The following is a 72,089-nucleotide window of genomic DNA, read 5'->3' as shown; positions in this document are numbered from 1 at the left end:
CCAAAAACCATTATTAGAATATAAACAATCATACTTTCCTACATATTCAATACTGATGGGTAATAAAAATTGTTAGTCAATTATACAATATGCAATTGCTGTAGCAAAGCTACTACTACATTGTGGTCTAAAAGATCTTACGCACCAGAAATTCTGTGGGCTAAGTCTAGCAGCAGAAATCACTGCAACAAGTTCAAAATCATATCCAGGTCCCTCCACATCTTTTCCATTAATACAGTAAACTGAACAAGAACCTTTTGGATAAGCTTCACCAACATACTTCAGCATTTCTGCTTCCAGAGCACATCTGTAAACAAAGAATAGCAATTAATTATAAGTAGTAATTAAAGAACTACATGATGAAGTGAGCCCTAATGCCATTCGTTTTCTATGAGTTCCAAAACGGGAGCAAGAGCAGGCCATACAAGCAGAAACTATGGATTTTTTCTCTTCATGAAGCATGCTAGTTTCAGCAATGATGATGAAAACCATAATGGGTAGAAAATTTTCCTTATAATGTAAACTTCTTGAACTTATTAATGGCAATAAAATAAATAAATACATGTTTATGTTCCTCGCACAGTCTTAAGTATCAATCCAGGAAGGGAGTCAGTCAAAACCCATCTAAAACTAAAAGTCTAAAACCCTGAAACCTTAGACTCCAAGACATTTATCCCATCTCTGACAAGTAGGCAAAGGACCAACAGTAACAAAAAGGTAATATCCTATAGGCTTGGAATTGGACATAGTTTCCTCAAACAAATCATTTTGAGCAGGTCGGATTGGTTTAGATTGGATCAAGCAGAAACTGGTCTAATCCAATTCTAAAATTTTGGGTCCTTTTCATTTTGCAATTTTGGGTTAGGCCATTCTGAGGCTTTGGTTTCTTGGGTTGGGTCATTATGGCTTTGGATCATTTCGGGTTACTTGTTTAAGTTATTTTGGGCACGAATCAGTTTGGGTTTGGGTTTAGCGAGTAGTGGTGTTGACTTTCTATAGTCAGATCAAGTTGTGTCAGGTTTGGGTCCGGGTCAGAATTGACAAGTCTAGATGTCAATAGGAACTTAGGATTTTGCTAATTTCAGCTAGCTGGTGAAAGCAAACACGGATTAAATTAGATCTATGAAGAAGTTAATCAACTAATTAGATTTCAGATAGAGATACTTGAATTAGTTCATAAGAAATCAATTATAGATATTATAATGCCACCACAGTGGTAAAATCATACCGGTATTCCTCAACATATGGAGTGGGAAGTTCCTCATCACTGGCAGGTCTAACCTCTGTACAAACCTGAACCAATTTAGCACAACATGATATAAACATCTAAACTAAATCATACACATTAATTGCTAAGTTTCACATCCACAGGGTCATTCCCATCCTGTAATCCACTTGACATTAAAAACTTCAAGTTCAGGAAATGATATCACAGCAAAGGTTCTCTGCTATTAAATGGCATTGATAGTTTTCAATCACAATATGCATAAGGCAGAAAGGTACCTGTTTGACATGGTCAACTATGGCAACTTGGGCAGTCTTGGGGTCTAGATACTCATTACCCTGAAGCTCCCCATATGATGTAACCAGCACCTAAAATTCGATTGGAAAAAAGCATTGAAACAATCAGCTCTGTTTTAAAACCAAACTACATGGAATCGGCATCTGAACTAACAGACTGGATATCGAAACCATTCTCATATTCGATAAGAATAACAAGCCAACATGAGAAATTGAGTTAATTGGATGACTTATGGACCATAACCATGTGAAAAAGAGCCCAAAATCCTACCTGGGAAACCTTAAAAATGAAGAGTCTTAAACATAATGATGTATACTCACTGCGGTAGTGGTCAATCAAGGTAGTAAAATGCCATATAAACCTCCAGCATTCGGAAAGTTAGCCTTACCGCAATAAACCAATTACGAAGAGTTGTATTTCTCACACGTAATCAACTTAAACTACACACTAAAGGAAGGCAATTCCCGATAACAAATGTCACTCACGAAAACGATATGCATGAAGTAAACGAAAGCTGTTTCTAGCAGTCCTACTTATAACATTTAAATACACTTAGCCACTAGCAATGCTGAAACTATCCAACTGAATTGACTTAGTTTTACTAGAAACCTAACTCTAAGCTACAAATTATTAACACTGAAACAGAATATAGTAGGGATTTCCAGGACTGACATCTCCGAATCTACCAGACATTTCGAGGCAAATCATGTGAGATTTGTTATAAACAGGAAATGCTTCCGATGCCGCCTCATCGTAGACGTCATCATTATTCAAAACGGATTTTAAATCTGCAAGAAAAAAAAGTAAAAATCAAGAAGAAAGCACTAAAACAGAAATCGATCGACACGAATCGAATGTGGATCCAGAAAACGAGATAGAAAGTAGAACTAATTCATCAAACTGAACAACAACAAAAAGAGAGAGAGAGAGAGAAAAGAAGGCAAAGGAAACAGGAAACGCAACACTTCAAAACGACATTGGAGAGAGAGAGAGAGAAACCTTTGGCGACGTACTGGATTTCGCCTGCGGGAGCATTGAGGAGGAACCATTTGGCGATCTCTTTCTTTTGGTTGTCGCTCAGTTCAGTTTCTTCTTCTGCCATAACTTTCTTCCTTGATCTGCAAAAAAAGCAAACTTCGGAGGGAAAAAAAAAAGGCAAATAAAGTGCTCAAGTGGAAAATGAGAGAGAGAAAGATGATCTGTAAAGGACTTGCTTGTTTGTGAAAAAATGAGTGAGTGAAGATTCAAGAAGCAAGCACGCATTCAAAAAAATAAAAAACCCTTCCCGACAGTGGGGTTATAAGTCTTTTGGTCATTTTCTACGGCGTCGTCGTCGTGACATTGTCATGGAATTGAAATATCGGAGATTAATATTATTATAGGTAAAGTATCAAAAATAGTAATTTTTATTTCTCTTAGATTATATTTTAATTATTTATATTTAAAATATTATATTTTAATCACTTATATTATCGTATTGTAATATTTTAATCATTTAATATTAATTGCCATTAATGATCTAATATAAGTTAATATGACACGTTAAATCATTATTTGAAATAAAAATTTTAAGTTAATTATACAATTAGTCTTTAATTTTTTTTCATTTTTGAGAAATTTAATTTTTTTCTTTTACTTTAAAAAAATGGAGAATGGAAAAAATAAAAGGAGAAGCTGAAGAAAATGAAAATTAAAGAAAAAAAAAGAAAAAAACATAAAAGAACAAAAAATTACTCAAAGCAAAAAAAACAAAGCAAAATTGAATTTTAGCATTTAAGGTTGGAGCTTTACTTATTTTCAATTCTTTTATATAATAAGAAATTTATATCATAGATTGAAAATTATAATATTATGAAGTAAATATTAGATAAAAAATATATTTTTAAAAATTAAAAATAATAAGTAAAATGAAATGAATTTAGGTTAATTATTTATAAATATTAAATAAAATTTAATGCTTATATTTAAAAACCAAACTTTTAGTTATTATTCGTAACCCCATCCATGTTCCATCCTCTTTCACTCATCCCCATTCAGTGTTTATAATATTGACAAGTCTTGGAGTAGAATTTTTAAGCTTAAAAATTGCAAATATCTCTAAACTTTAAATCTTTAGTACCCCTCAAGCTTAGGCACCATATCACACCCCAAATCTCTTCTTATTTGTGTTACGAATTGTGGATTTAAACATATGTAAAAAGCATTTAATAGAGATTAACTAATTAAATGAGATTCATTTGACTTATTTAAACTGACTCGATTCATGAAACCATGGATAGATACAGTTGGATTTAAAGGAGTTCAATTATAAATAGAATCCTCCACTTCATTTCTTGTATATTATTTTCTTGTGGCTTTTTCGTTCAATTCAAACCACTGTCTTTTCGAGTGGCGGATTTGAAGCAAAGAAACCGTTTAATGTGCACTATTTTCTAAACTAAAATTATAATCCCGTGACACTTGCATGCACAGCCACCCATGACATGACCAGCTCATCGTCATCCCTCGCAATAGCACCCAATTCCGCCCCTTGTTCCTTTTCAATGAAAGCAGTATTAACATTGATCTTCACTTTCAATCTAATAGATGCCTACAAATTAACAACTGTTGCCTGGTGCGGAAGCATCACTTTTCTACTCAAATTACGTACCATGATGTCCCTTCCGCGAGCCTTTATGTGGGAGTGTAAACTTCCCATGTATTAGCTTATTGCTTCTAAGCTCCAACATTCCATATACGTCGTAATAAGACTACCAAAACTTGTAAAAGCCTCACTGTCTAACAATCTCATAGAATTCTCTCACCAGTAAATACACTTTGTAACTTCAAAATTTTAGCAAATTGTCATCAATACCTGCTAGTTTAAGGATACCATTAGAAACCTTTCAGTCTCTCAACGCATGTATGGCATTCTATCGGTATGCTCAATACCTCAGATTACAGGACGACCACGTCGGTGAAAAATGATCATGCCCCAGTCTCCATGCGAAGAGCTTAATTTTTTATAAGGTGTTTGGTCCCAAGAATAGCATCTCTAGTCGTTTTAACAGCAGGGATTTGAGAGAATAGTCTCCACTTTTTAGATTATTGCACCGAGTACCATCTACAGGGGGTGAGTCTACGTTACTTTTAATTATAGAACATACTTTCACAACATATACGTGTAGAGGCTTCAAACAAATCAAAAGGAAGCATCTATTCAAGCAAGTCAAACTAAATTGATCAAATTAAGAACAAATTTGCAGACTCAAACCCCAGAATATAAAATATAAACAATCCCATCAAAAACAAATTTATTTCAATAAAACTAAAATACAACAAAAACAAACATGAAAACTAAAACCCATTGTTCCATCCATCACAAGAGACAGTCACAAGTAAAAACATAAAACAGGTCCAGATTATATTCACAAGTCATAGCCAACGTAAACAAGATTCAAAGCAGATCAACTCTCAGATACCAATGGCTCCATTTCAGTCGTCTGTTCACCAAACACCTTAGCGATCTTCTCAGTAGGAACCAAAGGCAAATAGGAGGCAACCTTGTACCCTTTCTCTGCACTGCTAACCACTGTCTCGTTATACTTGTCGCTGCAATAAGCAGCTGTTGGGACAACGACCGAGGCAACTTGAGGGAAGAGAGGGAGCTTGTTGAGTTTACGCCAAGCTGAAACCGCACATTGTTCAGCTTTGGGTTCATACTTCGCATAAAGCTGTTTTGCTGTGGGTTCATACTTGGTATACACTGATTTTGCTAATCCTGAGGCGGTGTTCACCACTCCAGCACGGTGGACTTCGGAAGCCACGCCACGAGCAACCTCGGGAGCCTTTTGGGCTGCAGAGATGGCTTCGGTTGAGACCTGTTTGATGACTGGAGGGACTCGACGATCAAGCTTGGTCACTGATTCACCCACCTGCAATAAAAACAAAGGATCAATCTTTGGGTACTACCTTTCTTTCTTGGCAATCAAAGATTTGAGCAAAAATAGTTTCAGTAATTTTAGTTAAACTAAAACATCCAAAATTTTTGAATCATTTTGGATTAAACTCATTTTGAATTTGGATTGCTTCAACTCTAGTTTGTGTTATTCTGGATATAGATTTCAAGGCATTTGAATTTGGATTCTCATTAATCCGATTTTCAGGTTCGAATCAAAACTAACAAGCCCACAATTTTGCAACTAAACCATTACCAGTTTTGAATCACATTTTTGAAAGGCATTTTCCAAATGCCAATTACCCCAACACCAACCCAGAATTTCAATTTCAAAGTCATGTACACAGAATTTACTTATAGTCATTGCCTATGAAATGAAAGAAACCAAATTGAATAAAAACGAAGAGATCATATTACCTTGGAATCAACGAATTTAAGGAATTCAACAGGGACATCATGGTATTTATCATAAACCGGTCCAACCACGCACTTAACCGTTCCCTCAACGGTCTCGACGCTAGGTTTCAACGGCCCCGATCTTTCCTTAGCGTAAAGGTAAAGGTTGGTGAAGCACAAAGCGGCGTGAACGGCGGCTACTTGCACGAATTCCAAGTATTTCAGCCTCTGTTCTTCTTCCTCTTTAGCCTTTCAAATTCAAATAAAAAACAATACAAAAACAAATCAATTTAAAAAAAAAAAGGAAAACCCAAAATACATAAAAACCCAACAAAAGAACAAATAAAGAGAGAGAGAGAGAGAGAGAGAGAGAAGAAAGCTTTAATGAAAATACCATGTCTTGCTGGAAGTTAGAATCTCCTTGAGCCATGAAAATAAATAAGCAGTAGCTGTGATTGTAAAAGATGAGAACTTTTTTGCTTTGGGGCAGAGATCAGAAGACTGGGTTCTTTTTCGGCGTTGAATTGTGAATGAAAAGGGTGGAAAAGGGGGTGGTTTTATAGGGCAGAATAAGATGGGCGGTGGAGATTAAGCGGTGAAGGAACGTGTGGGTTAACTAAAATAAGGGCGTTTAGAGTGGTCAACGCCGAGGTTTGGAAATTAAGGGTCCTTCGGGGCTAAGCTAACCCAACCATACATTACCATGCTAAGGAAAATGCGATGTCATCCAACTAACCTACACACTATCGATCTGGATCCTCTTTTTTCCTTTTTTTTTTTTTTTTTGGTGACATATTTGGGTCCTTTTCAAGAAAAAAGAAAGTGAAGGCCGAGTTCACCAATCAATTTTTCCTTTTTTGATTTGTAGAATCCCATGTTCATTTCTTGATTTTATTTTAGAATTTTACATATTATTTATAAAATTTTAAATTGTTTAAAAAAATTAAATTATATAAACCCTTTTACATTTTATAAATTTAGAATTTAATCAATGTGTTTTATTTTTAAGAATTTATTCTTTATATTTTCTAAATTTTAAAATTTAACTCTTATGATTAATTAAAATATATTTTGCTAGTTATATAATTACTAAAAAAATTTTATTTATTTTAAAATGTAGTACCAATAAAATTTTAAAAAAATAACAGTATTAAAATTGCTCTTAAATTTTAAAGTTTAAAAAGTAGAATGAAATAACTGTAGAATTATTAAATTTTAAAGTTTAAACTTAATATTTTTAAATAAAAAAAAACCAATAACTCTCATTTTACTAATTTTTTAAATAATAAATTTAAATTATTTTCACAATTTTAAATATAAAAATATTTTTATAATATAAATAATTATATTAATTATAAATTAATAAAAATAACATCAACTGGATTTAAATAACAAAGTTTTTAACTTGTGGACAAAAAGATCATTCAATGTGAATGACTCAAATTGGTTTTCATTTTCACAATATTTTCTTTCCAAGTTTAGTAGAAATGGATTTGGGTTTTTAGTTTCTTATTCTTACGGGATTAAAATTTTAGTTTGATAAATCATGTATTTTAGATAAAATTTTTACTTTAAATTCGTCAAGTTAATTTTAACTCTTGAATAATGAGAATTTAAAAGGGAAATACTTTTAGATACCGAAACGAAGCGAAAACAATTTGAAAAGATAAATAAATTTAAATCGAACAAAAAGACTACAAGAAAAATAAAGAAATTTAAAAGGGAAATTCTCTTACTTTGAATGGAATACAAAGGATGAAGTGATTACAAACTATGGTCGCTCTAATTTTACTAGTGTTTTACTGGACCACTAAAACTTTAAGTCGATAATTTTTTTTATAGGTTCCACTAATCGAGTCAGTTTAAATGAGTTAAACAAGCTTCATTTAATCAGTTAATCTCTATAGAATATTCTATATAAATTCATCACGAACTTTGATCTGTGATTCGTGACACTAAAACTTATATTTTTAAAGTATAATCTTAAACTTATTTAAAGTATAAAGGAAGAAATGCTCAAAATTTGAACTACAAATCATGCTTATATTGTGTTGAATGAATTTTAATTTAATATATTTATATTTATATTGCATTTTTCAAAAATATTTCTTTTAAAAATAAATTAAATCAATACCCAAAAAAGATAATTAAGTAAAAATAATCCAACAGCAACCCAAAATCTTCAGAAGGGCTGATCTGTTAAAACTGATACAACAGCGTGTAAGACTGTTGAATTCCGAGCTGAAAGGACATACAAAACTTTTATCTCATTGGACCACTTTCAACACAAACATATATTGACCCAAGTTTTCGTGTGAGGTTGATTATTTATTTTTGTTAAATTATTAATTATAAATTTGAAGATTAATCCAACTTTTAGTTTTAGAAATTTAGATTTTTAAATTTATAATTAAATTTTTTTATTAAATTTATTGATGTGACATTTTGAAATTAAAAAAACTTGTTTGATAATCAAGTAACAATAAGAATAACGTTGAAAATGTTTATATGGATTTAAAAAAAAATTCATTCGAACTCGTCACGATAAAATAATTTTTCTTGTTGAAATATTATTTCTAAGAAAAATTGATGTCAACATTTTGATTGAAATAATTAATAATATTAAATATTTTGACTAACTAATGACATTATAAAAGTATAAAGATCAATTTATGTCAAAAAAATAAAGTATATAGAATTAAATCTAAAGTTTTAGTGTAGTATAAGGCTAAAACTGAAGTTTGATCATTGTATTATAATGTAAAAAAAAAAGCAACAAGGCAAACCTAAAAGAAATAGGAAGTTACATATCTATATCTAAGACCTTTGGGGCATTCAAATTATATATAATCACGTAATATTTGTAATGGCCTAAATTCAAAGTTATCGGAATAGTGGTTTCGTAACCACAAATCCGATTTAAAGAGAAATTTATTTCAATATTTTTGCATGAAAATTGATATGATAGGAAAATCGTATGAAAATATTGATAGAAAAATTTTACCGATTTAGTGGTTAGTTAGAAAAAGAAATTATTGAAGAAATTGGGTAAAATAAGGTATCGGGACCTCTATCTCGTAAAACCGAAGCAAAAATAATTTTATAAATATTTATGAAATGTTAGTAATGTGGTATTAAAATTTCGTTAGAAAATTTTAATGTTTGGGTAGTCAATTAAATGAAAAGGACTAAATTGTAATAGGTGTAAAAGTTACTAAAATGATTAAATAGCTTAAGAGTCTAATGAGAGAGGATTTAAAAGGAAATTAGACCCAAAATTTATTTGGGCTGGACGGCAAGGGCATGAAATCAGTAGGAAAATTGATAAATTAAGGGCAAAATTGAAATATTGCAAAATTAACTAAAAAAAGCTAGGACTAAATAGGAAATATCTAGATTTCTCTTCATTTCTCTTCAATTCCAGCAGCTAAAAACGTCATAGGAGGGTTTTCTAAGCTGGTATTCCATAATTTTTGCACCAAGTGAGTTAATCCTTGCCTTTTTCTTGTATTTTTTGTGTTTCTAAGACGTTTACAACTAGGTCCAACTATTAAATTCATTAGTTTTTGAATTCATGGATGAAATTGAAAGTCACCATGGTTGAGTTGTAATACCCCGAAAACTTTTACAGTAAGATATTATCCTTGATATAGTAAAATAATGAAATAAAGTGACAAAAAGGGAAATTTTGAGTTATGTCAAAATTGAGAAGTATATTATGATATATTAATTCAAGAAATGACTAAATTGTAAAAGTGAGAAAAGTTTTGTTGCACAAGAGTAAATACTCAAAATTTGAGGGGTTAAAGTGTAAATATGAAAAAGTTGAAGGACCAATAGTGTAAATATTTTAAGAGTGGAATGATCTAGAAACTAAGGAAAATGGATGAATTAGGACCAATTTGAATAGGTGAAGAACTATGAGGGACTAAATTGTAATTTTACCAAATTAAATGATGACTCAAGGATGGAATTTTAAAAGATAATAAAGGGCAAAATGGTCAATTGGAAGAGAGAGAAATCTAGAAAGCAATGATGATGTTGGAGATATTTTAGATTAAATAAATAAATAATAGTTTATTAATATTTTAATTTAATTTTTAAATGATATTTTATTATTTTATTATTATTTTATTTAGTATATATAAGGAAAGAAAGATGAAGAATCATCATCTTTTTCCCATGCACCCAACGTATGAAGAGAAAAGGAAGAAAGAACTTTCTTTTCTTTACAATTTGGTCCTTCTACCAAAAATTCACCATTTTCACCCAAAAATCAAAAGAATTTCCTTAGCTACCAAGAGAGGAAAATGTTAAGGAGGCTATGGGAAGTTAAAATATCAAGTTGGATTCAAGAAATGGAGGCTGATGGAGAGAGAAAATCAAGATGAAGGTTGGAATCAATAGAACAAGGTAAGAACATCATGATTTCAATATATTTTTAAGTTTGATATTATTGAAAAAGCTTGGGTTTGATGTTAATGTAGAGTTTCCTTACATATGGTCCTATGTTCTTGATATGTTAATGAAGAGAAAATAAGAGAAAGTGAAGAGAAATAGTGTAGAGAAAGAAAATAAGGGTGTTATTAACATGGTAATTAATATCTTGCACTAAAACAGTTCTAGACAGCAGCAGTAATCTAACTTTGAAAAATCACCATAAATTGTAGAAATTGAATTAGAAGATTAAAAAAATATGAAATTAAAGCTTATTGAGTCTAGGTTCTCATAGAAGAAACAGTGTAAGCAATGGATTTGTAAATTTTGAGATATAATGAATTTTGTGAGACAAGGTCAGAATGAATTCGGGTTCCCCTGTTTAGACTTTGAAAAATCATAAAAAAAATGAATAAAAATAATTAGGAGCTTAAATTTATATTTATAGAATCCTGAATGAGTCTAGTTTTATTAGAAACAAACTAGAACATCATTTGAATTCTGTACAAGGAGATAATTAATATTTAGGGAAGAAGGGTCAAAACTGTCAGACAGCAGAATAGGGGTAACTTTAATGAATAAACTGTACTAATTGGATAAACCAAAAATTCTGAAAATTTTATGGTAAGAATATATGTGAGTCTAGTTTCAGATAAAATTTACAGATCTTAATTTGGACTTTTGTAACTCAAGAAATAAATAATTTAGTGACTATGACTCAAATGGACAGCTTTGAATATACATATAAGTAAATAGTGAAATTATTGATAATGTTACTTATAAGCATATTATATAAATTTAAGAAAGTGGAATGGAGAGGAGGAGGAGGAAAATATATATGAATATTCAGCAAGCATGACTAATTTGCATGTTTTAGGCTTAAGGACTAAATTGAATAAAAGTAAAACTTTATGGGTAATTTTGTAAAAATGTCAAAAAATGACCAAATTGCATGAAATGGATTAATTTTATTATTTAAATTACAAAATTGAATGAAATTATTAATTTAGTTCAAGATAGGGGGAAAAATGTTTTAGGGATTAAATTGAAAAGTGTTGAAATTATGGAAAAATTCTAATATTTTATAGAATTCATGGATTGTTATCAATATGTATGAGAATAATAGCTGGAAATAAGGATTAAATTGCAAGAATTTTATTTTCTTGCCCCTAAGGATGAAATCGTCATTAATTAAAAGTTTAGGGGCAAAATGGTAACTTTTCCTAGAGCATTAATTAAATGCATTAGAATATGAAATGAATGAAAATGATGATCAAATTTATTTATAAAGATCCAGACGACTCAAATATGAGACTTGATCGTGGAAAAGAAAAGATATCGGATTAATGAAATTATAAACACAAATAAGCAATGAGGTAAGTTCGTGTAACTTGAATTATATTCTTAAATGCTTGAAATGCATGTTTTTGATATGAATATGATTTGAATGTTCATTATATTAAATTTATGAAACATTGACATATTTGATGGGAAGAAATCCCGGTTGAATGAAAGGAAAATTCGATGGATCTCTGAAAAGGAATTGACGGTAAAAAGGATCTAGCCCGGACGGGTGATCCTATCCTGATATAGCCCTCCCGAAGAATATGTGGAAAATGGATTTAGCCCGGACGGGTAATCTGAATTAGGGTCTGAATTTAGCCTAGACTGGTAATTCAGATCCAAGCTCATTAGAGTAATTGTCGTTGCAGGGGATTTAGACTGGACTGGTAATCCCGACAATACTCTATGAGTTTATATTACAGGGGATTTAGCCCGGACTGGTAATCCCACTGTAAGGATGAGGTTCGCGGGAGTGTGCTCTCTAATATGAAATGTGTAAGACCATGGTTGAAAGATACCATGGCAACCTGATATGAAATGTGTAAGACCATGGTTGAAAGATACCATGGCAACGTGATATGAAACGAATAAGACCATGGTTGAAAGATACCATGACAACGTGACATGAGAAGAATAAGACAATGGTTGAAAGATATCATGGCAACATGACAGAAAATGAGTAAGACCATAGTTGAAAGACACTATGGCATCATGTCAAAGATAAATAAGACCGTGGATGGGAGACGCTATGATATCTATTGAACAATTGATATTCAGGTAATACGTATTAGATGACGAATGGTTACATGAAATGGTTGTGTGAAATGTTTACAAGAACTGGTCATATGGAAATATATGTACAAAATTGTTGTATGAAATAATTATGAAGATAGATAAACAAAATAAGAATAAGTACATGGAATATAATTTATGTTAAGTTTGATATAAACTTTACTAGAATAAATATACTTAAAATATATGGAAATGATGAAACATGAAATATTGATATAATGAAACGATTGATATATACTTATAAAGAAACGGTAATAGAATTAATATGTTTCATGACATGTACATATATGATTATCTTTGATACGTTGATACAAGGAAATTATGTAAGTAAAGCCATGTGACATGTCTAGAAAATAAGTATATCAATGTTGAATTTATATGAAATATATGCAAGTATACTAACAATGATGTGGCTTGACACTTAGACAAAGGACAAGCTATTGATTGAATGGTAATATGTTTAATTAAAAGAAGCATTGAAATGGTAAGCACTTAGATGAAAATAAAATTTAAGATTTTGCGAATTTTTTTTATAATCTCGATTTAATTCCATTTGGTTTTTAGTGTATGTTTGGGGCTTCAAGGGCCCAATAGAGAGACGTTATGATTATTTTCAAAATCTGAATAATAAATGACTCAGAATTATCTGAAAATGTTCAGTAAACTCCGGTAATGCCTCGTACCCTATTCTGGCAATGGATACGGGTAGGGGGTGTTACATGAGTGCTGTAATTTTATGATGAAATAGAATGAAATTAAAGCTTTAATTTGTTTATGAGATGATTTTATTAGGTAATTTCAATAGAAATTGATTTTTAGGACCTAATTGTGAAAATGCTTGGAATTAAAGTCTATTGCTAAAATTCTGATTCCTAAAGGTTGTAAACTAGTTTAAGGTGATAGAATAAAATGTTAATTGAGAAAAATCAGCTCAATTGAGAAACTAATTGAGTAGGGATGAAATTGTTATTTATTAAAAGCTTAGGGAAAAAAATGGTAATAAACAGCTTGCACTAAAACAATATTGGACAGTAGCAATATACTAACTTTGAAAAATCACCATAAATTGTAGAAATCTAATTATAAGATGAAAAAAATATGGAATTAAAGCTTATTGAGTCTAGTTTCTCATAGAAGAAATAGTGTAAGAAATGGATTTGTAAATTTTTAGATATAATGAATTTTGTGAGACAATATCAGAATGAATTCGAGTTCCCCTGTTCTGACTTTGAAAATCATAAAAAATTGAATAAAAATAATTATGGGCTTAAATTTATATGTCTAGAATCCTGAATGAGTCAATTTTCAAGAGAAATAAACGTGAACATCATCTAAATTCTATATGAAGAGATAATTAATTTTTAGTGAAGAAGTGTCAGAACTATCAAACAGCAGAACAGGGGTGACTTTAAAGAATAAACTGTACTTATTGGCTAAACCAAAAATTCTGAAACTTTTATGGTAAGAATATATATGAGTCTAGTTTCATAGAAAATTAACTGATTTTAATTTGGAGTTCCTTAGCTCGAGTTATAAATAATTTAGTGACTATGACTCAAATAGACAGCTTTGAATAAACTATAAATAATAATAGTTGAATTATAGAGAATGTTGCATATGAACATGAAATGTATTAAATTGATAATTAAATTTATTTATTTAGATCCAGAAGATTCAAATATGAAGCTAGATCGAGGAAAGGAAAAAGTTTGGGATTAGTAGATTTTTTTTGTTTACAAACAAGTATCAAGGTAAGTTCGTGTAACTTGAATTATATTCTTAAATTGCTTGAGATTGTCTGTTATTGATGTGAATATGATTTGAATGTTCATTGTATGAAAAATAATGAAACATTGATATATTTGATAAAATGGGAAGAAATCTGGGTTGAATGAAAGGAAAATTCGATGGATCTCTGAAAAGGAATTGACGGTAAAAAGGATCAAGCCCGGACGGGTGATCCTATCCTGATATAGCCCTCCCGAAGAATATGTGTAAAATGGATTTAGCCCGGACGGGTAATCCGAATTAGGGTCTGAATTTAGCCTGAACTAGTAATTCAGATCCAAGCTCATTAGAGTAATTGTCGTTGCAGGGGATTTAGCCTGGACTGGTAATCCCGACAATACTCTATGAGTTTATATTACAAGGGATTTAGCCTGGACTAGTAATCCCGCTGTAAGGATGAGGTTCGCGGGAGTGTGCTCTCTGAAATGGAAATGTGCGCACATGAATATGAATTGACGGACCTAGAATTGTACACTAAGAGTGTACCTCTGAAAATCCATCGAAATTCCGATAAATTCAATGGGATAAATATGGAAAAATAACAAGGAAATGGAAATCATGGTATTGATGAGCTCATCAATCATAGTATATATTATTGGTACATGGAAATTATTGTACTAACTTGAATGTTGAGTTTGTGTATGTTAGGGTAATAATGCATTGAATGGATATAGGAATGTTTATTGTATTGTATTGAAAATATTAGGTAAGTATAATTCTTGTTACATGAGTTTACTCTGTTTTATTTTCCCCTGTTTTGTAGTGTTAAGAGCTCGGAGGTCGGATTTGGTCGGAGACACATCACACTATCAACCTCAGGATTTCGGTATATAAAGAAACTTTATTTTGGAAATCAATGGCATGTATAAGCTAATAAAGTAAATGTTAACGTGAAATGAATGTAAAGTTAGCCATTAGTATGGTTAACAGACCTGGTTTTGGGTATGTGATGACGTTATTTTATAAATATGCATGAATTTATCTTGAAAATATGTTGAATTGGATTGGTTGATGTGGATTGTTTTTGGTTTAAAATTTCAGGGAAGGTTAGATATCTATAAAGGGGTTATATTGAGTTAAAAAAAATTTTAATTCGTAAACTCGGGTAATACTTCATACCCTATTCCGGCAATGAATACAGGTAGGGGTATTACAATATTTTACTCAAAAAATTAATGATATTAATTATTTGGACTAATTAGTAGCATTATAAATTACATGGACCAAATTACATTACAAGTTAAAGTGTAGCACTTAAATCTCAAATTTAGGCATAATAGAGGGATCAAAATTGAAATTTAATCATTTTTCTAAAACTACAAAAAAGGGGATAACATCAACGCAAATTTAAAAGGAATAGGAAACCATGTCTCAGTCTCTAAGACTCTTAGAGTATTCAAATTATATATAAACACGTAATGTTTTACCAAAAAAGTTAATGATATTGATTATGTGGACTAATTAATAACATAATAAAAATATAGAGACAAAATTATGTTAAAATTTAAAGTATAAATATCAATACTCAAATTTAGACATATTAGAGGGACCAAAATTAAAATTTAACCATTTTAGTAAAATGAAAAAAAAAAGGAAAATGGTTTGAGTGTGTCACGCGTGCAAGTAAAAGGAAGCTCTTTCATATATAGTTATATAGATTTTAATCCAAAAATTGATGATATTAATTATTTGGACTAATTAATAATATTATAAAAATATAGTAATCGAATTACATCAAAATTAAAATGTAGTAGTTAAATCTCAAATTTAGGTATAACAGAATACTAAAATTAAAATTTAACATTTTTCTATAACTGCAAAAAAAAGGGGTTAGGATTGATGATAATCTAAAAGAAATAAGAAATTACGTGTTAATTTTCAAGACTCTTAAGGTATTCAAATTAATATAATATTGTAATGTTTTAACTAAAAAGTTAATGTTATTAACCATTCAGACTAATTAATAACATTATAAATATATAGAGACTAATTTATGTTAAGAATTAAAGTATAAAGATTAAATATAAAATTTAAACAAATTAGAGGACCAAAACTGAAATTTAATCATTTTAGTAAAAAGCAAAAGAAAAGAAATGAAGGAAGCATGAGTTGCCACGTGTAAGTAGGCCGATGGTAAATAGTTATTAAGATTCCGATGTTCAGCCTATATAGTATTTGTCACTTAATTATATTTTTAGAAAAACAAGTTAATACTAGAAATCTGATGATACATGTGTATGTGAAGATCACAAATTTAAAACATAAATATATGTTTAAAAATAATATACGATAAATAATAAATTTCATGGTATGAAACTAATTAATAATAGTACATAAAATATGTATATTATTAAAATGAAAAAAAATATAGATTAAATTATTTATCATGGTGATGTCATTAATCTTAAGTCGATGTTAGGTTAACTTGTAATTTCAACTTAATCAAATACATTATAAATATAGAAATCCTATCATACGAGTATATGTGTGGAAATCACAAATGTATACAATTGATGGAGGTAATAAAGTGTACATAATAAAATTAAAATATAAAATTATCAATATAAAGCTTTAGTTATTTGGTAAATTAAAGGTTTTACTAATATAATTAGCGTATGTTCAAATCCCACTATATTCATATTTTATTGATTCTTTTTAAAGTGTAAAGATTAAAATACCCTCAAATAATGTTACTTATTCTCATTACAAAATGGTATTGTCGTAATTTCCTAACTGAGTTGATGCTCAGTTAGTTCATGACACCAATTCAATCAGAAGTTTAAATGATAGTAGTATAGATATATAATTGATAGAGATAATAAAGTGTGCATAATAAAATTAAAATGTATATAAATATTAAAATAAAGCTTTAGTTGATTAGTAAATTAAATATTTTATTAATGTAATTGGTGCAAGTTCGAATCCCACTATATGCATAGTTTTATTGATTTTTTAAAATGAAAATATTAAAATTCTCTCGAATAATATTACTAATTTTAATTAGGAATGGACATTCTAATAAATTTTTAATCGAGTTGGTGCCCAATTGGGTCGTGACACCAACTCGATCAAAAGTTTAGATAATAATATAGATATTGTACATTACATGTGAGAAATAAACGAAAAATAAAAATACAACAATCCACTAATAATTGAATTGATGAATGGTTGATTTTTTTTTAAATGTGATTATGAACATGATTTGAGTGAAAGTAACGTATTGTGACATGTATCGATAAGACCATTAATGTTTTTGGAGAAATCTTTTTCAAAACATAACATATTTGAAACTAGGTAAGGAAAAGTGTTGCAAATTATATTTAAAATGTTTATTGAATCATAAGCTATCAAATAGTGATTACTCACTTTATCCCTTAATTACGTAGTCGATCCTCATTTATAAAATTGGAACACATTTTACGACTACATGTTTATCCCTTCAAGAAGCACTCACCGAGGATGAATACCCTGATTTCAACTTGGATTATGGATAGAAGTTATAAGTGAAGATTATCAAATTTTTCTGGGTCTTTTTCCCATCTGGATGATGTTTGAAGAAATACATATTTAGGTCCATTAAAAAAAAGAAAGGTATACTTTATAAAATAATTATTTTAGCTCTTCATTAAATTTTCCGTTTATTTTATCCCTCCAACTTGCATTTTTTGTTAAATCACCCCAAAATGGATGAAAAAATTATTTGTTAACTTTATTAACGTGGTATACACGTGGATTGTTACATGGATGACATGACATCATTTGATTATTTTTTAAATTTGAAAGATATATAACTTTTTGATAATTTTGATGATTTTTAATTTTTAAAAATAATTATATATTTTTTTGAATTTATACAATTTATAAAAATTAATTAAATGTTGATGTGTCATACACGTGGCAACTCACGTGTAAGCCACATCAACAAAGTTAAAAAAACAATATTTTTTTATCTATTTTGATGTGATTTAACAAAAAAAATAAAATTAAAGATTAAAATAGACGAAAAATTAAATGAAAAACTAAAATAATATTTTATAAAAGTTTGAGGACCAAAAAAGTAATTATTCTGAAAAATGCAAGCAATGGGAAGGGTATATACCCCACCAATTATTAAAATAATTCAATCAAAATTAATGTTATCTCTGGCACAGTCAACTACCATATATAAATATATCACCCTATCATTTTATTGAGCCTTTTGGGAAGCTCAAATAATTTAAAAATGTTTTTTTTTCTTGTACTTCATATTTTTTACACCATATGCAATAAAGAAAGTAATAGTTGGTGTGTTCTTTGTTTTAAACTTCACATTTTCTCCCTTGTAACCTTCATATACTTTAAATTGTTATCACACTATCAATTATAGACTCTAAGCTTTTGGGGTAAGGCCTATTATTTTAGTCAATTATTCATACATAATGGATTTAGTTTATCAACTTTTAATAATTCTTAATCAAATGAACTTATTTTAATTTATCTAAATTAAAATAATATTAAGTCGGTTAAGTTAATTCATTTGATTATAAATTATCAATAATCGATAATCAATCAAATTAATTATTCTACCTAAGCCTTTAAATAAGCTTAACTAGAATTGATTTTTTTAATACAATGACTAAAAATACTCATAGTCTCTTCTTAACCTTTAAAAGCATATTTAAATCCATGTACTACTGTACTGACAATAATACTAATATCAATCGAACTAATACTCAATCGGTATTTAGAATCAATTTTTTACACACCGAGAATCAAAAGAAAACAATATAAAAGCAAGAAATGAGAGGGGGGCCCTTTGAGCATAACTTGTGTGTGTTAGTCCAAAGGGACCACTGAAATGGCATTTGATTTGATTCATTGCCTAAATGTTACTCTACTTCTATGATGGAGCCATCCTTCATTAACAAACCTATACTTATAAACATACAAATGCCATGCAAACAACGGCATTCACAATTGTATTTTAAATATATATATATATATAAATTTTTATATTTGGAAAATTGAATTCATTTATTCATTCAATCATCTACTTCATGTGAAGGAATTTAAGTTCAATGTACCAAATCCCATGCAATTGAGTTTATGAATGAGAATAACCAATTGAAATAATCAAAAGATGATCGTAAAATAAAACCATTGAAACATAAATGAGACTAGTTATGGTATTCACTTCGACCCGACTGACCCGGTTCCTATACAGACTTATAAATCGGTCAACGAAGCATAGTTCGTTGGTATGTAGTTCACCTGCATGAGTTCGCATCACTATGCAAGTGAATCACTATCCAAGAAACACGTGTTGATCCTATTGTAGGATACATCTTGATCTAGATAGGAACTTACCTAATCCTAGTAGATCAAATCATTAAATCGCACCGTATAAATAAGAAATTGACTTCCACACTCAACAGGATTATACTCCAAAACCCAAATTTATGGATTTTTCCTTGAATATTTATCTTCATTTCAAAAGAGATTCCCCCAAAAAAACAACCATTTTCACCTTTATTTTTCTTGCCCATGTCCTCTAAAAACTTTCATGGTACAATAAATTATTTTTCCCTTTCTTTTACCTATTGATCGACAACTCAAAAGCATCCACCCTCCCTCACTAACAAGCCAAAATTATAATAAATAGATTCTCTCCCCAAATTAAAAAAAAAACCCACTAATGATAAACCTTAAACCTTAATCATCCAAGAACAGAGCAACAAAATATACTCTGTTTTTGTTTTTATATAATTTATACTGTTACACATTACAGAATCCTAAACCCCATAAATCAGAATATAATACATGCTCAACTACAATCTCAAGTCTTAATTAACCATTGAATAAAATTTTACAGTTACCCATAACACCAAAAGTAAATGGAAAAAAGAAGAAGAAGAAAAACTAGAGATTTTGTGAACAAGAAAAAAAAAGTATAAATAAATAGTAACAATAATCGTTTGCAGAGATATGCAAAATCAAAGTAAAATTACCAGATTCACTACCAACCAATATCCTTTTTTTTTCATGTATAACAAACCATGTTTAAAAAGAAAAGAGTTCAGCCCCTGCACCTGGTAATACGGCTGCACCCACGGTTGTAAGGGTTAGCCTGAGCACCAGGCTTGCAATTATAATAGGAAGCGCCACGGCGGGAACAAGGAACGGTGTTCCTCTGAAGCGCGCCGTAGCTGATGTACCTGGTGGTGGCTAAAATGCGCCGGCTGATCTCCGAATCCAGCTCGAACTCTTCCCCGGCTAAGCATTCGGCTATGGAGCCCTTGCATGGCGATCTGGTCGGTATCCACCCCAGGATCGGGTGTTGCAGGTGGTCGTCCCCACTCGCATCAACAGTCATTACCGCTGCCGCAGCTGCTGCCATGAGCGTCGTGCAGATCACAACAAGCTTATAATTGAGTACCGCCATTGCAATTTCAAAATCTTTATTTCTGGGTTTTCGTTGTTTTGGCTTTTGATTTTCTTTTCTTTTTCTGCTGTTTTTTTTTCTTTTTTCTTTCTTCTTTGCTGCTTCAGTTTGGTGGCTTTTATTTTAAATTCCCTAATTTTTTTTATTTTAAAATAGAATAGGAAAAAAGACAAAAGTGCTAAGTTGGCACTTATAACTGACATCTCCACCACTGTAAAATAACATGAAACAATTCTACGAAATAATGACGTTATTATTTTTTAATAATTTAATATAACATCAGTAATATTATATTGAATTTCAGTATTTTTATTTTGAAAAAAATAATTTTAAATAAAAAATTAAAATTTAAAATAAAATTACTGATATAATATTAAATTATTAGAAAAAATTATTTCATTAGTTTATATAATAATCCTTTCCTATAAAAAAAAAACAATTGATTACTTATTCCGGTTATACCATTTTACAAATATTCCTGCTAGAGTCAATGTTATACTTATAGGTGATTGAATTTATTAAATTAATTTTTTTTCAGTTTAATTATAAATAAGTTAGAAATAGTAAAAATTATTAAATTAAATTAATCCATTTTTATTTGTTTAAACAGTTTATTTTATTTTCAATTATGTATTCCAAGTTTTCTAGTCAACTATACTTAATACAGAAATAAAAAAATAAAAATAAAAATCAATTTAAATTATAATTTATATTCAGTTTATTCAGCTCGATTTGGATTCATTTTAAATGTATTCAATTTTATTATTAATTAAAGTTAAAAATTTGCAATTATTTAAATTAATTTTATATTATATACTAATTATATTTATAAAAATAAAAATTGATGAATTCAAATAATCTTAATTAAAAGTGTTTATAGCTGGATCAAGTCTGTTCAGGTTAGACTTATGGATGATATGTTTGTCCAAGCCTAACTTAACTCAACCCGAAATATGGGTCTAACATTTTGATCAAGCTCGTCTATATTTGTAAATAGTTAATTCAAACATGTTTTAGGCTCATCCATTTTATTTTTTAAAAATATATATTATTTTTAATTTAGCATTTAATAAATTGTTTATTTATTAAACTTTTAAATATAATCATCTTTAATATTTTTTTAATGTTTACATTTCTTGAGCCATGTTTTTCTCGTATCCCTTGAGAAGAATGTTGAGGGTATTTATACATGCTCCTATCATTATTATTACAACTCATAACTGGACCGACCATTTTGTCTTAACCTTGGGGCCTCCGGTACTAACGTTCCCTGCCTTTGGTGCTGACATTCCCTGCGCACCCCCTTGCTTGTTAGATGTGTGTCTACGTAGTACGCAATCATTTCTGATCATAGGGATGACATCCTTAGTGAGCTCTGTACACGTTGGTCATGAGTCTGGATTACTTGTAGAGCTCGCAATCCTTCCTACGAACACAGTTCACGACCCCATCCTGTGAGGTGTGCCCGCAAACTTTTCTTGTGAGCTGTCTTAGTGAATACGCCTCTTCCGTGTCGAGTCCGTCCGGGTCAAGGGTCGGAGACTTGAATCCTTTTAGGACATTTGGGTTGGCAGTTACAAATATATAACAACATTAAAGTACTATACAATATATTTAATTTTTGTATTATAAATTATATAATATATACAAATAACATCATATAAAATATTACTAACTTAAAAACGAGTTGAGCCGAGCTTTGGCCTTGAAGGCTCAAACGCATGCCCAACTCATATTTTAAACCGGTTTAATTTTTTGCCCAAGCCCATTTTTCGGATTTAATATTTTTATCCAAACCCTCTTAAATTTTGGACAAATATCCCGACTCATGAATTGATCTAGAATCCTAATAGATTAAATTAAATTAAACTAAATTATTTTTTATATTAAATACAGTTTTGATTGGTTTTTTTAAATTTAAAATACTTTACAACAATTACATTTTTATTCTAAAATCAATACATAACAAAAATTAATTACCTAAACCTAGTTTCGTATAAATCACATTGATTATGAAAGGCTTAATATAACATTTGGTATTTGATATTTTTTTCTTAATTTGATACTTAAATTTTATTTTGATTTAATTTGATCTCCAAAATTGACATTTTTTCCTAATGTGACAGGTGATATGATATTTTTTGTATTTTATATGTTCAATTACTTTTAGTTTTATTTATTTACTTAATTATTTTATCAATTAAAAACAATAAATTTCTTTTAATTTAGAGTTCTAAAAAAAATCTTATTTAATATTAATTCGTTAAGCATGACTCAATACTTTTTTCTTTAACATGAATTTCCTCTAACATTGACAATATTTTTGCAGCATAATAAAAAAATTAACACTGTTAATATTTTGCGTAATTTGTATTACATTTAATAAATTTAAACACCAAATTTTACGTAAAAAAAAGCTTAAGTACTAAAATAGGAAAAAAAAAAAGAAGAAGCCGAATTCAAGTACAAAATTGGGCCAAAAAAAGGTAGAGCTACCAAATTAAAAAAAAGGGTTAATTGGTATCAAATATTATATTAAGCTATAATGAAAGTTTTAAGTAATGGCAATTTCGATATTAACAGAAAGCAGTAGGCAAAGCAAGAAATTGAAGAAATAGAAAAGAAAACAGGAAAAAGGAACTAATAATAATAGTAGTAAAAAAAAAAAAGGGAATGGAAAGAGGGGAAGTAGGGGTTAGGTTAGGGTAGCATCTTATTCTTATTTCTAAACTTTATCCAACATTGTGTTACCTATTCCTTCACCTCCTTGTGCATTTCCTTCATCCACCCAACCCCTTGTTGAAATAGACTTTTTCTAAGTCAATTCCAAGTAGAGTAAAAGTTAGGAAATAGTATTTTTACTTACATAATTCAAAAATAAAAATTCAGTAACTAAATGGTATGTTAATACCATTATTTACTAAAATAGTATATTTGAGGGAATGGAAGGTATAGAGGAGGTGACACTTAATTTTATCAGACTTAATCATTAAGATATTATTATAAAATAATATGTTTTAAAAAAAAACCAATATTTTTAAAGAATAGAGAGTGTGAGAGAGGCGACACTAATATTCGAGTTTTAAAAAACCCAGTTGAATATATATATACGATTGAATTTATGGAGACTTGTAATGCCAGATGGGGTCAAGGATAGGGGATAGGTGGCACTACTAGTGGAGGGCAGGCAATAGGCGGCACTAGCTATGGAGGACTGGCGATAAGAGGCATCAGTCCTGCATCCAACGAGACCACTCAGTCACAAGGGTTTCAGCTGTTTTATATATATATATATGTATGATGGGGTTTTTGGTTAGAAAAAAATTAGCGTTTTGATAGAACGGGGAAGAAAGGAAGGAAGCAAGAAGCATGCATTGTTTTATAAGTTATTGATGATTTTTTTTTTGATTTATTTATTTTACAAATGGTTATATTGATTTTATTGAGTTTTTGGTTTTGTAGAAACGGTGTGTTTGAAAGCAAGACAAGTATGTTTCTGTTTTTTTTTAATATTTGTTTTTTACTCTAGATGAAAATAATAGAAAGTGTGTGAGCTTTTTTTTTTTTTGATAGTTTGTTTTGTAGAGAATGTGCTTTGAAGAAAGGGAGCAGGTATATTTGTGTTTTTTAGCATTATTTTTTTTTTGTCTTTTATTTAGTTAGTAGATAGTCGCATTGTGTTGAAATTTTGGAGAGTTTTATTTTGTTATTTACTTAACTAGTATAAAGACGATTATTATATCTAAGAATGTGATATTTTCTAATTTTTATTTGTAATTATTATGTATTTGTTTGGTGTTTTTGTTATCTTAAAAATAAAATAAAAAATAATAACTCAAATAGTATACGCGTGAGATTATTTATCAAAATAGTGCATTTGGTATAAGTGAATTACTAAATGGGTCATTTGCTACAAAATAAATACCAAAACGGGTTATTTGCTTCAAATTTTTACGGTGACCCATTTTGGTATTTAATATTTTTTTGGATTATTGTAGTAAAAAAAAATCAAATATGTCATAAATTAATTGTCTTCACCTCAAATAGAGAAATTATAAAAAGACTTTTACATCTTTCATTAAATTAATTGAATTGAATTGATTTTAAAAAATTTTACAATTCACAAATGTTGAATATCTGTTACATATAAAAAAATTTGTTGTTCACAAATGTTAAATAATAAGATGGTTTTGAAAAATAAACCATTGACTTACATTAATATATCTCAATTTATGCTGTTATTGATTTGTTTTTACGATTAAAAATATTAGTAATTCTTCAAAAAATAACAAAACGGTACAAAATTCATTTTCGTTATTTGTTCAGGCCATGATTAAATTTTTTATTTGACATTGCAGATATTGAAATGACTTATTTAATTACAAAAACGAATCACACATCCGATACGATTAATGTGGTAGTAATAAAATTGTTATTTGTTATTCACGGGTCATATTAGAAAGTTCGACATCATTTTTTATTTAGTTTGGACATATTAAATATTGCGGTAATTTAATATGTTCAAGGTCCACACCGCGTACTAAGGGGTCGCATCAATGGTGTGGGTTATCTGTCGGGCCCCCATCTTATGCCATACTTGGAGGCACTTGGATCCGGATAAACTGAAATGATCCATATGTTTGATTTGAAGTACGACTTGATTTCAGCTTTAGTTGAGCGGTTCCGAAGACCCACACATTTCATTTGTCGCGTGGGGAGTACACCATCACTCTTGAAGATGTTGCACTGCAACCCGGGCTCTCAATCGATAGTATTGTGGTCACGAGTGTCAATACATTGTCTAATCCAACAACCCTTTGCTATGACTTACTAGGACACTTGCTCGATGATGGTGGTGACAAATTAACGGCTTTGAGATTTTCATGGTTGAAGGCGAATTTCGAGTATTTACCGAGTACTGTCACTGAACGAGAGGGCGTCACTCAAGCGTATATAATGCATATGATAGGAGGTGTACTTATGCTAGATGCAAATAACAAGGTTCACTTGATGTGCTTGCCCCTATTGTTTGATTTATACGCAGCTAGTTCGTACAGTTGGGGCTTAACAGTACTAGCTACATTGTATCGCGAAATTTTTCGGACGAAAAAGCGTAGTGCTGGGGAAATAGACAGATACCTGGTATTGCTGCAGTCCTGGGCACTTTATAGGATATCATTCTTGACATCAGTTACTCACTAAACATATGTTTTTCCACTCATGGATAGGTGATAAAATTTAACCATTACAAGAAGAATTTTGTTTTTTTTAATGAAAATTTGTTCTAACAAGTTTTCTTTTTTCGTAGATGGAGTTTTTCTTTGGGTATCAGGAGGTAATATACACTTCTGATTTACCGCCAGATGATTGAGACAAACGCTGGGGAGGGATAATTTTTACTAATATTCATTATATTTAATTATTTTATTTATGTTATTTGACTTGTGCTACTATAATGATGTTATTAATTGTGCAGATCATCTAATTGACATATTTATTCGCGGACATTGCGAATATTATTCCCCGATCTGCTTACATCTACTTATACTTGTGGTACATTAATGCACCCTGCTAAATTTCTCGACAGTCAAGTAGTTTAATGTGGATTGAATACTGCGACAGTTCAGGTGCTTCCAACATATCCCGGATGTTCCACGGAGTTTAGGGGATATACACTTAATTAACAAAATGGGGAAACATGACATGAATTGGAAAATAGAGCATGAAGAATATATTGTATTACGGAATGACAGGATGGGGTAGAGACCTCGGATGGATTATGCATCTGACTTGTGGCCTTCAGAGGTGTACCAACTGTAGTACATGGCATGTGGGAATCGTTTTTTATTTGTTGAGCCAACGATGCTAGTCCCTCCACACATACAATGAGTAGGGCACTTTTGTACCGCATGCCACATTAACCTCTTGTACCCGAACTCGAGCGGTCTTATTCATAGTTGGGATTATGAACTCGTTTAGATTATCTACTGAAGTAAGTTGCCTTTCTCATAATTTAAAAATTCTTACAATGCCACTTATCTTCAGTTTAAACTTAGACAATTAATGAGCTAATATTTGCTTGTCACAATTTCGCTATGCATGCAAAATATAAAAGATAGAAATACAAAAAGCATAATAGTGAAATGTGAAATTAAATTTATTTATTTATTCATTGTTCAAATAAATAAAAAACAAGTACGTTTATTACAATATGGGCACATTTCCCAACAGTTCTTATCATCCAGACTTGGGGGTCGATGATTATTTTCTGGGCTCGTCAAGCTATGTATATCAGTCAGAGATTCTCGGTTCCAATTCTAATCATCCGGATCTGAGATTATCGATGAAGTTTGATACCTTCAGCCCATTACTACTATAGTATTTGACTCCTCATGGGCAAACCTTTAGGACATACAATTTCTCAAGTTTGTTTAACCCACCCCAAGATTCACCGATGGATAATGTGAACAATTTTCCGGGTGAGGGTAACAATGACCGCTGCGAGCACCTTCAATGTCAATGTCAGCACCACAACAGTTTACCCCAACAACGACCACATTAAACCATCAATTTTAGGGGGTGTAACATTATCTTTACTGCGTTTATACTATAATTTAATTTTCAAGCTTATATGGTTTAAATTATAGCAAATATTTGACTTATTTTTATTCGACTTAATTTCCAAGCTTGTTTGACTTAATTTTATTGAACTTAATTTTCAAGCTTGTATCCACCACAAATATTACATTTTAAAACACAACTTCTAGGTTAATTTTTTTTACTAAATTTTTTTTATTTTTTTAAAGCAATATACATGCCAAAATATAAATATGAAAATTCCATCATAATCATAACTTTTTTGTTACAAGCATGAACATGAAGTATATTAATTCATATTCCACTCGATCGTGACAATTATCTAATATGGAAGGTTCGATGCGGGTATTTATCTCGATTATGACTAGCTACTCTACACATGCCACAAAATTTATCGTCAATTTTCTACCTCATTTCTATTTCATTACATATCTTGGTGACTTGTGGGTGACCTTTTTGGCTTTTTATGTAACCCATTGTCCGGAACAAGCTCGAAAATAAACGAAAGCACTTCTTATGTAAATAGATCAGGTAGGACGAAGAACTCATTTCCCCAAACACGCAATGTGTGTTCAAGAGTGTACACCTCATTGATATATTGTTCAGCATTGATTGGGGTGCGGGCACAAGCTGCAATGACATACGCACATAGGTAATGAAGTGATTGGAACTTTTCGTAATTGCACGGTCTGTTTTAGAAATCAACTCCGTAAGACCTAAATGGGATATTGGGTTAACGACCGATGGACTCCGTAACTCAGAAAGTTTTTAAATGTTGATAATATATTTATACATTCATCGTCATCGATCTCCAACTGTTTGCACTCATTGTCTTCATGAAATCTTTGATAAACATTTATCCCGCCTCCATCTGGTTGACTCGTTTCAGCCTCATTCTTGGCATCAAGGTTACCAACCTGTAAAACATAGCTTAAAAAACAGATGAAATTAGAAGATGTTGTATTCGCCTCAATACGGAGTTAACCACTTCTACCAGGTTGGTGGTCATATGACCATATCAAGCATCATCATCAAAACTTTGAGTCCATTGCCACCACTCCATGGTACCCAGCCACTCTCGAAAAAAAGTATTTGTCTTACATTGCATGTCACCCTCAAGTCTGGTCTTCCTTTACCTAAAAAGGTGTGGCTCTAGCTTGTACGTTGTATATGTATTAAGAAAAGACAAATAACAGTTGCCTATTAATTTTTTGAAGTATTAATAATTTTTAAAATGTTGAAACTAAATTTTACTCATTTTCACAACTTTTCTTTTCTAGTTTGCATTCTTGTAGTCTTGGTGGAAGTTAGTCGTGATGTGTTGAATGCAGTAAACGGATCTCCACAGAATACTAAAACGCCTAATCATGACAATTATTCCCTTTGTTCTATCGGATATGATGCAAATGTTGTCATTTCTAACAACATATATCCGTAAGTTTGTTAAAAAGAATTCACATTACTCTATGTTCTCATTTTCAACGATAGAAAACGCTATTGATAGCAAGTTCTGGTTCCCGTCTTTAACAACTGTAATAAGTAGGATATGCATATATTTTTCGTATAGTTAGTTCTCATCAACCGTACAACCAGATTACAGTGGAGAAATGCACGCACGCATAGATCAAACGTCGAGAACATCCAATGGAAAACTCTTCTTCCTAATTGTAGTTAGTCGTCTGGATCATAATAAGGTTGTGTTTGTATCTTAATGACAGTCTCTAGAACGTGCTCCCGCATAGCAGCTATCCACCCTTATAGCTCATTGTAGGACCCATCCCAATCTCCGTACAATTGCTTCATTGTCATCTGTTTAGCTATCTATGCTTTCCGATATGACACTCTATATTGGAATTGTTCTTGCATTTCAATAATCAATACCAAAATAAGAATAGTCAACATGTCCTTCACCATTGGCATGATACATGTGCAGATATTTTTGGAATCAAGTTTGCGGTGATTTTGCGTCATACGTGTTGAAGTGCATGTGCGAGGCCCAACAAATTTCCTAATCTCCCACATTTGTGACTTCTGGATAAATGTTGCTCGTACCTGCCAATTGCAGCCTTCTGCTGACTCCAACATTCCCTAATATAAAATGTCGGTTTAGACACAACAACTTTGTAGTCAATCGACACATTCATGCTATATCACTTAATGGCAATTACACATTATTCCTTGGTTGCAAATTTTTGGCCTACAAACAACTCCTTATGTTTGGAATCTGCGACAAACCGGTGAGTAGGTAATATATCAAGGTACTCCAGGAACTCGGATGCATGCGTCACATCGGGATCTATGATCGATATATGTGCCCCAGGATCATTACGTATCATAGTGCCTCGACTCGGGTTCCCGACTGAAGACTCTTTAACATTCCCATCGTCATTCGCGCATTTGTCATCGATATCATCCGGGACATCGTCTAGATCGGGATCACTATAATCTTCAACCTCGTGATCAGAAGAACCATTATTATCATATCCATCATCGTCATCCGTATGAGTCTCAATCACCACCGGATGTATTTGTAAACGGGGACTCGAGTTAAGGTTCTTAGGTACAGGTGGAGTATTAAGATCGATGTCTATACTACATACAATAGATTGCCTATCAACGTATGCTATCGGAATCACTGTACATGGATCTTGAACTCCACATTCTTCATCTAATGAAGTGGAATTTTTAGCTGGCTCCATATCAGTTAACTCAGTAAAAATTTAATCGAATCAGTTTGGCAACTCTGATCCCGACAACAAAGTACGACCATTGTCTCCACGTCTTCATCGTCTACAAGTTCCATCCCGGTAAATTTGATAGGATCTGTCGAAATTGAAAATTTGTAGAATAGTCTCGAAATTCTCCTCCCACAACGTCTAACAATTTTTGCACTAATAATTTCTTTCATATCATCAACCGAGACATTTTTATTAAATCTCATTGCTATTTTTTGGCGATATTCAAATATACATCTAACTATTGTTGTCAAAATTACTCTATTGAAATAAACGCATACGAAAAATTGATTACCATATTCAATAGTAAACTTATAAAAATAATTAAATTTCTAAATATTTTATTCCAAAATAATATACTGGAAAAAAATAAAATTCATATATATTAACTTTAAGAATTCTTCTTTGTTTTCTCTTCTACAACCAAAATTTTTCCTCTTCTATTCTTATCTTTAAAAACGTTAAGAAAACATTGCTTAAATAGTACTGGGTGCCACCTCTCTCACTTTCCGCCCCATTAAACCCGTATTTTTACCCGATGTTACTTATGTATAGGGAGAAAATACTAGTGCCGCCTCTCTCACACCCTCCACCCTTAAAAATATATATATTTATAACACATCATTTTGAAATGATGTTTCAATGATCAAGTCAGATAAAATTAAGTGCCGCGTCTTCCATGCCCTCCACCTCTCAAACATACCATATTGGTAAAAAGTGGTATTGGTTATTTTTGTATTATGTAGGTAAAAAAATTGAAAAATCCACTTATCCCAATATAATTACTATAATATCACTAAATATTGTAACTTTTCAAAATTAATAATTGTTTAGCATATTCTGATAAAATGTATAAAAGAAATTAAAAATTTTGACATATCAAGTTAAGGATTTGAAAAGTTGGGCTCAAAAATAGTGAAATTATACTATAGGGATTAATAAATGAGTTTTAATTCAATTGGTATGTTGTCAATGCAAGAGGACGTGGATTTGAATGTTCTGAAGCGCATTATCCTCTTATTTATGGGTTGAGGAGATGTTATAAATAGTTTTAAATTTTGTGTCAAAAAAAACAGAAACTATAGTGAGATAAAAAAATCAAATAACAAATTAATTATGAAAATGATATGAAAACTACAGTAATTATTGATTTCGCCTGATTAACTAGCAATACCTCCCTCACTTCACTTTTTCAATCATCATCAGCCAAGCATAGGTTTGTAAAAAAAAAATAGGCGGCATCGATATAGATTCTAAAAAAAATACTTAATCAGCACAAGTAGTTTCACTTTTTTAAATAGACAAAATGTGTCAATTAGTTTCACTTTCCAAATTTCTCTTTTAACTTAATTCCCCCAACAGTAAAATAAAACGATAGCTGATGTGTCAATTTGTTTCACTTCTCAAAGTTTCTCTCTTAATTTAATTCCCCAGAAGTAAAACAAAACAATAGCTACCGTGTCAGGCCTCTTTTTTTTTTTTTATTCTAACAAGTTTTTTAAAAATTTACAATGTTTTCGGTGTCTCAAACGACATTAATATTTTTTTAATGTGTATACTCATAAAAATATAAATATTTTTAAAAATATATATGATACCATCTGATATAATAGCAACACCAATAATTTTTTTAAAAATATCATGATTGGGCAAAAAGTAAAATAATACTATTAATGTATCAATCAACACCAGGAACATTATAAAACACCTCATTTCTGTAATTAATTAGTTTTCCACTCATTTTGTATTTAATTTTTTAATATTATTTTTATAAAAAAAGCCCAATTTTGACCAAATATGAATTGACAAATGGTGAACACTCTCTAGCAAATGCATATCTGGCAATTAAATGTGATGAAACAGTCAAGTATTCAACCATCCAAGCAATACTTACAATCTAACGTGAAGTCCACTTACATGAGCTAAACTGATGATAATTTGAGGTCCAACATTCAAAAATGGTGAGGCATAGTTGGATAAAAAAAAAAGCATTGTGGTAACCATGCATTTACATCCTCAACAATGGGAACGATGATTTTAAAATTCATTTTCTGAAGCAACAAAATATTCAAAGAAAAATGTAAACGACGTTAGCTTCAACGTAATCAGCACGTAGCCGTTGAAAATGTAGGGCCAAACAAAGATCACCATGATCGTCCTAAAACTATACACACTTCGAGCCAGGCTAGCTGGCTCTTATCGATCTTCCCTTTCGTCTATTTAAAAATAAAATCCATACTGGTCTCCCATTTTTTTTATAATAATTAAAAAAGAGTTTTTTATAAAAATATCCAAAAAAATTTCTTATTTATAAAAATAACCCACCTTAAAAATCATGTACGTAAATTATCTGTTTTGAACCGTGAACAACAATACCACCGTTGCTATTGATGGCACCACCCATCACAATCAACCAATAATTAGCCCATAGCATTAAAAAATGATTTCTTTGAGTGTTGCTATTGACATTAACGGCACCAATATAAGTGCACATATCCAGCTGTTTAAAATATCTATATTTCCTAGAAAAAAAATTATTTTTTTAATAGGTACCGCTAATGTCAACTGCACCACAAAAAAATCATTTTTTTGGCATGGGTGTCGCTGTTGTTATTGGTGGCACCTATTTAAAAATATATTTTTTTCAAAGAATATAGGTATTTTAAATGGATAAATATACATGTACGTATATTGGTGCCGCCAATGTCAACGGCAGCACCCAAAGAAATCATTTTTTATTTCAAGGGGGCCAATCATTGAGTGATTATGATGGGTGATGTTGTCAATGGTAACGGCAACACTGAAGTTTACTGTTTAAAACGGATCAATTACGTACATGATTTTCAATGTGAGTCATTTTTATAAATAATCAAAATTTTAGTCATTTTTATAAAAAAAAAAACCTCAAGAAAGAAAACTCTCAATGCACCAGACCCCAATCTATGTGTAGATTTCCAAGATTCTGGAATCAACATCCTAAAACGCAATATCCTAAACCCAGTGCTTAAAACTGTCTAAATCTTGTCTAGATGAATCTGGCAATATCGTATCATCAAATCTAGTACATTATTTATATAGTGTATGCGTATAGATTCAGATATGAATATCAAAATAAAATCTTTTAAATACATATAATAGTGAACATGTTTGAATCAAACAGATACTCTAAACTCGAGTAGCAAAAAGTTCAACAACCATTTCAAGCTTTTTCCAGTAATGGGATTTCCAAATAGTGGATACCATTAGCTTTTAAGGACAAACCTAGAAAGTACTTTAGTGGATATGGTAAAGGCAATCCAAGTCAAAACAATCTAAGCATATGGCAGCTCTTTAAATTTCCCTTCCCCCTTGAACCTCAGTGGTCTAATGCTCTTCTCAAAATAAAACACAGTAGTTATTGGCTTAATGCAATGGTCAAAACTACAAATGTCCTTAAGTTCAGAAAACTTTATCAAGGATGAACACCAAAAGTCGAGATCTGAGATATTTGCTTCACATTTATAACAGACAATAACTAGCTACAGTGACTGCAAAGTTTTAATAGTGGATAACCCAGGTCCATTCTAGAATCACTTACCAATTCTACATTCTGCTAGTATAACTTTGGGAGCGGGATCAATTAGCCTCATTTACCATTTAAGTTCGGACTACATGCCAATCTAAAAATATCCCTTTTTTTAGAAAGAGAAATCTTTGATTAGACAATACCATATCAACTGAAACCGACATGCCAATTGTAACGTTAGGTCCAATGTAACGTTGTTTGGTGGATGGAACTAAATGGAAGAGAATATTAACTGATTTTCAGATGATGTGATTTGATGTCTAGTTTGCTTTTCTAAAGTAATTATGAGGAGAATTTTCTTATTCCCTGCCAAAAACACTATGAAAATCTGAAGATGGGTCTAGTAAATAGAACTGAATTCTGCACTAAGTTGATAAGTTCATAAGCTACGGCACATGAATTGTAATGTTAATGAAGGTTCTAAGCACCATAAAATGAATATTAGTACTCAGTGTCTATTCTATAAAAGCATGGTTATTAGTGAATTGAGAACTCTTCATTAGTTCATTTCAATACCATAAATGGTATTTTTATCTTAAACAGATAAAAGCAAACCGGCAAAAAATAAGACAGATATTATGACAGGTAAAAAATGTTATTCTCCAGCCCCTGATGTTTTGACAAACTTATTGCTATCAAAAAGACTTAACAAACTGAAGGAATCTACATCACCGAATGTTTGAATTGATTGCACTACCCGCAAACATATACACAATCAAATATTAAAAAAATGTACTTCTAATAAATTCATTTTGAAGGATATCAGATTATAGATCCTTCTATGCAAACACGGAACAATTATAGGAAAAGAAAAGCTACTGGAATTAGTTCAAGGACAGAAAGCTAAATGAGAAAGAAGGGTATTACTTACAAGAAGACATGCACTTACATTGGAGAAATCAAACAAGTAACACCTAGCATTAAGAGGTATATGTCATTAACCGATTATTACTGTTCTTCATAATATGGTGGTGTTGACTGAACACATAATTCGTTCTCATCATCCCCATCCTCCTCCTCATTTGCATCTACCCAATTACTCGGATGACGTTGTGATAACCCATGCACATTAATCTGGCTCCTACCTGAACAGAACAAAGAAAGCGGGGGTATTGTCAATTACTTTGGAAGTGAGTAAAACATTATAAAAGTACAAATAAATAGTCTTTTGACTAACCTTGTGCCCCAGCCTCATGGTCCTTTTCTACTTGGTGGCGGGTACTATAGACAGTTAAGAAAACTCAGTCAAAACAGTCAAAAGCAATTCTACTTGAGAGATTCCTGCGGCAGAGTTTATAAGAACTGGAAAATCATCAAAGTTCAGCATTACAGATTTCCTGCAGGAGTCTTAAAACAAAATTGCTTGTGATGAAATTTACAATAAATAAGATCCAGTTATGTCTGTAGATGACTGCAAACAGATTGGGATTTATACTCTGTTCACTAAAGTATTTGTAAAAATGGAGGTATGCTTGCAGACTGACATTAACGCCAATGTGAACTGCACATACATATACATAGAGAAAGAAAAATTACGAGCACGATATGACCAATAAGAGGACTTAGTGATTAAGCTTAAATAGAGACACAGAATATTTAACAGCAATATTCAGGATACAAACTAGGAGCAGCAGGAACACTTTCTTTAATCGGTGCATCTTTTGTAATATGCATCATGCTAATCCTTTGAATATCCCTCTGTTCACTAGCATTCAAGTTCTGCTGTCCTTTCACTTGCCTTTCTTCAACCCCATTACTGCTTTTTGCTGCACTTCCTGATAACAACTATAATGCATGAGATTCTGCATGAACACAGCATCATAGAATGATGGTGAATGGTTACCTGAGAGGTCAGACCATATTCTGGTGTGGTCCGATGGATGCTCAGGTACATTTGACCTAACCCTCTCTTCTTGTGCTTCGGACCCTGTCCTGTGCATTGCCTGGTTATGTACAGTCGTAGCAGCTGGTGCAAGTTCAGAGGGATTGCCTTCATGCAGCTGTGATATAAGCATGGTTGCAAGTACAAGTGTAACATCAAAGTTTGAGCCAGAGCCATCATCTAGGCCAAATTTGGGTGCCAACAAAATCGGCCTGTTTCCAAGTAAGCATCTATTAAAGATCAAACAGACATTTTTGCTTATTGTGACAATGGCATTTAGCAAGTGGGTAAGACTGATAAAAGCAATCAGTAATTTTCATATTTGTGCATTTTGCTTTGTCCCAGCCGAACTGGTCAAAATTTTGTACACATTTTGGGTTAAGTTTCATAAACTTCTAAAATCCTAATAGTTCATTGGAAATTCAGATAGCTATCTTATAGCAAATGATTGGTATTAGAAGAAGAATTGATGCAACAAAAACAGATGACACAAACTTGCTATAAGATATGGCTATCCGAATTGCAAATGTTAGGATATAATCACCTGATGATGTGAAATGTTTTACATTTCAAAACAAGTTGTTCTATGAGTTGCTAAAAACAGACATTTTTGCTTATCGTGACAATGGCATTTAGCAAGTGGGTAAGACTGATAAAAGCAATCAGTAATTTTCATATTTGTGCATTTTGCTTTGTCCCAGCCGAACTGGTCAAAATTTTGTACACATTTTGGGTTAAGTTTCATAAACTTCTAAAATCCTAATAGTTCAATGGAAATTCAGATAGCTATCTTATAGCACATGATTGGTATTAGAAGAAGAATTGATGCAACAAAAACAGATGACACAAACTTGCTATAAGATATGGCTATCTGAATTGCAAACGTTAGGATATAATCACCTGATGATGTGAAATGTTTTACATTTCAAAACAAGTTGTTCTATGAGTTGCTAAAAACAGATCTATAACGTTGCACTAATGCATGGAGAATTAAAATCACTAAAAGAATATCTTACTCGCCAGCTTTGTCAAGAAACAAGTGTATGTCAACCTCGCAGCCTTCACAAAAAGTAAGGAATGCCTGCATTTTAGTTTTTCTTTTCAGGTAACGTAATGCAAACACACCGATGACAACTCATGCTTATGAAAGAGCTTCAATGGAAGAATAAAGATTTTCATGTTTTTTCTTTTTCTTTTTTCTTTTGGCCAGATAAAGATTACCATGATTAAGTTGGATTTATAAAACAAAGAAAATCAAGTTGCTGCAAAATCTACATTCTGGATCTCGATTAGATACCTTTAATTCCTTCATACTAAAAGTAACATCTACAGGATCTCCAATGTGAGTATACTGCACAAACTCTTCCAAAGGATCTATCCAGAGTTGAGTGTGCAATGTGGAATCATTCTCTACATAGAAAATGGAAAAAGTAAATTCTTTTTTCACGTGAAATAGAAAAAATCAAGATTGCTGTGTACCTTTTGTTGGATCTATATAACATCTAAGCTCAACAGCTTTTCCACCTATTTCACTTGCAGCATCTGAAGGTAAGGACGTTGTCTCAGTTGCAATGATAGTAATTTCCTGAAGTGATGATTGAAAATTAGCTAGCAATCTGTTTAGATCACGAGGCCTAACTACCAAGTTACTTGGAAATCTTCTCCTATCAAGAGACAAGTGTTGTATGTCTGGTTCAACATTGCAGGTAATCCAATATGATTTTTTCATACCTGTCAAGCATATAAGATGAAAATATTTTTTTTAAAAATAAATCCATTTATGTGCAATATCAGAAAACTTGTGAGAATGACTCTTTCAAGGGGCAGCTCCCAAGTTTTCATAACTGCCACGTCGAGCAGAAAAACTAGATTTTCATGACTTCCCAGAAAAAGTCCGATTTTCTTTGGCTTTGTGGCTGGATTAATGAGCATAAAATTGAACTTGTATACGCATAGGTACATATAATAGACAATAAATTGATTGCATCCCAATGCTAAAACTAACAGCACAGCATGGTGACAGTTGCCATACTCAAAATTATAGCAAATTGAGAGATTATTAACATACATGAGAAACCCTTCGTCTCATTCCCATTCCTATGTTTGAAGATGAATGAAAAATATATCGGAAAATCAAATAAGCACTTTACCACTATAGCATGCCAAAGCCCACTGTACTTTCAACGCATCAGGATCGGCCAATTTCACAGTCAAGTGATCAATACTTGCAATAGGTGTCCTAAAAACAGAACAAACAGCCTAAAAGCACCAGGTCACTTGAAATGCTACCTTTTCATGATTCATCAAACAAATATTTAGAGAAGCATGGAAGCAGCGAAAGACAAAAACCATACCTTCAAAAGCACACTACACTGCACTTGAGTACCAGAAATTCTATAGGCATCAAAGAAGTTTGGCTTAAACGTAATAGATTGGTAGGCCGACCTTGAAGAATTGAGTGTATGAAGTGCAAGCTGCAAATATTGCCAAGTTTTCAGTCAATTTGTGTTGAATACATATATGGATAAAAATCCCGATTTGCAGAAAAGGTAGTATAATATTTTGTTTAGTTGCTGAGGAAAATTTCAAAATCTTACAAACAAATATCGAATATCCTTTCTACTACTTTTACCCAAATCAACGTATCATTTCCCTTCACTTTCCCAATCACCAAACAATACAATACAATAAACTAGCATTTAAGCCCCATCAAAACCCTAATTTAAATGCTTAAACCAACTAAATAAATCACTTAATTCAAATTATTTTGCTAATAAATCAATTGAACTAAAGAGAATAAATTCGGCAGTAGAGAGTAGGAAGGTTACGATAGGGAAAGCGTACCTGAGAAGGAGAAGCTTGGATGACGAGCTCATTGCCTACACGTGCGAGGCACGTGATCGAACGACTAAAGGTTTTGAGAGCGTTGTCGCTTAGACTCAGCTCCATCGCCTCCTTTTTCTTTCTTAAACTCTGAGTTCCACTGTATGAGAAATTTGAAAATGCCAAACTCAACCCGCTAAACTTGAGTTTAGACCCGGAAAAAGAGAGCGAATTCTGATTTGCGCTTGGCGGGAATAAAACAAAAGAAAAGAAAAAAAAAACAATATATATATGTCTTTTAATTTTCTTAATAGTTTGATTTTGTTTCCTTTTCAATTTTTTCATATTATTCTTTTTGTTTTAATAAAATAGTTTAATTTTCTGCTCTTTTAGGTATTATTTGATAAATATCTTTTAAAAATAATTTTTCCAGATAAATAAAAAAAGTAATTAGTAATTTTTATATAATATATTTTTATAACAATTAATTTTTATATAGAATTTTTAAGTTATAAGTTAAATAAAAAATAGTATTTGGATTGATTTAAGTAAAATTTATTTTTTAACATGTATTCCATTTGAATACCTCGATTCAAATCATTTCTGATTCTTCTTTTTTTTTATTATTTAATTTTAACAGTAACCTTATGTTTACGTTACCAATAAATTTTAGACATCCATGTGAGTTTCTTTCTCTCCTTAGAGGTTAACAGTTCTAATTTGATTGTTGCACGAATAGCCCAAACTAGAATAATAATATTATTGAAATTAGAAATTCTATTACAAATGTATGTGTGTAAAAATCAAGTATCTAGAATATAAAAGTGTGTTTTAAAATAATATATAATAAATAATAAAATTTATTATTTGAAAGTAATTAATAATAACATGTTAAATATGTAGAATATTAAAATGGGAAAATTTTGATTAATTTGCGAGTAAAACAAAATTTAAACACATAAATACATCACATTAATAATATCAAATGAGTACAATTGCTTATCATGTCATTGTCATTAAATTTGAGTTGGTGTCAACTCAATTAACAACATTATTAATATATGCAACTAATGAATATAATGAATTGTGCATATTAAAATAAAAACGTATGAAAAATATTAAAATGAAACTTTAGTTGAATAGTAAATTTAAGGTATTACAAGTCCAATTGTTGTGTGCTCAAATCTCACCCTAAGTGTATTTTTTATTGGTAACTTTCCAAATTGAGTATATTAAAATAAAAATGAAAATGATATACAATTGAAAATGATAATAACTTGTGTATAATAAAAAAAAATAAATAAGAAGTTTTGGTCGAGTGGTAAATTCATGATTTTACTAATCCAATTGGCATGGGTTTAAATCTTATCATATACATATTTTTATTAATTTTTGTTAAAATAAAGAGACTAAAGTACCCTCAAATAATATAACTTATTTTAATTACAAAAAGATATTTTTGTTATTTTCATAATCGATTTGGTGCGTGATTAACTCATGACACCAACTCAGTCAAGAACTTAAATAATAGTATAGATTAACCATTTGGGCTAAGCAACCTACTGCTGTCCAAGGTTTTTAGGATTTAACTAGTTAAGTCATCGATTTGTCAGTCTAATCGGTTCAACTAAAAAATCATTAGAAATGTTAAAAAATAAAAAATTAATTCAACCATCTATTCAATTTGATTTTTTAACCAATTCAATTAGACTCTGTTTGGTTAAATGTAATGGCATAGCCATTACAATTCAATTCTATGGGCCTACCATAAATCCTTGTTTGGTTTAATGAAATGTCTATTATGGAGGTTGCAGTTTAGCTTGCTATTCCTACTAACCACTGAATAGAGGCTGAATAGCATTCTTTGCCTCACCCTCTGAATTGCTATTCAGAGCATAGTAGGAATGCTGAAAGATTATTCTTTTTCATTTTTGCCCTCATTGTTTCATCATCTCTCCTTTTTGCAATTTCAACTCCAGCATCTATGTTCACTACCTTCTCCATTTACAAAGACTTAAACACCATTGCCCCTCACCAATTGTCTGTAGTTCTTTTCCTAAAACTTCAATTTCTCTTTTATTATCTTTAGCTTTGTCAATTTTTTCTTAATTTTTAAATTATATATAAAAAAAAGTTTGAGAATGTGGTTGGAGATCATCTGCGGAATCATCATTTACCAGTTGTTCCGGCACTTCTTTTATGGTGGCAACGATGTTTTAGATGTGGAAACCTTTGATTTTAGTGCTATTTTCCCCATCGCCAATCGGTACTTTTCTTTTCTTTTTACAATTCCAGCTCTTTCTGTACATTTTTCCCTTTTTTGGAAAAGAAAAGAGTTTTTTTGTTGTAATGATGGTAAACCGGTTGATGGGTATCTTTTGTTTAACTTCCTTTTTGCCTGTTCGGTATTGGTTGGAGCGAGCTATCAAGTTTAAATATTAGTTTTGGGGGTCAGCTATTTTTCGATACAAAATAGTTGTATTCTTCATTTCTTGATTGATGGGATGATTATATATATATAGCGTCTTTGGAATGTATAATCAATGTCAATATATTGAATAATCGATTTTGGGTATTCAGGTTTGCTTGACTATTGACCTGTGCTATTGAGAAGTGGTATAGTACTATAGTTCAAACTTAATGCAAAGATTGATTGCAAAATATTCAACTTAATCCATGCACAGTTTCAGAAATCTTCTAGGTACCTTTTGAATTGAAATCATTCAAATTTGCTAGCCTATCCCTATTTCTAGGACACACTTGTTTGTGATTTTAATCTGGAGTGGAGTCGTATAAGCATTAGGCAATATCTTGGCTGGAACAAAGTACAAAACTAGAGAATATGTATTGTGGCATCGTGGAACTATGATGGTCGATTACCGTTTAGTGAATTTAAAGTAATAAGATTACTCAAAAACGAATTTAAGTCATATTTGTAGTTTTTAAGTGTCTTACATCCAATCTCCATTGCATCTTTTGCTCGCATTACTTAGTTGGATCTATTGTTGTGGCTCAATAATATTTTCGTAACCTTGTTGTTTGCTGTGCTTTCTGAAACCTGATTGATGAATATCAAATTTCTTCATGGGAATGTGAAGCATATTTCTGCTTAGTTGTCTGTTGGAACTTTCCTTGATGATTTTCTTTTTCATCCTACATGTAGAAAAAATCTACCAGCTATTTTGGCCATGGATTCTTCTAAAGCTGGTACAGTGAAGGAATTGCCAGTGGGGCTAGATGAAGCTACCGAGGAAGAATATGCTTCCCAGTCTAAATTACTTACAAGAGATTGCTAATATCTTTAGCATCGACAAGGCATAGGTTTTTAAGTCTGAAAGTGGTAGGAAGGCTAATGTTTCTTCATCTTTCTCTTTTATGTTCCTCTTTTTATTTAAAACCAAAATGCTATCGCTGATCCCAATGTTGTTTTTTGAAACTTTTTGCGCAGGAATAGGATCCCAAGCAATGTTTTCAATTAGCCAACCGAATCTTTTGGCAAACAAGAAAAGAAAGTTTATGTTGTCAACTAGTATTTCGAAAGAAAGTAACAATAATGTAAACTTCCAATGGGCACCATTTCCTGTTGAGATGACAAGAGTGTCTATAACTGTTCCTTCACCATCAGGTTCCAAGCTTCTTGTGATTAGAAATCCTGAAAATGAATCTCCCACACAATTTGAAATATGGAGTTCATCTCGGTTGGAGAAGGAGTTCCGGATTCCCCAATCCACTCATGGCTCAGTGTATGCTGATGGCTGGTAAATTTCTTCTCCTGATGATACAGCTTTGCACACTATGTTAACATAGTCATTGATCCAGAAGTAAATGGTTTAAGTAACTTAAGTTGAACTTTCACCTTCATCAATGTAAATATGGTAGAAACTCTAGAACCGCTCATAAGAGCATCACTGCCTAGTTTTAGGCTTAATTTGGATGGGCGGTGTGTTTACCTCCGGTGAGGTTAAAAACAGCGGTGGTGGTGAGATTAGTTACTGTAGCGGTGAGATTGGATAATGTAACGGTGAGATTAGAAACAATGGTAGAGTGTGTGTTTGGATTCAAACGCAGCTGTAGCGGTGAGGTGAAAATAAAAAATTGACTATTAAGGACATCAGATTAGAATTGATATATAATAGAAGTTTTTAAATTATTTTACTTATATAAAATTATTAAAATATGTGAATTTATAAATTCATTTAATAAAATATTAAAATGTATCTTCTAATATTTTATTATAAATATTTTAATGAATTATATAATCAATTTAAATTATTTATTAGATAAAATGATAATTATTTTTTAATTTTTTATAGTTAAATATTATTTTATAACAATAATAAATATTATTTTTGCAAATAGTAACATTATACTTGGATCAAATTTTAAAGTATCTAAACGAATGATTTTTAATAAAAAAATAGTAACATAAGACATAACAAGTTTCATTATTACTAGAAATTAGGTAATGATACAAAATTGTTTTTATAAATATTGATTCATTAAACTATTTGCAATGGTTTCCCTTAACATTGCAATTTCAAGGTCACTTTCACTGATAGAAGAACTCGATTCACCTCTATCAAAATGGCATGAAGAGATTGGCATGTCGGGTATATTCTCAAATTGTCGAAAATCCTCATCATTTAACCAAGCAAGTCTTCGAATGTAATTATGCAAAACCATTGTTGCAATAACTATTAAAACTTGCTTGTCGAATGAATAGCTTGGAATATCTCTTAATATTGGCCATTTTTTTTCCACACTCCAAATGTTCGTTCAATCACAGAACATAATGAAGAACGGGCATGATTAAAGATTTCTTTTTTTCCAAATGCTCGATGATTACCTCGACGAAAGTCAAGTAAATGATATCGTTCCCCCTATATGGACTTAGAAAACCTGCCATTTATGGACATCCTGAATCCACAAGATAATATTTTCCTACAAAAAAGTAAAACATAATATCAAGTTTAAAAATAAATAAAAAATTTTAATATTGTTTTTATGTAAAGATTAATTAAAAAATTAAAGTTCAACCTGGTGGAGGGTGTAGAAACTTTAACTCTTGTTTTTTAAGTGCTTGCAAAAAAAATTTACTGTCACGTGTTGTTCCTTCCCAACCAGGAAATGCAAAAATAAAGCACCTGTTGAAGTCACAAACTGCCATAATATTTTGAGTTGGTTTACCTTTCCGCCCGATATAAGGTATTTGACAAGAAGGTGAAATGTGTGCTTTTATGTTTGTACCATCTATGGCCCCAATACAATCATTTAAAATAAATACAAGTAATGAGATAAAAGTTAGAAATAATTTATGTAAGAGCCCAAATTTGACCGGGCTGAAAGCAGAATATGAATAAATAAATATTTATTTAACATTAAAGTCTATTTACAAATAAACAGGCCTCAAAGCCTAGTGAGCCCAAAGCCCGTTACACTTGTAACCCAATCAGGCCTAAACTACCCAGTAGACCCACAAACACCCGTGACCCAATTAAACTAGCTAGCCCAAATTCAAAAAGCCCAATTGGTCCAGCTTATTACACCAAGGCAGGAAACCCTAGGGTTTCTGCCTTTCTCCTCGCGCCGCAAGCAGAAGCTTCCAGAAGCAATTTCAACGGATGCGTCTACTCGTCTCTCACGACGTTTCATTAACCCTCCATCAACGCCGTGATCAGTGCACGCGTCTACACCAGCATGGTCACTGCCGGATCCCTCGCTCGATTGCCTGCAAGAAAAGGAAATAAACAGCAGATACGCGAAAAAACAGAGTAGAAAATGGCAAGGAAATCACAGCACATCAGTCAAAGATACAATAGACAAGAAATCAGAGATTTCTTTCCTTATGTAACAAATCAGTAGGCTATAAAAAAGCCTTTGTAACCCTTGTAACGATTACGCATACAGAAATAAAAAAAGAGAATACAAGCAGTTTCAAAGAAAAGGTGATTTAACTTTTTTTTTTAGAACATATGCATGTATGTAAACTATTTTTTAGCAAAAACATAGATTACAAAAATACAAGGAAGAAAGTTACCTAATGAACGACGAGTGAAAGGAGGGGTTTTTAAACCCTAGCCACCGTGTACGGTGGTCCTTAGGGTGGCGCGTGGGCGCGTGGGCGGTGTGTGGCCGACGGAGGCCAGAGCCCGGAGCTCCCTCTTTTCTCTCTTTCAGAGAGAATTCTTAAATTTTTTTTTAAAAAACCGGTTTCAAATGATTTTAAGGCTAATAACCTGGCTTATATAGCCTTGACAAAATGGCATCGTTTTGTGACTCAGGGATCCGCGCGTTGACCCGATTACCCGGGGAGGATCCGCGCATTTTTGAGAGTTGGGTTAATTACCCAATTGATCCTTCTATCCCTTTTGTACTTACAATCAAACTTTATTTTATTTTATAATTTGGTCCATTATTTTATTTTAGTTTTAATTTAGTCCCTATGGCTATTAAATTATATTCTGGAAAATGTCACCGTTTTGGGAATAGGGTTATTTGCCCAATGACCCCCTTTTATTTTGCGGGCATTTCAAATCGGGCCTTAATTCAGTTTTAGCTTTTTAAATTTGCCCCATAATTTTACAAAACTTTAAATTTGGTTTTATTTTTTATTTCTATATATTTTTATATTAATATTTGATTTATTTTTACTTTTATACGTTAAAAATTATTAAAAGTGTTATTTTTATTACTATTATATATTATTTTCCTCAAATTATTATTATTTTTATATATTATTATATTCTCACATATATTATATATTTATTCATTATTTATATATATATTGTGTTACATGTTATTTTATATTATATCTATTATATTTCTTATATATTTATATTACATTTTATTATATAATATTTTTTTGTTATGTATATCATGTATCGCCAATTATATTTTTTATGATTACATTATATATATTATTATTATTATTATTAAATCATATTTTTAACCCACACTATATATATATTTTTGTTAATTATTTATTTACTATATATTATTTCATTTTAAACTAATATTGTTATATTATGAAATCTCTTACATACTCCTAAACCAATATATTATCATATAATTACTATTCTTTTATTCTTGTTATCATATTATCTATTAAATATTATTTTAAAATAGTTATGAAATGTCTTGTTTTTAATTGTATGTATATTTTGTTAGCAATCAATTTTTTTTTATATATTAGTTCTTCTATATGTTTTATATTGTATGCATCATGTATGTGTTAAGTTTATTTTTATTATAATTATATGCAAATTGACACTATATTTCTTCTATTTGTATATCATACATTATTTGATTATGTTTTTTTTATATCATGCATCATTTAAATATTATTTCGTATGTTTATATATTTTGTTTATTCGTTTTCAATACATGCTATATATATATTTGTTTGCATTGTTTTTGCTTTATATGTGTTATTCTTTTATCGTAGTATTCATTTTTTATCTACCTAGTACGATAATATATTATTATGATTTATAATGTAATACAATTCTCCACACATCTTTAAAAAGACAAGGCTCCAAAATTTTCAAAAAATATAAAGGCAATGCTTGATGTTTGGAAATTTCGAAAAAGTAGTGCCCTAACTTATTGGGTTGCAACTTTTCTCGTTAAGTTCGAATAGTCAAGTACCCTTCTAAGTTTTTAAAGGTTTTCGAAATATAAGTAACTATCTTGGAATTGCAAAGTGATATGTCCTAACTTACAGGATGTAGCATTTTGCTGTTTCGAGATAGGGATTTCTAAAAGGCTAACTTATAGCCAATACTTTGATACAAGTGAACCCAAATTTTCAAATACTTTAAAGAGGATCACATCTTAAGATTTTTTAATTTCCGACATTAAAAACATTTTGATAATCAATTAGGTACCAATTTTTTGGGCGTTACGAGGGTGCTAACCCTTCCTCGTACGTAACCGACTCCCGAACCCATTCTTTTGATTTCGTAGACCAAAACCAATGATTTTAGAACTAATGTTTTAAAGGTGATCCAATCACACCTAAAAAGGTTGGTGGCGACTCCTGTTTTCGTTTTTTAAAGTTGATTCCCATTTACCAAAACTCGATTTGAAAATAGTTTCGACAGCTTGACGACTCCACTGGGGACTAATAGGAGAGTCAAGCCGTGTAATTGATTATCTCTTGTCTTAATGTCGGAAATTAAAAATTTTAAAATTTAATTCTCTTTGCATTACATGTGTTTGTATTATTGTATGTGTTGCCATATTCTGATACGCATTGCATTTGCATGACCGTTGTGGTCACACCCTTAAGTGGGAGTGAGAAGCTACGCCTTCGTGAGGTTTTCGCCTCCGTGCAGGATAGTGGATCACTTTCGGGATACATCTGTACCTATGGTTTCGTGAGATTTTCATCTCCGTGTAGCCATAGGGAAATGTATCCCCCTGAACTGAACTCGATTCAAATGAGCCTATAATGGGAGAGGATCGATGAATCTGTTGGTTCAGGTACCTCAAACTTTAGAACCAACCTCATATAGAAAAAACCGTAAGAGCCCAACTTAGTTAGAGTTAAACTTTAGATATTACCCTTATAAATTATTGTTGAGATTTATTGATATCATGTGATACTGACTATTTCTTTTATTTTGTTTGCATGACATTTTGCATTTACAAAGGTATCGATTCACGGTCAGTGTCTAAATTAGAGAGTTTTATTATGGAGAACGGACTTCTTGATAGAGTGGAGGGCAACGCCAACGTCCATAGATGGTCTGAGCAAACTCAGTTAGAAAAGGGAGATAGTATAGCTGCGGGATATATGTCGGAGCTGTCAGGATATACTCGCATCAGTGTTACGCAGAATAATCTCTAAGAGCTTAAAGAGATTTGGGATCAATGGGGCAACGAGACTAAACAGTTATTCTACGGTAATTACGGAGACTTACCTTACTTGCTCGATGTTTAAATAGATGAGCACTTGTTCCGAGCCCTCGCTTAGTTTTGGAATCCAGCGTACAGTTGCTTTACTTTCAGGGAGGTAGACTTGGTGCCTACCGTAGAGGAGTACACTGCCTTGTTACATTGTCCCAGGTTCCAGGTAGATAGAATCTATTCTCGAGCTGTTAATGTCCCTACCTTTTGGAAGAAATTGATGGCTATTACAGGGATGAGCGAGCAGTGGATTACTGCCAGAATTAAAGAGAAGGGCGAGTGCAAGTGCATTTCATGGAATGCTTTGAAGGATCTGATTTTGACACACCCTGATGAAGCAAAGAGGGTAGATGTTTTTGCCTTAAGTTTGTACGGATTGATGGTATTCCCTAGGGCTTTGAGATATGTGGATGAGGCAACCACAGATCTTTTCCATAGACTCAGTAAGAGGGTCACCTCTGTCCCTGGAATTTTGGCAGAGATATTCAGGTCTTTAGGCACATGTAGGAAAGCTGGTGCAGGCAGGTTTGTTGGTTGTGCACAATTGCTTCTAGCTTGGTTTTATAGTCATTTTCGGTTGATAGATAAGCATTTGTCGGGTTTTCTTCGAGGATTACTCATCGCTGAAGGACATAGTCGCTTCAACTAGGAGAGTTGATGTTCCAGAGGAGAATTGGATGGCACTACTTCAAAATCTTCAGTCAAAAGATGTTGAGTGGAGAGCTCCGTGGATGATTCCTGGTGAGATTCTTTACCGTTGCGGTAGTTTCGATTGGGTCTCTTTATTGGGAATTTGGGGTGCCATTGGTTATGCCCCCTTGCTCGTGTTAAGGCAATTCGGTTTGAGGCAGTTCGTGCCAGCAACTCATGGGCTAACTCAAAGTGAGTTTGCATATAGAAGAGCCGATTACAAGAAAAGGGTCGGTGAAATCTCTAGCGCTTGGAACAAGACGTGTCGGTTGAAAGGAGTAGCTATTGGCCCTGCTACGACTCTAGAATATGTTGAATGGAGAGGTAGAAGGATTAATGATAATATTCCTGTACCGAATATGGAAGGAGCTCGACCGATGGAGGAATATCTGCAAGTGATGCCCTCGGAGTTAGAAATTATGAAGCAAGAATTTGAGAGGAAAAATCTGGAGCTCGAGAAAAGGATAGCAAAGCTTGAAGAAAAAAAAGATGTACTTGAGTTTAGATATTGATGTCCAGAAGATGGAGGTCGAAAAAGAAAGAAAGGAAAAGAGGAAGATTGAAGAGGATAGAGATGACTTGAAGGAACACTACAAAAATGCACAGGTATCCTTGAGAAGAGCGAAAGTAGGAGGATCTTCAGATCAGTTGCAGAAAGAGGTCCAAGAAGGCAAGGCTAGAGCTTAGTACTGGGAGAAGAAATTTCAGGAGATGCAATCGCGGAATTTGGCATTAGAAAAAGAGAATAAAGGGTTGAAATCTAAAATAACTGAGCTTAGAAGATCCCTTCGTTGGCATCGCAACCATGATTCTATGGTCGAGTTAAAAGAGCTAAAGAGTAAAGTTGAAGATTTGGAAGTGGCATTGCAGGAAGGTAAACTCAGATCGAGCAACTCGAGACGCAGGGAGATTATCTAAAGGGAGAGCTTCATCAGTCTAGAGGGCAAATTAAAGAAAGGGATCATGTCATGGGAGAAGCCATAGTTCAGATTCGAGAGGTTCCTGAATATGTGCAAGACTTGGCAGTACGAGCCGATGTATTGAGTATGATGTGTGGGACGTCGTCAGATATAGGAAGAGAGTTAGCCCTTTTATTAGATAGAGTTAAAACTTTGGGCATTAGGGCAAAAGCGTACTTGTAATCCATTTATATGTAAAGATATTGTTTTTCTAAATAAAGTTTTCTAAATGAGATTGAATCGAAATTGATGCCTTTGTCGCATTCATACATTTGCATTACATCATATCATATGCATTCAAGGTTATAGAAAGACCCTAATCAGTTAAAGTTTTTTATAAAGGTAGAAAAGAAAAACTGGAAATTACACATCCTTACGGCACTCGCACTAAAACTAAGAACATGGATCAAAGGTTTGAGCAGTTGCAAAAGGATATGCAAGACCAGTTGCAAGAGTAGTTGGCTAAAATGCAGAATGAGATGAGGGAACAAATGATGGAAGCTCAAAGGAATATAATGGCCGAAATGACTCAGTTACTGAGGGCCACTGATAAAGGAAAGGCTCCTATGGCCATCACTGAAGAGGAAAATGAGGGTCCTCCTCCAGGTTTTACACCGCCGCATGTATCATTGCAAACTGAGGCACCTCCTAGAAGGCCATCTACTACTGTGAGGCCTCAGCACGGGCCAATTGATGCTGGTGTCCATGTGAATTTCCCGATTGGTTCAGGACTTAATATGGGTGACAATCTTACTAATCCTCTTGTTCCCAATCTAGATATGGTGGAAAAGGAGGATTTGAAAGCCGAAGCTGCAAGGCAATTGGATGAACGCTGCAGATGGTTAGAAGAAAAGTTCAAGGCTTTGAAAGGTACTGGTAATAATCATGGGGTTGATGCCAAGGACTTAAGTCTGGTCCCAAACCTAGTGTTACCTCACAAATTCAAAACGCCAGAATTTTAAAAGTACAATGGCACTACTTGCCCAGAGGCCCACATCACAATGTTTTGTAGAAGGATGACGGGGTATGTAAACAATGATCAGCTGTTGATCCATTGTTTTCAAGATAGTTTGATAGGAGCGGCAGCCAGATGGTACAATCAGTTGAGCTGGGCTAGAAAAAGTTCATGAAGGGATCTTGCACAAGCCTTCATGCAACAGTACAATCATGTAACAGATATGACCCCTGACAGGATTACCCTGCAAAACATGGAGAAGAAGCCTAATGAGAATTTTAGGCAATATGCACAGAGGTGGAGAGAGGTAGCGATGCAGGTTCAACCACCACTGTTGGAGAAGGAGACCACTATGTTATTTATTAATGCTCTGAAAGCCCCATTTATTACTCATATGATTGGAAGCACTACTAAAAGTTTTGCGGACATAGTTATGGCAGGAGAGATGATAGAGAATGCCATAAGAGGAGGAAGAATTGAGGGGGAAGTAGTCAAAAGATCAGCCCCAAGAAGAAAAGACAATGAGGTAAACAATACAAGTGGTTTTAATTCAAAAGCAGTCACAGTTAGCCAGCCCAAAGTAGCCACAGTTGGCCAACAAGACTCTCAAAAGCAGGAATCCAACACTAGGCATGAGAGGATGCAATTTACACCTATACCTGTGACGTATAGGGAGCTCTATCAAAATCTATATGATGCGCATGCTATAGCCCCTTTCCATTTAAAACCATTACAACCTCCGTATCCTAAATGGTATGATGCAAATGCCAGATGTGAGTATCATGCTGGAATATCGGGGCACTCAATCGATAATTGTACTGGATTCAAGAAAGCCGTAGAGAGGTTGATCAAGAATGGGGTTTTAAAATTTGAGAGTACCCCAACTACTGAGAATCCTTTGCCGAACCATGATAATCAAGGAGTAAATGCCATTGGTGAAGCCGGTGAAAAAAGGGAAAAAGGAAAATGTTGATGAGATAATGATGCCTATGAGGGTAATCTGGGAGGAGATGATGAAGAGAGGTATGTTAACCTCTAAAAATACGAAAGAAAGAACGTGGGACTACGGTGAGTTCCATAAAGATTGCGAGGAATTCAAGGCCTTGGTGCAAGGCTTCATAGACAACAAAGAGCTACAGGTTTATGAAGGTAGCTCTAGTGAAAAGCAAGCATGTGTGCTGGAAAATGAACAGCAAAGAACCGGTAGACTAAGGATCATTATCTCCCTGCCAGGGAATAATGAAATGAGGACACTAGCAGCGCCCAAGGTTATTATCCATACACCTACTCCTTTCCCTTACAAGGATAGTAAGAAAGTACCATGGAGTTATGACTGTAGCGTAACGGTACCGGGAGAAGGAAACATAGCCAGCGCATCTAAAGATGTACGAGATGAAGGTTCCCATATGTGGAGTGAGAAGCGTTATGATATGGGGGACATCAGAGTGGAGCCCACAAAATCCAAGAATGTTGAAATTGAGAAAAAGAGTGAAGTACCTGTTAACGAGCCAGTGAGGGAGGAGGAAGTTAATGAATTTCTAAAGTTCCTTAAGCATAGTGAGTACAGTGTGGTCGAGCAGTTGCGTAAGCAACCAGCACGCATATCGGTTTTAGCCTTACTGCTAAGCTCTGAAGTGCATTGAGATGTGTTGTTGAAGGTACTCAACGAGACATATGTTATTCATGATATATCTGTCAATAAGTTGGACCGGTTGATAAATAACATCAGTGCTGATAATTTCATCTACTTTAACGATGATGAAATTCCACCTGGGGGCATAAGGTCAACTAAGGCTTTGCACATCACCACTCGTTGCAAAGGATACACGCTTCCAAGTGTACTCGTTGATAATAGGTCCGCTTTGAACGTCCTTCCATTATCTACATTGAACAGGTTACCCATCGACAGTTCGCACATGAAGACATGTTATAATGTGGTAAGAGCCTTTGACGAAACTAAAAGGAAAGTAATGGGACGAATTGACATCCCTCTGGAGATTGGACCAAATACGTATGAAGTGGACTTCCTGGTAATGGATATCAAGCCCTCCTATAATTGTTTGTTGGGGAGGCCATGGATACACTCGGCAGGAGCGGTGCCTTCTTCACTGTACCAAAAATTGAAATTGGTGACAGATGGACGCTTGATAACCATCAATGCAGAGGAAGACATCATAGCAGCCGTCACTAGTAAACCTCCTTATGTAGAGACAAACGAGGAGGCTATCGAGTGTTCTTTTCGTTCCTTGGAAATTGTTAATGCTACCTTCATTTCGGAGGGAAGCAAGGTGCCGGTTCCCAAAATGTCTGGAGCTACAAGGATGGCCTTGCAAATGATAATGGGTAGAGGGGCATCACCGGGAAAAGGACTAGGAAAACAGTTGCAAAGAGGGATTCAAATCCCAAAACTGACGGAGAAGAAGGATCGCTTTGGTTTGGGTTTCAAGCCAGACCATAAACACAAGAGACAGGAGATGGAAAGGCGTCAAGCAATAAAGAAGGTGCGTTTGAACGGAGGAGAAGTAGAGTGGGAACCGATGACATTCCCACCTATATCCAAAACCTTTAAGTTAGGAGGGTTGCTAGTAGAAAAAAGTCATCAAATCAATGTCGTACATAGTGAGTGGTTGGGGCAGGAAAACCTTGAGGGTATTCACCCTTACGAACCGGGGAGTTCTCTGAACAATTGGACTTCGGAGGATCTTCCTGCAGTCTTTAGAAATTTTTCAGAGTAATTCTCGAAACATGTTTATTACTCTAGGGCCTAGGAGTAGTAAGATTACATTTGTGAAAATAGGCTTATGTTCATCTATTATTATTCAAATAAAACATAACTTTTACCAATTTAAAAGAGTATTGTCTCATTTTTATCAACCAATATTCCTTTAAATTCTAACAATTCCTATTCTTTTATTCATAGCACATAAACGATCATTCTCAAATTCATTCATTCTTTGTATATTCTTTCATACCCCTCACAGGTCTCTAGATATCAATGATATGAGCGCTAATACTGCCGCTCCTGATTTCTCTTGTGAGCAAGACATGTGTTTAGAGGAGCCTCAGGATTTTGAAGATGTTCAGGATTGTGACGTATCTCTCGATCTATTAAGAATGGTAAAACAGGAGGAGAAACAAATCATGCCACATGAAAAAGAGGCAATAGAGAATATAGCCCTAGAGGAAAGGAAGGAGGTGAAAATTGGAACACTGATCGCTAATGACACAAGGCGTAGCTTGATTGAGTTGCTTCAGGAATTCAATGATATCTTTGCATGGTCTTATCAAGATATGCCTGGACTGAGTACTGACATTGTAGTACACCGTCTTCCGATAAGACAATAATGTAGACCGGTCCAACAGAAGTTGCAAAGGATGCGGCCAGACATTGTCCTGAAAATAAAAGATGAGGTCAAGAAGCAGTTTGATGCAGGATTTTTGCAGGAAGTGAAGTACTCTGAATGGGTAGCTAATATTGTACCTGTCCCTAAGAAAGACGGGAAGGTACGAATGTGCGTTGATCACAGAGACCTAAACAAAGCAAGCCTAAAGGATAATTTTCCTCTGCCATACATCGATACTTTAGTAGACAACACAGCGGGATATTCGTTGTTCTCCTTCATGAACGGCTTCTCAGGATACAATCAGATAAAGATGCATCCAGAGGATATGGATAAAACTACTTTCATAACATTGTGGGGCACCTTTTATTATAAAGTAATGCCGTTTGGGTTGAAGAATGCAAGGGCAACATACCAACGAGCCATGGTAAACTTGTTTCACGACATGATGCATAAGGATATTGAGGTATACGTTGATGATCGCCAAGTCGCGAACAGAAAAAGAACACATTGAGGTCTTGAGAGGATTGTTCTTAAGATTGAGAAAATTTCAGTTGAAGCTCAATCCAGCAAAGTGCACCTTTGGAGCCAGATCGGGGAAGTTATTAGGCTTCGTAGTCAGTGAAAAAGGAATTGAAGTTGACTCAGACAAGGTCAGAGCCATACTGGAGTTGCCTCCACCACGTACTCAAAAAGAAGTTCGAGGATTCCTAGGAAGGTTAAATTACATTGCTCGGTTCATTTCACAATTGACTGAGAAATGTGATCCTATCTTTCGTCTCCTCAGAAAGCACAATCAAGGTGCTTGGAATGAAGAATGCCAGAATGCTTTTGAGAAAGTCAAACAGTATTTGTTGAATGCTCCAGTGTTATCTCCGCCTAGTCCAGATAAACCGTTAATACTATACTTGTCAGTGTTCAGCAATTCTATGGGATGTGTGCTTGGTCAGCATGACGAGTTAGGGAAAAAAGGAAAAGGCAATTTATTATCTCAGTAAGAAATTCACTGACTGTGAAATGAGATATTCGTCAATCGAAAAGTTGTGCTGTGCGTTGATTTGGACCACACGGAGATTAAGACAGTACATGCTATACCATACAACTTGGCTCATCTTAAAATTAGATCCATTAAAATACATGATGGAATCAACGGCTCTAAATGGAAGAATGGCGAGATGGAAAATTTTACTTTCAGAGTTCGATATAGTCTATGTAAGTCAGAAGGTTATCAAAAGAAGTGCGGTGGCAGACTTCTTGGCCAGTAGTGCTTTGGAGGATTACGAGCCATTGAATTTTGATTTTCCAAATGAGGAGCTAATGTGTATAGCAGCAACTGAAGATTCTCCATGGAAGCTAAATTTTGATGGGGCTTCTAATGCAGTCGGAAATAGAATTGGGGCAATCTTGGTATCCCCGAATGGTGACCATTACCCGTTCACGTGCAAGTTGGATTTTAACTATACAAATAATATGGCTGAATACGAAACATGCATCATGGGGATCCAAGCGGCCATAGAAAGAGGCATAACAACTCTAGAAGTATATAGAGATTCTGCGTTGGTAATCTATCAGCTAAGAGGTGAATGGGAGACAAGAGACCCTAAGTTGATCAATTATCGAATGGTAGTTTTGGGGTTACTAAGAGAGTTCGATGACATCACCTTCAACTATCTCCCACGAGATGAGAATCAGATGGCAGATGCTTTAGCAACCTTGGCTTCAATGATTAAGGCAAACAAAGAGGAAGAGATGAGACCAATTCAAATGAGTGTCTATGAATTTCCAGCTAGCTGTTGTAACCTTGAAGAGGAAGAAAAGGATGACAATCCTTGGTATCAGGATATATTGCGATATGTAAGAGATCGTAAATATCCAGCACAGGTATCCGAAAATGAGAAACGAACCTTGAGAAGATTAGCTTGTGACTATGTTTTGGACGGGGATGTTCTGTACAAGAGAAGGAAAGACCAAGTACTTTTGAGATGTGTCGATGTTGTGGAAGCCAAGCTAATTCTAGAAGAGGTCCATGAAGGTGTATGTGGTACGCATGCAAATGGGTTCACGATGGCAAGACAAATCATGAGGTTTGGCTATTATTGGGCCACTATGGAAGGAGACTGTATCAATTATGCCAAAAAATGCCATAAGTGTCAGATTTATGGGGACAAAATTCATGTACCACCCTCACCTTTACATGTCATGACGTCTCCATGGCCATTTTCTATGTGGGGCATGGATGTCATCGGACCAATATCGCCGAAAGCTTCGAATGGACATCGGTTTATTTTCGTAGTTATTGACTACTTTACAAAATGGGTAGAGGCTGCTTCTTACGCAAATGTTACTAAGTCAGTTGTAAGTCAATTTTTGAAGAAAGAAATCATTTGTCGGTATGGAGTGCCTGAGAGGATCATATCCGACAATGCATTAAATTTGAACAACAAAATGATAGCAGAGGTTTGCGACCAGTTCAAAATCAAGCATCACAACTCTTCACCCTATCGTCCAAAGATGAATGGGGCAGTGGAGACTGCCAATAAGAACATTAAGAAAATAGTGGGAAAGATGACTGAGACTTATAGGGATTGGCATGAAAAGCTACCGTTTGCACTCTTGGCTTATCGAACATCTGTTAGAACTTCTATTGGGGCAACTCCATTCTCGTTAGTTTACGGGATGGAAGCAGTTTTACCTATTGAAGTGGAAATACCTTCTCTCCGAATTTTAACAGAGAAAAGGTTAGATGAAGCTGAATGGGTTCAGTCTCGATATGGCCAGCTAAACTTGATTGAGAGGCTGAAGGCTATCCAACATGGTCAGATGTACCAGAAGCGTATGATGCGAGCTTATGATAAAAAGGTTCGTCCAAGGGAATTCCATGAGGGGGACCTTGTGCTAAAGAAAATCCTTCCCATTCAAAAGGACTTTAGAGGAAAATGGATGCCAAATTGGGAGGGGCCATACGTCGTGAAGAAGGCTTTTTCTGGTGGTGCATTGATTTTGACAGAAATGGATGGAAAGAGCCTACCCAATCCTGTAAACTCAGACTTAGTCAAAAAGTACTTTGTCTAAAAGCGAAAAGAATCCAAGGTGAAAACCCGCAAAGGGCGCCTTGAATTTTGAAAAAAAAAATGGAGAGGCCAAGGTGAAAACTAACAAAGGGCACCTTGTGACCAAAGGGATTTTGAGTTGAAAACCCGAAAGGGCAGCTCAAATTTTGAAGGGCATACAGCAACCTTGCTATATTTGACTTGACAAAAAGTGAGGCACAGTGTATATTGGGGCATCAACAAAGTACTTTGGATCTTTTAAATACATGTCGAACTCAAGAAAGGCTTCGGGGAACTAATGTATAGATGCTCAAGCGGCGATATTTAGAGCATCTGATTTTTATCCTGTTTTCTATCTTTAGATTCTATTTCTTCTTAAAGATATGCTATCGGACTTATTTCCTTTGTACTGTTAACAATTCGAATCCAATTATTCTCAAAGATTTACTCATTTCCCGATATTTTTAAAGTATGTTGCATTGAAATAATGATAGATGAACCAAAATATTTTCACAAACGAAGTTTTGCACATTACTTTGGAATTTCTAGATAAATACAAGAAACTAAAACAGGACAATTGTTCGAGAAATTCACGTAAGTAAAGATGAAGGAACTCGAGGGATTTCTTTCTTTCAGTCCAACAAGAAATGGATGATTCAATTCTTATAGACGTCCTCAATAGATCATAGCATTGGAGGAAGGCCTGCAAGCTTAGTATGAATAAAATTTTGAGAAAGACAAAGGAATGAATGAATGAATAAAACTTTGCATCATAACATGTTCGACTCATTTCAATCATAGCATACTTAGGCATAGGCACATATTCATCTTACAGGCCATGTCCTCTAGGGAACAATGAAGATCAAAGATTTCAACATGGCATCCCTGTGCTTATGGGAAACAAATTGAAGACAGCAGATCTAGACTTCAGACATTTATGCTGAAGCAGATCCAACATAATTTGGTATTCTTGTATTTACAAGAAACAAATCGAGGACATAGCAGATTTGACTCTCAGACGTTCTCAAATATAGTAGATCTAACATTCAGATGTTTATACTGAAACAGATCCAAGATGATTTGATATTCTTGTGTTTACAAGGAACAAATCGAGGACATTGCAGATATGACTCTCAAATGTTATCCAACAGACTCAAGATGGTTTGGCATCCTTGTGCTTACAAGGAACAAATCGAGGACATTACAGATATGACTCTCAAATGTTCTCAAATAGACTCAGGATGGTTTGGCATCCTTGTGCTTACAAGGAACAAATCGAGGACATTGCAGATATGACTCTCAAATGTTCTCAAACAGACTCAAGATGGTTTGGCATCCTTGTGCTTACAAGGAACAAATAGAGGACATTGCAGATATGACTCTCAAATGTTCTCAAACAGACTCAAGATGGTTTGACATCCTTGTGCTTACAAGGAACAAATCGAGGACATTGCAGATATAACTCTCAAATGTTCTCAAACAGACTCAAGATGGTTTGGCATCCTTGTGCTTACAAGGAACAAATCGAGGACATTGCAGATATGACTCTCAAATGTTCTCAAACAGACTCAAGATGGTTTGGGATCCTTGTGCTTACAACGAACAAATCGAAGACATTGCAGATATGACTCTCAAATGTTCTCAAACAGACTCAAGATGGTTTAGCATCCTTGTGCTTACAAGGAACAAATCAAGGACATTGCAGATATGACTCTCAAATGTTCTCAAACAGACTCAAGATGGTTTAAGCATCCTTGTGCTTACAAGGAACAAGTCGAGGACCTTGCAGATATGACTCTCAAATGTTTTCAGACAGACTCAAGATGATTTGACATCCTTACAAATCGAAGAAGCAGACTCAGTTCGATGGAAAGCAGATTGAAGATCATGGAACTGGTCAAATTTGAGTCTTTCTATGAGTGTTTGCTCAATTCCTATTACATAGCAATGAGCAAAGAGGGGCAGCTGTAAGAGCCCAAATTTGACCGGGCTGAAAGCAGAATATGAATAAATAAATATTTATTTAAAATCTCCATTAAAGTCTATTTACAAATAAACAGGCCTCAAAACCTGGTGAGCCCAAAGCCCGTTACACTTGTAACCCAATCAGGCCTAAACTACCCAGCAGACCCACAAACACCCGTGACCCAATTAAACTAGCTAGCCCAAATTCAAAAAGCCCAATTGGTCCAGCCTGTTACACCAAGGCAGGAAACCCTAGGGTTTCTACCTTTCTCCTCGCGCCGCAAGCAGAAGCTTCCAGAAGTAATTTCAACGGATGCGTCTGCTCGTCTCTCACGATGTTTCATTAACCCTTCATCAGCGCCGTGATCAGTGCACGCGTCTACACCAGCATGGTCACTGCCGGATCCCTCGCTCAATTGCCTACAAGAAAAGGAAACAAACAGCAGATACGTGAAAAAGTAGAGTAGAAAATGGCAAGGAAATCACAGCACATCAGTCAAAGATACAATAGGCAAGAAATCAGAGATTTCTTTCCTTATGTAACAAATCAGTAGGCTATAAAAAAGCTTTTGTAACCCTTGTAACGATTACGCATACAGAAATAAAAAAAAAGAGAATACAAGCAGTTTCAAAGAAAAGGTGATTTAACTTTTTATTTTTATTTTAGAACATATGCATGTATGTAAACTGTTTTTTAGCAAAAATATAGATTACAAAAATACAAGGAAGAAAGTTACCTAATGAACGACGAGTGAAAGGAGGGGTTTTTAAACCCTAGCCACCGTGTACGGTGGTCCTTAGGGTGGCGCGTGGGCGTGTGGGCGGTGTGTAGCCGACGGAGGCCAGAGCCCGGAGCTCCCTCCTTTCTCTCTTTCAGAGAGAATTCTTAAATTTTTTTTAAAACCGGTTTCAAATGATTTTAAGGCTAATAACCTGGCTTATATAGCCTTGACAAAACGGCATCGTTTTGTGACTCAGGGATCCGCGCGTTGACCCGATTACCCGGGGAGGATCCGCGCATTTTTGAGAGTTGGGTTAATTACCCAATTGATCATTCTATCCCTTTTGTACTTACAATCAAACTTTATTTTATTTTATAATTTGGCCCATTATTTTATTTTAGTTTTAATTTAGTCCCTATGGCTATTAAATTATATTCTGGAAAATGTCACCGTTTTGGGAATAGGGTTATTTGCCCAGTGACCCCCTTTTATTTTGCGGGCATTTCAAATCGGGCCTTAATTCAGTTTTAGCTTTTTAAATTTGCCCCGTAATTTTACAAAACTTTAAATTTGGTTTTATTTTTTATTTCTATATATTTTTATATTAATATTTGATTTATTTTTACTTTTATACGTTAAAAATTATTAAAAGTGTTATTTTTATTACTATTATATATTATTTTCCTCAAATTATTATTATTTTTATATATTATTATATTCTCACATATATTATATATTTATTAATTATTTATATATATATTGTTTTACATGTTATTTTATATTATATCTATTATATTTCTTATATATTTATATTACATTTTATTATATAATATTTTTTTGTTATGTATATCATGTATCGCCAATTATATTTTTTATGATTACATTATATATTATTATTATTATTATTATTATTAAATCATATTTTTAACCCACACTATATATATATTTTTGTTAATTATTTATTTACTATATATTATTTCATTTTAAACTAATATTGTTTTATTATGAAATCTCTTACATACTCCTAAACCAATATATTATCATATAATTACTATTCTTTTATTCTTGTTATCATATTATCTATTAAATATTATTTTAAAATAGTTATGAAATGTCTTGTTTTTAATTGTAAGTATATTTTGTTTGCAATCAAATTTTTTTTATATATTAGTTCTTCTATATGTTTTATATTGTATGCATCATGTATGTGTTAAGTTTATTTTTATTATAATTATATGCAAATTGACACTATATTTCTTCTATTTGTATATCATACATTATTTGATTATGTTTTTTTATATCATGCATCATTTAAATATTATTTCGTATGTTTATATATTTTGTTTATTCGTTTTCAATACATGCTATATATATCTTTGTTTGCATTGTTTTTGCTTTATATGTATTATTCTTTTATCGTAGTATTCATTTTTTTATCTACCTAGTACGATAATATATTATTATGATTTATAAACTTCAGATGTTTATACTGAAGCAGATCCAAGATGATTTGGTATTCTTGTGTTTACAAGGAACAAATCGAGGACATAGCAGATTTGACTCTCAGATGTTCTCAGACACATGGCAGATCTAACCTTCAGATGTTTATACTGAAGCTAGATCCAAGATGATTTGACATTCTTGTGTTTACAAGAAACAAATCGAGGAAATAGTAGATTTGACTCTCAGATGTTCTCAAACAGACTCCAGATGGTTTGGCATCCTTGTGCTTACAAGGAACAAATCAAAGACATAGCTGATTTGGCTTTCACATGTTTACGAAAGCAAATCTAAGATGATTTGTCGTCTCTGTATTGTCAGAGAACAAATCGAAGTCAGGCATCTCCACTTCAACAGGGAGCAGACTCAAGATGGTTTGGCATCCTTATACTCACAAGGAACAAATCAAAGACACAAGTAGATTTGGCTTTCACGTATTCGCGCTGAAACAAATCTAAGATTAACTTAGCATCTTTGAAACAAATTGAAGAAGCAGATTTTGCATCTCTATATTCGGCGGGGAGCAGATCGAAGAAATCATGCCTCTGTGAACCCGGGCAAAATTGGTCCTTTTATAATCTTTGCTCTATTCCTGTTACACAGCAATGAGCAAAGAGGGGCAGCTATAGACACTCAATTTTGCCCGGCCCATTTTAGTATTTAAAATAATAAACCCCCAAAAAAAAACGAAGTCCAAGTTCAGTCCAGAATTACAAATATAATTTGGCCCGATCCGAATGGCCCATTACTTGAAAAGATTTAAGGTCCATCTACAAGCTTGACTCATATAGAAATATAATCTTCAATGATATGCAATCTTAGATATGATACAATCTTAGATATGATTGCAATCTTAGATATGATATACAATCTTAGAAGATATGATTTTGTAATCTTGGAGATGTAGATATCCTTTAATCTTAACCGCTGATGTAATTGATCTGTACCGTTGGATTTGGGGAGGCTCAACTATAAATAGAGGCCTCTCCCTTCATTGTAAAGGGACTGGAGTTTTGGGAAGCAATAAGAATTCTTGAGAGCATTCACTCAAATTTCTCTCCCTCTTGCGTTCTTACTCTCTCTGGTTTGTTCTTATTTTATTCTTCGTCTATCTTAGTTTTTCAACTTTTTTTTAATTTCACCCTTTTTTTATATATTTTAAACTTATTTTTAATTTATTATATATATTATTATATATATTATTTATATTTTCAAAATTTGTAAATTATTATTATATATTATATTTTAACTTATATATCTTATATATTTATTTATTTATATTATACATTATTTTAAAAACTTACATTTTTATATTATATATTATAAATTATTTCATTTATTATTATTTTTATATGCTATCATATATTATCTATTTTAAAATTCACTATTAAATATTATATTTTTATGTATTATTAAATGTTTATATTATTTGATATAATACAATATCATATTTTTTATTATTTTATCTTAAAATTAAAGTTTATCTATAATATATTATTATCACCCATTTCTAAATTGTATTTTAATTATATACACATATATCCAAATTACTCACTTTATTTTATTAAACCTTTTTATATTATAAATTGTCCATGTATTAAATGCTATTTTCATGATTTTATAAAGTGTTGATTGTTTGATAACATATGTTACTATGTTATTATTATTATTTTTATATATTATTGTATTTGTTTGTCTTGTTTTGTTTTTATACAATCATACATCATGCATCATTTTCTCGTTTATTAATATGTTTAAATATATGTTGAATTACATGTTTATATGTTTTATCTATTCTTCTTTAATATATGTTGTTTTTTTTGTATGTATATTTTACTTATTTAAAATTTGCCATATTTTATATTTCTTATATATATATATTAATTAATGTATGACATTTATGTTATTGTTATTATGCTTTTATTTACCTATTTCTATAATATGTTATCTTGTATGTTATGTTTTATTATGTTAATGTGCTCCTTCATGCATCAGTTTTAAAAACGAGACTTCAAAGTTTTCAAAAATAAAAAGGCAATGCTAGGTGTTTGGAAGCTTCGAAAAAGTAGTGCCCTAACTTATTGGGTTGCAACTTTTCTCGTTGAGTTCGAATAGTCAAGTACCCTTCTTTTTTAAGGTTTTCAAAATACGAGCAACTGTCTTGGAATTTCAAAGCGTTGTATCCTAACTTATTGGATGTGGCATTTTGTCATTTCGAGATAGGGATTTCAAAAAGGGGGGCTAACTTAGTGTCAATATTTTGATACAAGTGAATCTCAATTTTCAAAAGCAAAATATTCTAAAGAGGATTGCATCTTAAAATTTTTTAATTTTCGACATTAAAGACATTTGATAATCAATTAGGTACCAATTTTTGGACGTTACGAGGGTGCTAATCCTTCCTCGTACGTAACCGACTCCCGAACCCATTCTTTTATTTCGTGGACCAAAACTAATGATTTTAAAACAAAATGTTTTAAAGGTGATCCAATCACACCTAAAAAGATTGGTGGCGACTCCCGTTTTCGTTTTTTAAAATCGATTCCCATTTTCCAAAACTCGATTTGAAAATGGTTTCGACAATTTATATTTTAAAAATATAAAGATTATGTAAATTTTACCTTAAAGTGAGGCCAATATCTTGTAGCATGTCGAATATGGTTCGGTACTTCCTCGAATTGACCTTCAGTGGGTTTAATTGTGTCTATTCCCATTCGAGCAAATATATACAACATATCAGTAAAAATTCGACTAACAGTTTCCCCAGATCGTTGAAATCGTTCTGCTGCATTTGAATTTGATTCTCTATTTCCAAGAATATACAATGATAATGCTAACTTCTCCATCGTAGATACCTTCCCATGCTTTAAGCCATAATTTGTTTGCAAATCATGCAACAAGCTGTGAAATATATTTTTTGGCATCCTAAAACTATTCATGCAACGATCATCATGCCCATTTAATACTTCGTCCACCCGCATTTGACCTGTATAATTTGAATCCATACACGGTTGCATAGTGAAATAAGTTTCACGGTGTACCAATACATTGCTTAACACTTGTTCTTCCTCTTCATGATAATTGTTGTGCTCAACTTGTGTAACAATTATGGCTATTCTTCGTTGAGCTTCTTCAATTAATTCAGGGGTATCATAATTCATATAAAAACTATTATACATATTGTTAAATTCATCCATAACCTGAAAAAATAATCAAATGAAAATAAATTAATAACTTGTGACATTCTATACAACATAAAAAATTGAATAAAAGCATAGGATAAAAATATCAAACATAAAAAATCTCATACATTAGTTTTACATATAAAAAAGTAGATCATACATTAGATTTACATATAAAAAAGTTGATCATACATTAGTTTGGCATATAAAAAAGTACATCATACATTAGTTTTACATATAAAAAAATAGTATAGTTATATTACAATAATAATTCTAAGGAGCTTATGGTGGAGGTGGTGGATGGTACGGTTGGAAGGGAAATGAGGATGTTGCTACCAAGGATGAAAATGATGCAATTGGATTTTGTTCAGCATACTCACATCGAAGCCACAAAACCCTAATATCTGGATCTAAGTTCAAAAACACTTCTCGTTTCACCGGTATTTAGAACATTTTGATGGCAAAATAGTACAGTTCATCTTTTTTTGGAATTTCATCTCCCAAATCATGCAAAGCATCCATTGCATTTGAAATTGTACATTGAGAGTGAGGAAAAATAATTTCATTCACTGACTTTCTTGGACTAGCCATACTCTTACACAATTTTTCAATATGAGTAGCTAATGAATTTCTTGATGATTTTCTACTTGAACTTGATTTTTTCCTTTACCGTGTACAACCCCAAGTGTTTTCGTTATTCGATTAGGAGTTTCATGAGAAGGGTTTGATGGTACCTCATTAGGAGGGATACCTTCATTCTCATTACTATTTTCATTTGAATCACCAAATCCCTCATTAGGTGTATCATCTCCCATAGGAACCCCACTTGGAAGAACACCAGACGAAGGTGCCCATGCATTCTCTCCAGTGGCTACAATGCCACCAAACATTTGCCACATTAAATCATTCAATCGTGGTTCAATTCCTTTCTTCTTAAATCCTTTAAAATCAGAATTTTCCTACAAAACATGTTAAATGTTATACTCAGATTTTTATATTTGTAAATTATTAATTTCAATAAACTTTATGCATTAAAATAATGATAAAGTTAACACTAACCTTTATTTTTTCAGCCCACCATTCTTCGGTAGCATCGACTGTCTTTTTAGATGGACACCATCCAATACCTGTAGATTCCTTAAGCAACTCCCTCCATAACCTCCATTCATTTTTTAATGTATCCCACTTATTTATCAATTAAGGTTTTCCATAATTTTTTTGTGTTTTTGCTTGAAAAAGAGCAACGATATTTTTCCATCCTTTTGAGTTTAGATGAGTTGTCGGTCTATTACCAGCATTGACTTCATCCACGCAAAGTTCACAAAATATCAACGCCAGTTCATCATCCCAAACAGCTTTTGTTGCTAAGATACTATCTCCCTCCACAAATTTTCATGTCTTTACCATCTATTATTATTATTTTGATTTTAAATGTCAACCGACATAAAACCATAAATATATAATTAGATAAAATAATATAGTTTCATAAAAAATTAAGAATAACACATCACAAAAAGATGAAAGCCATAAGATGAACACTAAAGAAAAATTTCTCAAAGATCCATGGTAAACAATAACGAGGATATAGAAATGATAATTGATTATAACTATCTTTTCAAAAGTGTAAGCAAACTTCATTCCTTATGTTTTTCTTAGCAACACTAGTCATCAAGATTTGCTTTGTCCAATACATCAATGTGATAAAACTATAACCAAAGATAAAGTCTTGATTTCTTTTCTTGAAACAACTGTGATGACCAACAAATAACTGATTATGAGTTATGACCTATAATCTATTTGACAGCTATGTTTTAAGTGTCAATTGCTATTGAGCTGATAATTGAATTTATTATTTAATGGATGATTGGTATTTGGGAGATAGGTGGAGACAGTAGAAAAAAATATTTATCTCGTTTAAAGGTTCAACTTGATTCAATTTACTAGATACATGAGGGTTTCAGACAAAAAAAGAAAGTTAAAATATAGTATTTAACATATAGGGTTTCAGAAAATTTTCTTTAAAGACCTAATTGCACCAAAGCATTCTTTAAATTGGTTCTTAAATTTCAAAACATTTTAATTACATTCTCAAACTATTTATGTTATATCAATTAGGTATTTTCATTTTTTTATTTAATCATTAAATGACATGCAAAATCATATGACAAAAAAGTAAAATGTTGCTTAATTTTTAAAATTTATAACTAAAAATGAAGTTAAGAAAAAGAGAGTGAAATATGCTTTCTGTAAAAACTTCAAAAAACCTCATAATCAAGATTTTCATAACATTCACTTTTACAATATCAATCTTCTTTAAAGCTTTTGTTTTAAATTATGTCACATTTAATTTTAGCAACGAAAAGATTTGATTTATATAATATAAATAATTTAAACATGTAACTAGAATATTTTAAAATTTGAGGACCAACTTAGAATAAATGTCATGGTCTAAAGATTTCTAGTGCAATTAACTCATTCTTTGAGTAATCTTAAAATTTGGATCGATTTAATTTTTTGTTTTTATTATTTTAATTAGTTTAGTCTTTATTTTTTTACCAAATAAAATAGAAGTATAATAAAAAAAAACATAAATCTCTCTTTTTTTAATAATGAAACAATAGAGGTCATACATTAAAATTAAAATTATTACATTTACTTTAATAATTTATTATTAGCATGTTAATTATGATTATATATAGTTGCAATTATAGTTGGTGATGCAATTATATTTTCATAAGCTAATATAACTATTGTTTATAAATTTATTTCAACACTCTATATTTATTATAAATTGTAATGAAAAAAAATTATATTGTATCAAAAGAAAGATGGTTTAAGTACAATGCTGGGATTGTTTATTATTTTCATGGAATATTCCATGGTAAATAGATTATTTTCTTGATCCCTTTATTATTTTCTTGATCATTTAGCACAGGAAGATACAATGCTGGGATTGTTTATTAATTGAAACATGGAATATTCAATTCAATTCTTAAGCTACAATCATTAGATTAGATTAGATTAGACTAGATTAGATTAGAAGAGAATAGATTAGAATAGATGTTTATCTAAAATCTCTACAATCAATTTTCATTTCATATTTAATTCAATTTTCATGTAGCAGAGGTTGATTTCTGATGTTTTTAAATAAAAAACTGAACAACTTCTTATCTATTCCTATCAGCTACTTCGATTAGATTTTAAGGTCTCACCCCTGATCATCATTCTATAGTGATAAAATTAAGATCTGGATTCTCTATATTCCCTTTAATTGTAGCCATTTGCTGGCTGGCTTGTGTCACCGGAATCAACTCAAGATTTGGATTCTCAATATGACCATTAATTATAGCCATCTTGTTTTATCTGCCCATTGCTTTCTCTAAAATTCCTAAAAGAAGCTTTTTCTTTAATGATAGCAAAACCTTAGAAGGATGATACCTAAAATTTATGCAGTGCTACAAGTAAATCACAGTGCAAACTCTAAATTAATAGCTCTAGGTAAAATAAGAATCAAGTTTAGTTCCTCACTCTGTCCCCTCTATTGATATTCCTTTTGCATTATATTTTAAGAAAAGTAACTAACAGAGTCCATTAATCTCACCAATCTAGTTACCTGAGTTCATTTAGCTCCAAACTAGCCCAAGGAACATGTAGATGTATTGATAGATTATAAGATATAAGCCAAGTATGACATAAACTTTAGAAAGTATATCATCAGTAGAAAGATTTAGTTATGAAGAAATAGTGATACCAGTAAGTAAACCACTACTAACTCACACACCACAAACATGACTACTGCCCCTGTGATTCACCACGAAATGGGTTTTTGGGGTGAACACAGTGCCTAGGCCAAGAGATGTGGTTCGAAACTCTAGTTATTCATGCTTATAACTTATTGCTTGTAATGATCCAATGCACATGGACTTAATTACATTATATACTTGGAGTCTGTTTTTGTTTCAACATCAACTTTAAGCTAGACACTTAGCATAATGTCCAAAAATGAACATGCAATCTATTCTTAACAGAATTTAATCGGGAAAAGAAATACCTATTTGGGACGATTCAGATATTGATAGTTTCTCAAAATCAAAAAAGGAGAGTTTCAAAGGTCTCTATTGATTTCCAACCCTGCAACAGACAACAGGAGTATTCCTTAAAGTTTCAAAATTGCATTAATTTATAATGGAAGCAAAAACCTTGATTTTTTTTTGGTAAATTAAAATTTTTATTAAAACCACAAAACGAGAGATTAAACTAAAAGTTATACATACGCAACACCCTTAAGCCTCAACAACACTTTTGCCTAAGCGAAAGATGAAACACCTAAAGGATTAAAAGCTATAATTGCTAAGTTGCTATTAATGTTGGCAAACTACAATCAATCTTCTTTGTCTTTATTCCCATAAATTCAAGTTTCCATTCTTTGTCAAACATCTAACAGTCAATTTTTTCAGCAGTATTAGCTCATTAATAAAAAAAATCCATCACAAATTAAGTACTTCCCAAGGATCCAATTAACCTCAGCCTTAGAATAAGCAGAAAGTTACACCAATTGTTGGATCAACAAAGAAATGAAGAAAACCCAAATTTTGGAACAAAAGAAAAACAGAAAAGAAACTATGAACAAAAATCATATTGCAAATGGAGAAATCAATTAAAAAAAGAAAGGAAAAGAAAAGAAGAACTAACCAATGCCATGGTCAAAGAAATATGATAAAGTTGGGTCAATGAATGAAGTCTGTCTTAAGAATGGAAAAAATGAGGGATTTTTACTTAAAGGCATAAGCCATAGGGGGAAAGCAGATTGAGAGACAAGGGGGGGTTTGGTACCTATACAAGTAAAAATCTCAATGTTAGGTACAGACCCATACAAGTAGAAATCTCAGCTTGCAACCTATACAAGTAGAAATCTCAATGTTAGGTATAGACCCCCAACATTCCAGTAGAAATAAAAACATAAAAAAGGGTAAAGAAATGCAAGAATAAAAAGAAATGACACACAAAAAGCATCAAGAAGAAACCAAATGGATAAATTTGAGTTGACACAGCTTGCAGCAGAGGTATTTCTTCCCCGTTATTAGCAGAATTTGGCTGCCTAATCTGAAAAAAAAAAGATTGATAAAGAAACTTTCAAGGATAAAATGGTACATTAATAAATAAAAGTAATATCTCTGTTGCACTAGTGAACTTATTGATGCTTTCAACTCCAGTTGATTTTTGGGATATCAGTGTGGTGAAAATTGATTTTGGCTGCACTGAAATGCTCAACCAAACAGGTTGCCAGTGAGGTTGGTAGCCTAACTGCACCTCACTGGTGTTAAATGGTGAACCAAAGGCAGCCTTAGTAGCATTTGCAGCCGCTACAAGATTGTTATAAGTAGCTTTATCAATAGCTATTATCCTAGCAAACTTAGCAAAATTGAAATCTTTCTTAATGGTATAGGTTCTAGGGAATCTCTTGGAACCCTGATGAATCTCTTATTGCTTATGTTGCTGAGGAGCCATCTCCCTGCAAGCCTTTGTTTGATTGTCAGGGTTACAAACAAGGTGCTGCAAAAGATAAAGAATGTATGATAAGATTTTTATTCCGTAATGCAACTCGGGTGTTGATGAGCTCAAAAAGTGCTTGGCACCTCTTAGAAATCCATGAACCAAAAATATAAAAGTTAAAACTCCAGGTTAGAGGCGTGCATGGCCAGGCCGGGCACAGACAAAATTTTAGGCCCCTTTTTTAGGCCCGGCCTGGCCCAATCCATATTAATTTTTTTAACTTATTTCATTAAATAAAAAAAATTTAAAATATAATAAATCAAATACATTTAAAACAAATATTAAAACAAGAAACTAATAAAAAATGATACTAAAACAATTCTTAAAACAATGCACAAATTGAAAATATAATAAAAAGTGATTATATTAAAATTGAAAATAAAATGTAAATATGATTAAAAATAAAAAATATATATTTAGTATATAATTCGGGCAGGGCTCGGGCCAAAAAAGTTTTACTCGAGCCCGGCCCATTTTCTAAACGGGCCCCATTTTTTTGCCTAAACTCATATTTCGTGCCTATATTTTTACCCGAACCCTCTCATTTTTCGGGTAGGCCTTCAGGCCGGGCCGGGTAGCCCGGCCATGCACACCTCTACTCCAAATTTTACTTCATTAAATCATTGATGTTATTCCCTAGAATTATCATATCTGCAAGTTGGTAATTTTGTTTTGTAGACATGACAGTAATGATTCATGTTTCCACAAGGTAACAAATACCTCCATGTAACTTTGATATAATTGTGTATGGTATACATGTCGATACCGAATTTTCGATATTCTTCTATTATTATGGTACCGACTATGACTATCATGATACAAATGTCTGAGAAATGCAGAATGCATAAATCTCGAACGTTACTTGTTAGTAAAATTTAACCATCAATTACAAAAGTTGATTTCGATTTTAAACAAGTTAAGAGGAACACCAAAATAAACCAAAAAAGAGAATTAATTTAATAATTCAATTCAAAAAATTTCACGATTTTTTTTTAAAAGATGTTGGTGAGAATAAAACGTCTACAATTGAGATTGTAAGTTATTAAAAACATCATTTGAAAATAAAATGTTAATATTATATTAAAATTATTATTAAATATTATTAATAATTATATTAAGAATGTTATTAAATTATATATTATTTTATTAAATTTTATTTAATAATAATTATGTTACAATATGATTAAATTATTTATTTTTATTTTTATTAAAATATATTTAACAATAATCTTATTAAAATTTAATAACAATAATCATCTATTTATAAAAATTCTGTTAAGGGTACTTTGGTCATTTCAGCCTTTTTCTTTATACTATTACAACATCTATTCCATTCAACCAAACACAAGAATTTTATTACAGCTCTATTCCATTTCATTTAACCAAACAATTGAATTATTGATTACAGTTCTATTCCATTACAACTCTACTCAATTCCAACCCTATTCCATTACAATGAGCCAAACGTACCCTTAGTTTGTATCGATTTCTAATCCAATCGGTTCGATACCATTCTCCAAACTAACATCTCAATTAATTTCCAATCCAATCAGTTCAATTCGATTCAAACGTCATTCGTTTAATCTCAAAATAAAATATATAAAAAATAGGTTTAAAATAATAAATGTTTGAAAAATGTGAGAAGAGTAACGTAATTTAAACTAAAAATATATTTTATTAATATTTTAATTTGATTAATCAAAGTCACAATTCTCAAAATATTTTATCCCTTTAGCATTGTTTTTATGATTGAAAAATAACTTTCAACCTTAAAAAATGTAAATATTGTGTAGGTTTTGTTGGATTTTTTTTAATTACTCTAGTTTTTTGTCAAATTTTTAAATCCTTTATCAGTTGTGCATTATATTAATTGATTTTAAGCTTATTTGAACACAAGGCTTGTAACACTTTTTACTTGAGCTCATAATTAAACCTGAGCAATGAATGTCACATTTTCAAGTCAATCACTTTACTAAAGTTTAAGTTATTCATTCATGTTCCACTCATCATTCAGGCCTATTTAAGGTTTTTTAAATGTTCTTGTTCCATCCCTAAACTTTTCTTATAACTTGGTTTTGAGTAAAGGTCATTCAGGGTCTATTTTAAAGCAAAACAAGAAAATTTTCAGTCAAGGTATGTATGTCTCGAGACAAGAATCTACATGTCTCGAGACATTACTATAGTACTGTAGCAAATTTGGTTTGAAATTTGATTGTCTCGAGACAAAAGTGCACATGTCTCGAGACATGACCCTAGAATTGTAGTATTTTATATTCAAAATTGACCTTTCTCGAGACTTCGACTCTTATGTCTTGAAACCTAGAACAAGGGGTCCACAAATCAAGTTGTAAACATCGCAGAAACAATATCTAAACATCCTTATTTCATTTTCATACGTTATTGGTCACATTTCAAGCTTAAAATTTCACTAAAAGTCAATCTAATCTTCACAAGTTCATTTTAACTTCTCATACATATTAGCAATTCCATATATTGTATCAACTTCTTAGCATTACAATTCTTCTATTATTTTCTCCATTTTCATTGTAACAACCCAATTTTCAATGGTGCCAGAAAAAAAAACAAATTTGAAATCCTATTTTCGTAAATTTGGTTCGTAAGTATTAAATATGAATATTTACAGAGTTAGATAAAATTTTATTAAAGTTTGGTCCTTCGTTTTTTTGTCTATTAATTGTTTAGTTAGGATACATGGACTAAATTGTAAAAGTCTTATCGCTATAGGTTTTTAATTGGCCAAAGACTTAGGGACTTAAATTGTAATTAACCATTTTAGAAATATTATAGGGGATGGTATGTTTAAGAATTTTTAAGTTTGATTAATGTTAACTTTAGTTAGTTAATTAATTAAATTAAGTTTTAATATAACTATATATATAAATTGGTGGTGGAAAGTGTAACGACCCGAATTTTACCGTTACCGAAAAAGTGTATTTTCGGGTCTCCGTTTCTGAAAAATGGATTCGTAAATATTTATTAAAAATATTTACGAAGTCAATTGA

General features: G+C 32.3%; 4 protein-coding genes and 2 long non-coding RNA genes across 8 annotated transcripts in view; 1 reads left to right on the top strand and 5 right to left on the bottom strand.

The window, feature by feature from the left end:
• LOC121209342 (F-actin-capping protein subunit alpha) overlaps positions 1–2,866 on the bottom strand; it is a 4,555-nt gene extending 1,689 nt beyond the window's left edge. Inside the window, exons 1-5 of the mRNA XM_041079879.1 lie at positions 2,522–2,866; positions 2,195–2,310; positions 1,504–1,593; positions 1,229–1,293; positions 146–307 (exon numbers count right to left, since the gene is read on the bottom strand). Coding sequence (XP_040935813.1) covers positions 146–307; positions 1,229–1,293; positions 1,504–1,593; positions 2,195–2,310; positions 2,522–2,624 — 536 coding nt within the window. The 5' untranslated portion in view covers positions 2,625–2,866. The remainder of the gene's footprint in view (positions 1–145; positions 308–1,228; positions 1,294–1,503; positions 1,594–2,194; positions 2,311–2,521) is intronic.
• Positions 2,867–4,791: 1,925 nt separating this feature from the next.
• LOC121209341 (REF/SRPP-like protein At3g05500) lies at positions 4,792–6,719 on the bottom strand. The gene is made up of 3 exons (XM_041079878.1): positions 6,250–6,719; positions 5,877–6,104; positions 4,792–5,436 (listed from the first exon to the last, which is right to left on the bottom strand). The coding sequence occupies exons 1-3, from the start codon at positions 6,283–6,285 to the stop codon at positions 4,969–4,971; spliced, it is 732 nt and encodes a 243-aa protein (XP_040935812.1). The 5' UTR covers positions 6,286–6,719; the 3' UTR covers positions 4,792–4,968.
• A 13,407-nt stretch (positions 6,720–20,126) lies between these two features.
• On the bottom strand, positions 20,127–20,780 carry LOC121209340 (protein RALF-like 33). Its single transcript, XM_041079877.1, has one exon. It carries the CDS (start codon positions 20,635–20,637, stop codon positions 20,272–20,274), a length of 366 nt encoding a protein of 121 aa, XP_040935811.1. The 5' UTR covers positions 20,638–20,780; the 3' UTR covers positions 20,127–20,271.
• A 13,422-nt stretch (positions 20,781–34,202) lies between these two features.
• Positions 34,203–38,494, bottom strand: LOC107942221 (cell cycle checkpoint control protein RAD9A). Of its 2 annotated transcripts, none has more exons than XM_016875856.2 (10): positions 38,261–38,494; positions 37,771–37,890; positions 37,567–37,675; positions 36,896–37,147; positions 36,714–36,826; positions 36,433–36,497; positions 35,378–35,646; positions 35,153–35,309; positions 34,712–34,755; positions 34,203–34,619 (listed from the first exon to the last, which is right to left on the bottom strand). In XM_016875856.2, exons 1-10 carry the CDS (start codon positions 38,363–38,365, stop codon positions 34,483–34,485), a joined length of 1,371 nt encoding a protein of 456 aa, XP_016731345.1. In that variant the 5' UTR covers positions 38,366–38,494; the 3' UTR covers positions 34,203–34,482. The 2 variants fall into 2 exon arrangements, with proteins under 2 accessions (XP_016731345.1, XP_016731346.1); XM_016875857.2 differs by having other exon boundaries at positions 35,378–35,628.
• Positions 38,495–40,088: 1,594 nt separating this feature from the next.
• Positions 40,089–41,809, top strand: LOC121209339 (uncharacterized). The gene is made up of 3 exons (XR_005904469.1): positions 40,089–40,505; positions 41,403–41,579; positions 41,688–41,809. It is a non-coding gene; the product is annotated as an uncharacterized lncRNA (long non-coding RNA).
• Positions 41,810–63,626: 21,817 nt separating this feature from the next.
• LOC107942223 (uncharacterized) lies at positions 63,627–69,105 on the bottom strand. 2 transcript variants are annotated; one of them, XR_005904468.1, is made up of 5 exons: positions 68,518–69,105; positions 68,206–68,410; positions 67,565–67,644; positions 64,573–64,920; positions 63,627–64,472 (listed from the first exon to the last, which is right to left on the bottom strand). It is a non-coding gene; the product is annotated as an uncharacterized lncRNA (long non-coding RNA). The 2 variants fall into 2 exon arrangements; XR_001695796.2 differs by having other exon boundaries at positions 68,206–69,100.
• Positions 69,106–72,089: the final 2,984 nt, after the last annotated feature.

This window comes from Gossypium hirsutum, chromosome A11, assembly GCF_007990345.1.
Source record: "Gossypium hirsutum isolate 1008001.06 chromosome A11, Gossypium_hirsutum_v2.1, whole genome shotgun sequence".
NCBI classification, from domain to species: domain Eukaryota; kingdom Viridiplantae; phylum Streptophyta; class Magnoliopsida; order Malvales; family Malvaceae; genus Gossypium; species Gossypium hirsutum.
Note: the sequence above shows the minus strand (reverse complement) of the source record. Positions and strands in the feature narration are given on the sequence as shown.

What these genes read in the sequence shown, in the direction of transcription:
- LOC121209341 (XM_041079878.1), bottom strand. Translation starts at nt 6,285, where the DNA reads ATGGCTCAAGGAGATTCTAACTTCCAGCAAGACATG. An exon ending in CTAACTTCCAGCAAGACATG is followed by an intron (nt 6,105 to 6,249) that starts GTATTTTCATTA and finishes TGAATTTGAAAG; the next exon opens with GCTAAAGAGGAAGAAGAACA. An exon ending in TTAAATTCGTTGATTCCAAG is followed by an intron (nt 5,437 to 5,876) that starts GTAATATGATCT and finishes TTTTTATTGCAG; the next exon opens with GTGGGTGAATCAGTGACCAA.
- LOC121209340 (XM_041079877.1), bottom strand. Translation starts at nt 20,637, where the DNA reads ATGGCGGTACTCAATTATAAGCTTGTTGTGATCTGCACGACGCTCATG.
- LOC107942221 (XM_016875856.2), bottom strand. Translation starts at nt 38,365, where the DNA reads ATGGAGCTGAGTCTAAGCGACAACGCTCTCAAAACCTTTAGTCGTTCG. An exon ending in TCCAAGCTTCTCCTTCTCAG is followed by an intron (nt 37,891 to 38,260) that starts GTACGCTTTCCC and finishes CAATATTTGCAG; the next exon opens with CTTGCACTTCATACACTCAA. An exon ending in GTTCCTGCTGCTCCTAGTTT is followed by an intron (nt 34,756 to 35,152) that starts GTATCCTGAATA and finishes AACTGTCTATAG; the next exon opens with TACCCGCCACCAAGTAGAAA.